Source organism: Centroberyx affinis, unplaced genomic scaffold (assembly GCF_046629955.1).
Source record: "Centroberyx affinis isolate AG114_WGS23_722 - 3 ecotype Tasmania unplaced genomic scaffold, CSIRO-AGI_Caff_v1 ptg000144l_1, whole genome shotgun sequence".
Taxonomy (NCBI): Eukaryota; Metazoa; Chordata; class Actinopteri; order Beryciformes; family Berycidae; genus Centroberyx; species Centroberyx affinis.
This window is the reverse complement of record NW_027278842.1, coordinates 27,650-99,738: the sequence shown is the minus strand read 5'-3', so window position 1 is coordinate 99,738 and position 72,089 is coordinate 27,650. Positions and strand designations below refer to the sequence as shown.

The 72,089-nt window shown below is 42.5% G+C and overlaps 1 protein-coding gene across 1 annotated transcript; it reads left to right on the top strand.

Annotated features, from left to right (window-relative positions):
• The first annotated feature begins 29,225 nt into the window (after positions 1 to 29,225).
• On the top strand, positions 29,226 to 71,179 carry LOC139654535 (plectin-like). The gene is made up of 33 exons (XM_071531632.1): positions 29,226 to 29,340; positions 31,503 to 31,564; positions 34,907 to 34,996; positions 37,139 to 37,216; positions 37,599 to 37,691; positions 40,672 to 40,838; positions 43,826 to 43,941; positions 44,766 to 44,872; positions 45,156 to 45,275; positions 45,418 to 45,513; positions 46,110 to 46,237; positions 47,077 to 47,170; positions 47,750 to 47,904; positions 48,036 to 48,372; positions 48,577 to 48,654; positions 48,962 to 49,123; positions 49,239 to 49,343; positions 49,732 to 49,827; positions 50,040 to 50,165; positions 50,471 to 50,623; positions 50,924 to 51,078; positions 51,303 to 51,429; positions 51,849 to 52,032; positions 53,047 to 53,204; positions 54,265 to 54,443; positions 55,068 to 55,206; positions 55,489 to 55,845; positions 56,263 to 56,346; positions 56,434 to 56,538; positions 56,933 to 57,031; positions 59,273 to 62,623; positions 62,964 to 70,044; positions 70,184 to 71,179. Exons 1-32 carry the CDS (start codon positions 29,226 to 29,228, stop codon positions 69,159 to 69,161), a joined length of 13,614 nt encoding a protein of 4,537 aa, XP_071387733.1. The 3' UTR covers positions 69,162 to 70,044; positions 70,184 to 71,179.
• The last annotated feature ends 910 nt before the right edge of the window (positions 71,180 to 72,089 follow it).

Genomic DNA, 72,089 nt, shown 5'->3' with positions numbered 1-72,089 from the left:
AAGGTGGCACTGTTACTGAAGCTACTGCAGGCTGAGCTCAACTGTTTGCCCAAATCACAAATTGCCAAAAATGGTTGAGGCCTCTAATGAGACTCAAATGGTTATATGGTTTGCACATTCATCTCTCTCTTTCTCATAAAAAACATTTTCTCTAATAAACCTGGAACACATTAACGTGCATTAACACTTTCACAATAACACCGGTGTTTGGAGGAAATATTTGTTATTTCCAACTGGGAAAATTAAAGCCACAGCCAAAGTTTGTGTGTCAACAGCATGCCAGCGGAAAAAAAAAAAAAAAAGTTCCATTCCAAAATGCTGTATATCCATTTTTACTGTCAGTTTTTAAATGAGTAGAGTTCATGTTTTTATATCTCATGTTGGAACAAAATTCATTCTAACGGTTGTGTGCTCTCTTTCTTCTTCTGTTTCTCTCTTTTAGGTAAGTGGCTGCTGCTGCCTTTTGTCTGTGTGGGTTTGACCTGTGGCTCCCAGGTGATAAAAAGAGCAGGTAGAGGATGACAGATTGCACAGAAAGGGTGAGAAACTGACATATGATATTCAGGCTTCTCTCTTATTCTTTTTGTTTTTTTGTTTTTTTTTTTACACTTTTTTAGGAGTCGCTCTTTGTCCCTACGCCCCCATACCGATTCAGAGTCATTTTCAAGACAGTCACACGCTCTGTACATGATCTGGCTGTGAAATGACGTCCCCTGTCTTGTTTGAACTCCACTAATAGTGATAATGACTGGTGGACTGATGAGCCGGTGCTGTTTGATGTCATGATAGATTGTAGGTTGTTTGGCATGTGTTTGTGTTTGACATACTGTAGTTCTGACACGCCAAGCAGTAAATCAAATCCCATCTACCCTGCAGCTCTCTCTCTCTCTCTCTCTCTCTCTCACTCTCTCTGAACTCTCTACTGAAGGTTTAACCCCTTGTTGATAGGGCAGAATAACCTGTGTTGCCCTTCAGTCATCACAGGCTGGTTAAAGGGGCAGAGGATGCAGCTTATGATCAGAAATGTCCATTGACTTGTTGCTATGGCTTTGCTGTTTCTCTTCAGAAAGCAGCGACTAGCAGAAACTATTGTCTCCTAGTTACAGTCAGTTCTTGTTGATGACACTCTAGATACATTTTGCAGGTTTCTAGGTTACAAAGCCTGCCCGCACATCAAAACAAGCAAGTTTTCTACATACTCAAACTACATTTTCTTTATGTAATCATCGCGCTGTTTTTGCTCAGGCATCATGTCCAAGTCGTTCTCTCTCTCTCTCACATTTGTTTTCTATTCCTCCCACTGACATTTAACTTTTGCCAGTAATTGTAAGTTATAAAGCCCTCATCCCTGTGCCATTTCCAGCGCTCGCCTGGCATGAGATGATGTTATAAAAGCGGTGGGGCCTGTTTGTTCGCCAAGCCTCACCACAGGCACAACAGCCGACGACAGCCAGGGAGGCGCCCCGCCGTATGAAAAAAAATAAAAATAAAAAAATAAAACACACTCCACTTTCCCCATGAGACCCCTTCCTTGCCGCTCTCCTCCACTGCGCTGAAAGACAGATCGTTGCCACTGTCCAGCATTTTTTCTCATAGCGGTGAGATAGTCTGGGAGCGGATCGAGGAGGGCCGAGGAGAGGGGAGTGCGGACCGGGGTGCGAACAGGAGTGGGACAGAAAGGGGGGGGGGGGGGGCGGAGCACTCAGTGAAAGGGTTCATTTTAAAGCGCCCCCTTTTCACACTGTCAAAGCCGGGTTTATGAGGAGGGCAAGCTGTTATATACGACCGCACATATCACGCCAACAAAGTGGCCACTGAGCCTCTCCTGGAGCAAAGACTGCCGTAACTCTGCAGAGTGTCGTCCAGGGATTTGCCAAATCGTCTCTTAGTTCTGTTGTTGCTTATTCACCAGTCGAAAACACCACGGTGGATATATTACCCATTACCTTAAATTCCCTGCAGTAACATCCTCGCAGTGACAGCAAGTTGTTGACAAAACCCAAAGTTTCCCCTTCTACTGTTGTTCAGTTAGTGTTTATGAAGTGAGATGGTGTACAAAAGGCTGAGAATGTGTGTTTTTTTTAATGAGCCATGACTGGATTCCTAAGAAAGGGAGAAACTGGAGTTGCTCGCTTGAGGCCCCCGCAGCCTCCATGGAGAAAAGGTAGCCCAGGTTTTAACTATGTGTGCTGTCCAACATGGAGGCAACTGCTCTCTGTGGGGTTTATAAAATGGCTTCAGCTGCACTCTCTTCTCAACCTGTCGTGCTTTTCTCCCTTGCTAGGTATTATCCCCAGTCTGACAAACTTACTACCTAGATGTATTATGAAGAGGAGCTTCTTTGAGTGTGTTTTTGTCTGATTTCCCGGCCCTGTTGTCAGATTTAAGTAATCAATAAGTGTCAGCATGGTTTTAGGTTCTGAAGTCCTTTCTTTCCAGAAGATAAGCAGCTACCTCAGATGTGTCAGCTGATGTTTCCCTGCTCAGGTTCATGTTTGGGTGTGGGTTTCACAGACAGGTGGGCAGTGGCTGTGTCCAGGAGGTGGAAGAGAAAGAGTGTGGATGGTGCAAATAGAAGAAAGTAAAAAAACTTCCCTCTCCATAATCATGGCAAAGTCAGGCTCTACTGACCACATCCTATATCGGCACTGCAGTTTACCAATTATTCGGCGTTTTGTCATCTGAAACACGTAGTTAAGGCTGTGTGATGATGAGCCGCTGAGCTGCACTCACTTCTAGGAAGAGCCTGTCTGTTTTCTATGTTGCCAGGAGCAATAACACTGAGTCTGACCACTGTTCTGGCCTTGTACTGTATTTGCTCATATTTCTGCGGTGTGTCATGTTTCCACGGATACAGAGCATTCCTGACCGACCACACCCTTCTATGGGGTTTTGATGAGTCATTGCAGTGGCCAGTCACACACACACACACACACACACACACACACTCAGATTTCCTCTTCTTCTGTTGCTATGGCGTGTTTCCTCTTAATACCACGCGATGCTCTTATAATCAGATCTAAACTCGGTCATCCATTAGCTGCTTCCCCAGTCGGCCATTTTAGCTCAAGGATCTTTCGGATGAATTTTGGACCTCACCTCGCATCACCTTTGCACTGAGCAGCATTTCCAGTACAAATGCGTTTCTGTCTTTCTGTCGACACTCTTGCTGTTGTGCAGCTGGTCTGCCAGTCTGCTCTGCCCCCTGAGGTATCCTCATAAAGATAAGATAATTGGTTTTGCAGAACGTACAGTACTGTGAGCATCCATTAGCGGCTCACACAATCAGACATTTTGGCTCAGTTGCTCTCTGGACAGCTCATATTCCATTGCCTTTGTATTGAACAACATCTATAAATGGCTTGTCAACTGAAACTTATTTGTCCAGCTGGTCTGTGATGCTCTGTTTTGTCATGTGAAATTGTCATTGCTGTTGCAGAACTAGTGGCATGTCATAAGCATTGTGCTGCTTGGCTAGGCAGCCATTTTGCTCCAAATGATGTTTCATAAGCAGGATTTGGAGGCAAATGTCATCACCTTTGGATTCAGGCAATGTGTCAATGATAAATGCTTTGTATAATCCGCCTTACTGTACACATGACTAATATTACATGGCATTTGACATGTAGAATAAAGGACTTTTTGGGTATATTCAGTTTTTTGTGACATTCTCTTCTGACAGAGCAGCGCCTCTGCAGCTATCTTGGACTCAGTGACTTGCTCAAGGACACTTCAGTAGGGCGGGTGCTTGCTGTCATATGTGGGCGTGAACCCCACCCACACCTCCCAGCTGAAGCTCTCCCTCCTCACTGCGTCGCCCCGCTGCCTAACGCTGATGTTGTTAAGTTGTTCATCTTCAGAGAAGCCTCAGGGAAATTTTTGACAGGGAACATATCATTGAATCATCAGAATGGCAGCCTGGGGAAAAATATGTACTGTGAATCTGTAAAAAGATCCTTGCGTTCAGTGAATATGAAGTAGGCAGATGCAAATATCTACATCAGAATAGAGAGAACTGATGGAACAGAGAAGAAGAAAGAGGAAGTTATAGCCTTTTGATTCGTACATATCCACATGAATCATCTCTTATTTCCATGCAAACACTGCTTACCAAGCAGGTTGGCATAGGGAACAGAGATTTTAACAGTGTGTGCATGCGTGTGTACATGGTTGCATATACGTTTGTGTGTGTGTGTGTGTGTGTGTGCTTACATGGGCGTGTGTTCATATGTGATTAAGTTGCAGGATTGTGAGTGAGTCTGTCAACTCATGTGTGCATATTGTGTATGTAACGACATTCCCTTCCAGCTTTTTTTCCCACTGCTTCCAAATGTCGAAATGCAGAGCTGGGTTTAACGACTTGGAAGATAACCACGAAGCTTAAATTGCTCACTGTAAAGTATGAACTGGATTGCTTGGAGCATTTCATCTGCCAGAAGAGTTGAACGGGTTCTTTTTAAAGGAGCCACTGTCACCTTTGAGTTGTGTATCTACAACCCTCTGTAGCTGTATCTTCAGGGAGTGTCCCATCAAGGCTTAAGAGGCCCAAAAAAAAAACATTTATAAATTGACTTTTTTTCATCCATGGAAGGGTTGAGGATACATGCTCTCTTTCAGAAACCCCTTTACTTTATAAGTGCCGTGCTCAAGGGCATTCATCGCTTTTCCCACCCAGATTTTCCCAACCAGTCTAGAGATTGTTTTGATTACAAGTCCACCCCTCTAACCTTTTGGCTATTGATGCCCCTTTTGTTGACGATGGATGTATTACACTGGAATGAATAGCATTTATCTATATCTTTGTCATTGCGGTGTCTACAGTATATTGTGTCTAAGGTGTGTTATATTCAAGGTTATAGCTGTGAGCTGAAGCTGGTGGATCTTTGACTGTTTCGGTATATCTCCATCTGGGATAGGTTGTTGTAACCAAACAAACATGCTGTTGCTGCTGTTTTGAGCCACAGAACAGGTAATAGGAAGCACATGGAGATAAAGTCTCAACATCAGAGACCTGAAGGTTTTTGATGAGTGAAAACACCCTTAAATTCTTGGACTGTAAAGTATTTGTTCTCTTCAACTTCATCAGGAATTTTAACTGCTGTGCCATATATCAAGCCTTTACCCATCTATTCTAGCTAGAGAAGGAGGTTTTCAGCGATTTCCCATGCTTCATTTTTCCAGATAACTTCACTCACCATTTGTTTTTTCATTTCCAATATTGAAGATCATGACAGGTTATTAAAATACCAAAGAACTGGCAGCACATCATTTGACTGGCATGATCTGCGCTGGAGTCTAGCCCAGGGGCAGAAACGATTTGCAGTAATTGTTTTGAACTTCTTCGTGCACCAGATGGGTGGGGTTTACTGCATCTGGACAGTCCAGACAGTTTCAGGTAAGTTGGAAAATCACTGAAAAGGATACTAAAATGATTTTCAACACTTTTCTTTAGATTTTCTTAATTTTTTTGCCACACATTGTATTGTCATGTGTGGAAGACCCCACCCATTTGGTGCTCTAACACTAAGAATGATTTGCTAATACCATTCGTCTGCATGCTGTTACTCCTAGTGATTCGTTATGAAATACGGCTCCCAGTGGAGGAGGAATCTGTTTCACATTCACTTTTTCGAGATTCAGTGTTTGTGACACACAAACAGGACAAAATTATGGAGAGATTGTAAAAAAGTTGCAATGGATAAATCATTTGAATGATGATTGCTTGAGACAATAATGGCGATACCAGATGTTCTCCCTATGAAATATTATCTATCACCACTTTTCTATGTGCTAGGTGCCGTGTTGTGCCCTGATTGTTTTTTTGCACTTTCCCATCAGTAATCTGCAGAGGGCACTGTAGGGTGGTGTGTGCTCTGCCCTATTCTACATGCTCATATTGTTACAGGGCTAAAAAAAAAAAATAAAAAAAAATGGGATGATAGTGAAACACTGCAACTGTCACAGGAGGGCACAATTCTACCACCTTACTTAAAGGCACATGGAAAGAAAAAAATCCTCCATTCCCTGCAAACATTTTCCAAGCCCGCTGTTTGTATTTTTAGCCCCAGAGATTGGCAGCCGCGGCGTTCCTGGGCTCCATGTTGCTTTCCAGCCTCCATCAGTCTCACAGGAGGTTGAGTAACAGAGAATTAAACACAGGCACAATTGTCCTCTTTCTGAGGGCAAAGAATGACTTTATGGCTTTTTCCATTTGGGTTTGCACAGTTGGCTAGGTGGGGAAGTGGGCTATGACTGTTGAGGGGCAACGGAGGGAGAGCAGGGATTATGGACTTTCTCTGACTTGTCAGCGCTCTCACTGGTTAACCTTTAGCTTTTGTTTTTATAGTCATCCAAATGTAATTCAAGAACTCTGTGACATGAGTCCCTAACCTTTCAAAAGAAGAGTGATTTTGACAACATATTGGGTCCTGTACCCTCAGCAGTTAAACAGTGCTCTTCTGTTCATTTCTAGTCATATCCTTGCTTTTCATCAAAATGACGTTTTGCATTGACGTCTTACATTTTTACAGGCCAGTCCGAGACTCTGTCCCTCTTCTGTGTTGTTTGTATGGATGGCTGTTTTCCTCTCAGGCCTGTTGATAGTTGGTTGTGTGTCATCTCTGCCACCTATCAGTAGAGCTTCCTGTTTATCTGTCAGCTCCCATCATCCTCTCCTCTGGACACACTCGACCTGGTTTTACAAACAGGGACTCAGTTGTGTTCCAGCTCTCTCAGTGTGCGCTGTTGCACAGAGTATCTTTTTTAAATCGAACATAGCCCAAATAAAGGATGCAATGTTGATGACTGACTGGAGTGAACTGTGTTTTGTCAGTTATGCTCTCCAAGATGACTAAATGAAGTGAGAGCAGTCAAAAGACCAGCAATACCAACATTTTACACTTAACATTCTGCATCATCTAATTTCATAGCCCATTGAGTAACAATGTTTTTATTTTTGCTTCTTTGTAGTGCCTTGTGCATCATATGAAGTGTTAATTTCCAAAACTCTAAAAATGTATCTAGGAAAAAGAATATTGAAGTTCATCATTTAATATAGTATAGGGATCCAGTCTGTAAAGGTGTTATTATTTGTCAGACTTAAACTAGCTACTATCATTTACTTAAGTACCATAAATTGTTTTAATTTTAATGCTATCAGTAGTTTTTTATAAAAGCAGGTATCACTTTTTTCAGATGGATATCTCATTTGAACATATGCACATGAGAGATTCGGGAAGCTTTCAGGAAGCTGTTATGAAATCTCACTGTATGTCTTCCAGATGGCTGGCTCATTCCTTACAGGCACATTACGGTGCACCAGTGACGGTCTGGCCTCAGGCCCACTGATATGGGTCACAGTGTGGGTCGGTACTGGACCGCTGGAAGCCAGACAGCTGGAACTGGGACACTACAGCATGTCTGTTCTCCTTAGATTATGTGCTACATTAAGCCAAACCTGTGTCCCGATTCTGCCTTTTTTGGTGAAGTTAGTGTCACTCAGGGTTTTTCACTACAGGAATTTTCCATTCTGGGATCAATCAAGTACAACTGCAACAAAGCATGTTGCTGTAGAGTTTGTAACCAGTGTGCTGCTGGTGCAAGTATCATATTATGAGAAATCACTGACCAGCAAAATGGATAAGCATGTCATTATGTTATACTACTGTAGGTCTGTTGTATACCGTACCTCCGGTAGTCAGCCAGTTCATACATAAATCCTAGCAACTCGTCCCTATAGCAAAGTATTATGAGTCAGTAGGGAAGGAAGAAGTTGGAGGAATGAGTAGAGTATTATGGCAGGTCATTAATCAGAGATTATATGATCTCTCTCTATCTCTCTCTCTCTCTTTCTCTCTCTCTCTCTCTCTCTCTCCTGTCTCCCTGAAGATACAGCTACTGACTTGTTACTACCTTGTCAGCATTTTTTATAGGTACTGAGTACTATAGTACAATTTCTATTAAAAGTCTATGTAGAATATCAAGGGACATTTTTTAGCAGACTGCAGTCCCAAGGGGCTTTTTATGCAACATAAATTGTTAGAACTTGCCAAAACACATTATTTCAGGCACATTAATAACACATCTACACCTTATGCTGGCAACAGTTTTCATGTGATCGAATATGAGTTACAGTGTGTTAGCCTGTATATTGGCCATGCAGTGTACTGCACATTCTGCAAATCCATCACCAAACTAATTGTGTGAACAACCTTCTCAGGGGTGTGCAGAAGCAGTATGTAATGTCTGGATTATTTCAGTCATTTTGTGATTCATTGTGTCAGGTATTATTAGACTGTGTTTGGACTACAGACCACTCAGCACCAGACATGCTTCCTCTGTCATGATGATCTTTTTCCTATGCAACTGTACAAGGAGTGAGTGCTGTAGATTTGAGTTGATATCCAAAGAGTTGCATGGCCATTGCAAAAAAAACCTGAAGTTCATCATTTAATAAATAGAGTCCAGTCTACAATAGTGTTATCGTTTTGCCAACCCAGAAGTTAAATTAGCTGCAGTCCTCTTAGAAAGCACACTTTGTGATGGTGGATGTCTCATTTTGGAACAAAACCTTTAATTTGTCTTACCGAATTGTGCAAAACTAGAGCTTCACATGAAATACCTCACTGGATCTCCAGTAAACATGGTTCATCATGAATGAACTGGGCCTATCCTATATAAATAGTCTAACTATCTGGCCTGTGTCCAATGCTAACGGTAACCAGTGACCTTTTCCTCAATAGCAACACGAAAGGTTTTCATACTTGGGTGTTCCATGTGACCTTTTACTGCCTCTATTCCTGGTGTGGGTCAGTATGTTTCGGTTACACTGCATTTTGTTATCGCTGCTATGACATGTCATTGATGTGTTGACCGCTCAGTAATGGCGAGCTGATGAGTCTCAACATGCGTTGTATCGGTTTCCGGAGCACCAGTGCATGAATGGATGCCAGGTGACGTAACACGCTCTCTGGCGGCCATATTGGAGGTCCACAGCTCTTGGGCGACAGCGGCTGAGAACAGCCAATTGCATTTAGAAATGCAATCGGCTGTTCTCAGCCGCTGTTCAGGTTAACTGAGCTGACTCTTCTCAAGCTACAACTCAGACTGTTTTGGAGTAGAGACTAGGGCTAAAGACAAAACGTTCTGTGTCACAATATGCTAATCTGCAAAATTGCTTCTTCTATTATTATGGACCACTCAAACTTAATCCAGGTAGGTGTCATATCTGCTTCCAGACATCATGAACATGAACATGATCATGATCATGGGAACTCACAATTGGCCCAAACCTATCACCAGCCCTTGGTTAAATTAAGCACTAGGATCTTAGTAGAGATCCACAGTGACGGGTTGATAAAGTCCTTTTTTTTTTTTACAATCAGCACATGCCACCCTCCATCTGGCCAGCCCCGCCCAGCTGTTGGCACGGCGGTGAATTGTTATCAGTTCCTAAAGGTCAAAGAGAGGCAGGTGGTATTAAAAAAGTGAATTGAATGAATTAGAATACAGGTTTTAATGTGTATTTGCCTTTTGCAAATGTAATAGGGAAGGGACTTTTATGGTTTACATCCTATTATATTCTAGTGACAAATTTTACTGCTACATAGCGATATAATGTGCGTGGGTTTCCTTCTAGTTCCTTCTAGTTTCCTTTCCAGTAATCATCTCTCTAGTTCTACCCAGCATGTGTTAACTTGAGGCTCTTTTCAGACCAGTTTAACAGGTACCTTGAACCCTCTCCAGCAGTTACTTGTACATGTGCAGCATATTTGAAGTGCAACAGCCACATGCATATTGAAGTTGACAGGTGATCTTGGCACTGGCAAAGTTGCTGACTAAGCACTAATGAAAAGAAAGCCACAAAGTACACTGCCCTGGTCTCACAAGATTGTTTTGTTGTTATGACCTAACAGCAAAGTTGTACTTTCTAGCTCTTGCATTAATTTGTCAAATAAGTTATCAACAAATACCTCCAAAGCTAATATAAAGTGTGGGATTATGCAGAATGATGCAAGATCCAATAAGAGTTCAGCCTCCTTAGAGTTGTGAGAGGGACATACATATGTGTTCATACAGACATACATGTGAAAAGCATGTTCAAATGTGTGAATCAGTCATTGGAAGTTGCATGTTGCATTCTTTCTCTATATAGACAGTGATTTGCCCCATTCTAAAACAACTCAGGGTTCCTCAGAAACGATTGGGAACAGAATGTACATTTTGATTAAGTGCCACCCACAATCCCTATCCTGTTTCTTACAGGAGATTGAGTATTGCAAAAGAGACATCTAAATGTGTCAGCAAGTCTCAGATAATCTGAGCTGAGGATGAATGAATGTATACTGCTTTTATTACCCAGCTCACTATATCTTATATACGATATGTGTGGCTTGTTCATGTGTTAGATTCCTTCACATTCTGCTTGAGGCTGCCTAAAGGAGGGGTGTGTCGTGCCAATAATGGGGGTGTCCCCCTCAGGCACACGGTGTACGAACTCGTGCTCTGGTGCCGAGGAGGTGTGTCACTCCTACCTCTCCTGCTCGCCTCTCCTAGTTGGCTCTGTTCGTTCCTTTTGCTTTCTTTGCATCCCGTGTGCACACACCCCCTCGGCTTCTCCCCCTCGCTTCCCTCTCGCCTCTCGTCCAGGCTGTTTCTCCTTCAACCAGAGACTGAGAAAGGTAGGAGGGGTTTTGGGCATTGCTCTTTCTCCATGCTGACTCAGACATTTTGGTAGATAAATACCTTCTTAGTTACAAATAAAATTGATTCAGAAGGCAAGGTTTCCTAATTTTTGACAGGTGCTGTTTGTGTGATGTTACTGCATGTGAATATATTGATGTGGCAATTCAATAGTAGGTAGAAGTATTTCAAGAGGAAAAACTTTGTCACACTGAAGCCCTGTTGTATATCAGAGAGTGACAACTTTGCTTTTTTGTTTTCATAAGTTGATCAAGAGCTAAAGGAAAACTAAAGAAGTCAAAATGGTGGCTGGAATGGTAATGCCCCTAGCAGACCTGAGGACCATCTATGAGCTCCTCTTCCGGGACGGCGTCATGGTGGCCAAGAAGGACAAGCGTCCACAGTGCATGCACCCTGACCTCAAGGGGATTGCAAACCTGAAGGTGATCCGTGCCATGGGTTCTCTCTTATCCAAGGGCTTTGTCAGGGAGACATTTGCTTGGAAACATGCCTATTATTATCTTACCAACGACGGCATTGTGTACCTGCGCGATTACCTGCGCCTTCCCTCGGAGATCATGCCCGCCTCCCTGCAGCGCGTGCGTCGTCCCACATCCACGCTCGACGTTATGCGCCGGGCTGCTCGAGTCCAGACTGTGGAAGGCCCCACATCCTACGTCCCGAAAGGCAGGGGTAGAGGAGAGAGCCAGGCGGCCATGATGGACCGCCAGAGTTACCGTCACAGGAGACCCGGAGAAGAGGAGGACCAATCAGACAGGCGTCCGATGAATTTCAGAGGCTCCTACCAGCCTCAGGGCCCAGTTGGGCAGCCTGGGGTTCAGACCCAGATGTTCTTCAGGAGAGGCCAGGGTTTCCGCAGAGGAGAGGAACGTGGGGCTGAGGATGGCCAAAGGAGAGGTTTTCGAACCTCCTATCTCCCACCTGAGGACAGAGCCGTGAGATGCCCTGTCCCAGTTGAGGAGGCCAAACCACCAACTCCCTCAGTCCCTGTTGTTGCTCCAGTTGTTCCAGAGATCCCCAAACAGATGCCAGTGGCTCAGCAGGTTATTGAACCAGCAGTGGAGCCAGTGACCCCAGCTCCCAGTGCCCCAGTAGAGGAAGTAGTGCAGGAAGCAGTTGAGGAGATTGCTGCTCCACCACCTTCAGAGCCTGAAGAGCCTGAAGAGCCTGAAGAGCCTGGGTTTATAGTGGAAACAGATGAAGAAGTGGAAGAGGCTATAATTGAGGAGCCTGCAGAAGAGTTGGTCCCAGATGTGACGACAGGAGATGTGCTGAAGCCAGATTTGGAGGAGCCTGCTGAGGTAATTGAAGAGGTAGTCCCTGGAGAATATGTGGAGGAGGACCCCCAAACAGTCCCGTTGGTGGAGGAGCCTGTTGAAGAGGAAGAGGAAGAGGAAGAGGAAGAGGAAGAAGAAGAAGAAGAGGAAGAGGAAGAGAATGCTCCTGAGGAAGTGATCATCACTGACATGGTGGTTGTCCAGGATACCCCTGAAGAAACTGTTGAGGAGGAACCATATGATGTTGAGATCGAGATCCCGAAAGACCCCAAACAGCTTGAGGTTGAGGCCTCCATCCCTGTGACCGAAGCTGAGACCCCCGAGTCAGATTCTGACTTTGAATCACCAACCCCTCCACCCCCAGTTACAGACGACTTCACAGACCTGACAGAGGAGACAGCGGTGGGCAGTAATACTACTGATGATGATTTTGCTAGCATGGCCATTACCCAGGAAGTGATTACGGTAATGGAAGAGGCCATTCCTACCCAAGTCATATCTCAGTCTCATGTTGTCATGGAGACCTCCGCCATTTTGGTGTCTGACATGGTCTCTGATCTTGGACTTGATCAGGAGGAGAGTGCAGCCTTTGAGGCAGACTGTCCCGCCCCTGTAGTCCCATCCGAGTGTCCAATTGCTGCCCTGAAGAGCTCTCTGCCTCAGGGAGACTGGGGCTTCCTCACTGAGGACCCTGAGGAGGAGCAGGAGGTGAAGAAGGTCTGGCCTGACTCCCTGGAAGGTTTGAGTTCATTCTAGTTCTCCCTCCTCCTGATCCTCCTCCTTCCTCTTGTCTTTTCCTTCCTTAGTGACAATGCGGGCGTTGCTATGGGCACTGTTTGTGTTTGTGAGCGTCTGGGAGGGTGAGAGCGGGATAATTTGATTTACTAATGATACAAGCGATGGTCTTGTCATTTTCCATACAGCTAAACAATAACCACACTGCCAATTATATGTCATTATTTAGGATGCATGAAGCATTCTGCCTTATAACTTGTGGCTTGCTTGCAAGGCAAATTACTAAGTCTAAGTTTTATATCAAGTTTTAATTTCAGTTAACACTCGCTTATCTAATTTTATGTGCATTACATTTTGCATGCGTCTTGCATCTTGAATTGTCTTATTGTACTGTATGTTTTTTCAATATTGTTTAATATATTGTGTTAAAATGATGTGCCATGTGTGCAGAGGACTTGCTAACGGCTGGAGATTTTTTATAACAAAGCACATTCCCATTCGGATCATATATTCATCATTCACACTCACTCTCCTTACTGAATATCACAGAGCAACTAACTGAAACCACTGATGCAACTTAATTGGAATTACAGGTTAAAATACACAGACATATGAGAATTGCATTGCACAGTGCTTCTTAGTCACTGAGCCGGTGCTTTTTTGTGCTGTTTTGTTGCCACTTTCTGGCTGTGCTCAAATAAGGAATGGAGCTTCAGTCTGAGATGAGCTGCACCATTCAGCCCCACTCTTTCCCCCTGCATCTGCTCTTTGGTGTGGCCCGTGAAGCTTTAAGTGTGTTCTGTTTTATCTACGCTGCAAATATTTACAAAGGCTCTCTTGGTCCCCCACGTCCTCTTCTGATGGTGAGGTGTTTAGGTGGGGATTCCAAACAGGAAGCTGTGAATCACCTCTTACGTAACTCGTCTTACTGTATGGGCATGGGGCCCTACTGTCTCTGACAGCTGCTATCAAGGTAGTAACAGCAAAAACTGATGATATATAGGCTGCTTGTTCCATATAGACAGTGGATAAGATATACACACAAAGGAAGCACACGCAGAGTGGCAGTAATGCTGATCAGTTACAGTCCATACTTGAACCTGCACATCCAGTGTTGTGACAATAGGGCGTCCTCGGGGTTGTGCTGTGTCTTAGAGAGACTTCATGCTCTGACAGATTCATTATATTTTACTGTAGAGCAAAACTTGACCTGTTCTGTACAAGTGGTTGTAGCATTATGGAAGATACAAACTTAAATGGAGTATGAAGTGACTTTCACACAGACATCTAGACAAACGAAGGGATTCAACAGAAAGCATGTAACTGAAAAGCCCACAACAAATCATTACATCTCCTAAGGTTCAGTCCCAGGAAGATAGGGCCTTAGCATACTTAAAGTATATTAGTTATGTAATACAAAAACTTTGTAGGTCTTTTTCCCCTTTTTCCCCTATACATTTTAGCTTTTAGCTATTTTGCAAAATCAAATCCATGGACAAATTTGCATACAGCAATCCACTGAGATTTCACTCTGCATTCATTCTGTAAACAGACTCTTAACACAGTGCCTTTTCCCCCTATGCCCATGCGCTTCTTGTTCTGCAGGCGTCTGCACATTGCTAAACGAGTGTTTCCAGTGGGGATGACTTATGTGCATCCATATATGATGGCGTTACTACTGCCATCTGCTGGGAAAGTAACTAATCTACTGTAAATACTATAGCTCTACTGTATATGCAACATGTATATGCAGAGTCTAAATGTTTGGATGAAGAACCTATGGCAAGATCATTTTATCTTCATCTTACACAACATGCGATATTTCCTTGAGTTCTTCTTTAATCTTTATGAAGAGCTGATAAAGTAAAAAAAATTACGATTTGTTGATCAGTGTTTCTGCAGTAGCCCCATATTAAATGTTAAGTATTGGCTGGTTCAGGCCCTACCTTGATATGCAGCCTGTTGGAGAACTTTCCGTTCCCAGCGCTGATATATGACTAAGCAGAGACTGGGAAATGTGAGTCCAATTAAGCCACACTCAGCTTTTCCTGCCCGTATGCCTCCGCAAGAAGGGCGAAGCAGAAGCAGTCCAGATGAGAACATGTGGCAGTTGCCACCTTTAATCTGGCCTTCAGTGCTGTCTGTTTTAGCCCAGCCTGCTGTGAATGTAAACTCCAACATTTAGAAGGACCTTAGCTTAATGGAGTAGCAACAGCAGCACAGTGGGAGGAGTGTTAGCTACTTACTCTCTCATACTTTTATGTGTAACATTTAAGTGATATAGTGAGAAAGAGAAATCAACAAGGAAACACCACAGCTACGATGGAAATGAATTATGCTAGAGACTTCATGGAGGCTTTGATTCAACACGGCCAAGGTAGGAAGCATTTACTGTTGGAACAGTTCTGTCTTCTTACCAAGAGGTGTCAGCACAGAAATGCTTTATGGTGAGCCTCGGCTTGGGAAGGGGACCAAAGAGGATGGAGCAGGTATGGGTGTGTTCCTCACAGCCGCCGGATCACATAACAGTAAAGGACAGGGCTTTGTCTCTGTGATAAAGTGGCAACACATTGTTTTCAGTTTTCTTTTGATTGATTTTTACCATGGTTTATTATGATTCTGAATGTGTTCCCCTGCATTTGCTGCAACTGGATTCAGAGAATAAGACTGAAGCAAATTATAGTTTATAACTTTCTGTTGAAGACCTTGAGTTAAACACCACCCACACGGTCTGGGAGTGTGTGGGATCATGTTCCCTGGTGCTAAATCCAGGGGGTGTGGGCAGGGGGAAGGCCGCTGACTGGCTGCTCCCTACCCGTCTCTCCCCCTTTCACAAGAGTATTGTGGGTGATTGCTAGGCATCACAGTGGTGAATTATCAGTCCTGGGTGGGCTCAGATATAATAACACATAACAGTGTACAGCTGTATAAATAGTTTGCCTGTAAAAACCCACAAATGTTGCATTGAATAGACACATCATTTAAAGTTTAATTGTACATTGTATTATGTGTTTCTTAGTCTGTGATAAAAAAATATTATAATGTGGTAGCAGCACAAGGAGTATGTGCTTAATTGAAATTCTTATATCACTGTTCACCTAAAGTAAGTGTGAAATTCATACAGAAGCACTATATATTTGTGCTATGCTACATGGAAGCAAGACAAACATGTCAGAAAAAATACAACTATTCCATTGTTTTCTAATATTAGATGTGCCCAGACTCTTGCGAGCTGTAACTATTACAACTTTAAATCAAAGCCATTGCTCTAATAGTCGTAAAGTATGATATGAAGTTCCATGTCCTGTGGAGTTATGGCCATAATTTACTGTCTCCAACTTTTTTCATGGCTCCCACAGAGAAACCTTTGTTATAGTAGCTAGCTGGCAAAAATCAAGTTTTCCGCTCTTTGTCTCCATCCTGTAAAATGAATGTGTCCCTGGGTGTTTGCGCAGCCCCGCACATGGATCCCATCCAGTGGCATTCGTCAGAAACCACCACAGCAGAGATGCTGTTTCCACTGCAGAATGCCTCACAAATTGAATCAAACTCGCAAGGCTGTTTAGTTTTTATTTCCGAGCCGTGCCTCCGGTCTTCTTTTTTCATGCCTTTTTAGCACGCCCCCCTGGTTTTGATCAGTGCAGCGTGTCGTGAGGTCAGATTTGACTCTTTGGCAGTTCAGTATTTTCTCTAAAAGATGAGAACACGCTGAGCGAAGATGGACTTATGCTGTTGTTTGTGTGCAAGACATCCAGCCGGTAGGTTGTTTGTTTTTTACAAGAATGGATTATCTTAGGCTTTGTATCATTGCATTTGCTGATGCTCCAAGGGGGTTAAACTAAGTGGAGTTTGGTGTCCTGGGTGATGCATGCCACCTGAGCAGCACCACTCCCATCATCACTATGCTTTCGTAAAACTGGCAGATTTCAATTTAAAAACATTTCTGGCATTCCTGTCATTGCTTTCCTAAACCTACCTGTGCTGTTATGAAGATGTTGGTCGTGGTTCCAGTTAATTATTTTTGACATTTTGAGTACTTTTTACACCACAGACCAAGACTGTATTATCATGTGGTGTTAGGCTATAGCTTCAGCCTACGTGTGAGAGTGCAGAGCCTGTATCACAATATGGGAATCATTGAGCAAACACATACCATGTGAAGAGAGTAGGAGTGGGCTGACTCCTCCCATGAAGGAGTGGTGGAATGAATTTATTCCAGACATCTGTACTGCTCTCTTGGTTTGATTCCCATTGCTCACTCTTCTCTTCTCTGTAACTGATAGTTCATTTCATTTGCCAGTTTCCAAGGCTTTCGGGATTCGGTTGACATTTTCAAACGGGGATCATCTAAGGTCTTTACCCAGAATGACCCGCCAAACCCTCAGCATGGCTTAGTTAAACCTCATGATCATGACTCTCGTTTAGGACTTCTTCCTCTTCTCATCTCTAATTGGTTTTCTTTTGAGATATAATTTTTAACTGGGTCAGTCAGTGAATTAACTTGTTGCAAGAAATTCTGTCATAACTTTTCAGTTTGAGGTTTATATATCAAAACACCATTCTAAATTCTCTGTATATAAACTGACACTGCCAGTGCCATAGGCGGCTTGAGGTCTAGGTTGTAAGCTCTATTTCTGTTTTTTTATGGAAGATGGTTAGCGTGTGGCATTGCGTTGCCGTCACTGCAACCGTGACACCGGTCTCGGTGTTGGGTTTCTGCATGGCATTAGGGATGTAAGCGACACTCTTTCTGCCGTGCCTCAAATAAAGTTTGCCGCACCGTGTTCTGACAACAGAAAACACTGGCAGCGAGACCGTTTTACCCGCAGCGCGATGCTTTTGATCTCTGGAGCTTGATGCATGCAGGTGTTGTGTGTGTATATATCAATGCAGCTTGAGTCAGGAGTTGCGGTTTGTTTAGTGAGAGAAGATACGGTCAAATGTCAAGGGCTCACAGTCATAGCACAGCTCTATAACGAGGGCCGAGCCACTTGATCTGAAGTAACACCGAATACAAAAGGAGTGTAACTTTAAACCCGAGAACCAGATGAAGAATTTACTGATGATCACCCAATTAGAGAGAGAGAGAGTCGTAATTATGGCTGTTTGACAGATTTTGAAAAACTAGATAGACTGAGTGTAAAGTGACATTCTCAGTGTGGGCTTGGTCCATTTTGAGGAAACATTTTCCCTTAAGGCTGCTCACTATTTTAATAACAGGGTATGTCCAGAAAAAAATGCGCTGTCTGATTTGGAGACAGAGGGTTAAAAAAAGGCAGCTGGTATTTTGGAGATATTCCTTCGGTTGGTGGTCACACGGTATCCAGTTATACAGGCTTCTGGGAAGCTTATGGGCACTGGCTATGACGTCCAAGCATAAGGAAACAATTAACATTTAGAAAAGCGTGGTGAAGTAGTTACATAATGAGAATGAATTGATAGTGAGTCGTTATTCTGTGAGGGAAAATAAAATGGGAAGCATGGCTCGAGTATAAACATTTGGAGAGAGAGGGGGTTGGCCTTGGATGATCTATGACTCGTAAACCAGGATGGAAAATAACTGCAAGGAGATTTATTGGGCAAAAAGAAAATCTTATGGAGTGAATGAATAGGAAACTTTGACGGCAGTTCAAGGTGTATCTCACTTTTCTGTAGTTGCGCTTGTGCTTATCAAGGCTGACCTGAGTGAGAGTGCTGTGTGCGTGTGCGTGTGTGTGTGTGTCACACAAAACAGCCTCATGTATTATTAACTCCTGCAGATAGGCTGCAGTGAGACAAGCAGCGAGCCTTCCTGTAAGGGCAAACCGGTGGAGTCACTTCAGCAAGAGGAAGAGGACAAAACTTCTTTCTGACTGTGTGTTAGGGCTGCAAAGTCGCTTTGTGCTAGAGCATTAGAGTTAATTGTGAGCTGTAAGCGCAACTTCAAACAGCAGGAAGAACAGACGATGGGAAAAGAAAGGGGAATTGTGAGAGAAAAGTAAAGGGGAAAAGAGAGAGAGGAAGAGAGAGAAGGAGGGAGGGAGGGAGCTCGGCAACTTCTGCCAGAGGACTGAGTCACAGGGAAGAGAGAGAGAGGAGGGAGGGCTGCTCTTTCACTTCGCTCTCTCCCCGTAAAAGTCGCGGGCAACTTGGCTGCCGCTCTTGTTTTAAAGTCCGGGATGGCACCACACCCCTAGGCGTCCACCCCCCCCACCCCCTCCCCAACCTCCACCCTTCCTCCACTCCTCCTCACCTTTCACCCCCCCCCCGCCCCCCCCCCCGGCCCTCCCACCTGTCTTTGGAGCCCGTGTCTCTCCACTCTGTCCCAGGCCCGATGCCGGCAAGCCCCCCTGGAAACGTGTTCCCAACCCTGGTGGTTGTGGGCCACATTGTTACTCTGATCGTCGTCTGGCAGTGGAGACAGCGTAAGAAGCAAGGTAAGAGAGCTGGAAAATGTCTTCCTGCGAGGCTTTCCCCTGCAGAGATGATGGCGCTGCGTGTCCCTCGGGTCTTTTAAAGGGGGGGAGAGAGATCAAACAGATGTAGAAGACTTTGTCCTCGGTTGTCCTCGTCCGTCGTCTCTGCTCTCTCTCTTGTTCAGTGTTTTTGTGCCGCTCACTCCTTGTCTCTCTTCCTCACTCCCCCCCCCCTCTTTTTTTTTTTTTTTTTCTTCCCCGTCTCGATTTCCTGCCCTATGGAGACGGTGTAGTTAACCCTGTAAATGCTGGCTGTAATGTGATGACGTAGGAAGCTGGAGAATTCTGCTCCACACTGGACTGTTTTGGCTTCGTCAGAAACTTTGACTCGCGCACCTCAGCATCAGCTTTGCTCTTCTACTGCGTTGTTTCAGTCATGTTTTTATCTTGAATAGTGCCTTTGAAAAGTTGTTTCATCATTTCATCAAAGTTATGATGTTTCCTATAGATTTGAATTGAGTTGTGCAGCAGGGGGCTTGAAGATATCCCTTGACTTTACAGAGCTTCTCGACTTCAGTTGTGGTTCCTCTCGTATTGTTTATCAGCCTGTTCAGCGAGGTCCTGTGTGGAATGCCTACCACGTTAAAAGTTAAACATATACTATTCACACAGCAACCATCTGCTCTCGGGGGGGGGGAAAGGGGGATCACGAGCTCTTCTGCTCACTGAACGGCCTGAAGGTTATACCTCTCGGCATCTGAGGCTTTTTAATGTGAGACGCTGCTTTGTTGCGCGTAATTTACTGTTGACACAGCTTGTCACAGTGGAGGCTGTCAGGTGCAGACAACCAGCCAGCCAGCCAGCCACACCCTGAGGCAAATTACAGGATGCTTGACTGAAAGCCTGCAGGTGTAGACACAGGACAATGTTTTTTGTGTTTTCTTAATCTCTGAGACTTTTTGTGCTATGAGAAACTTGCTCGGCAACCTGGCACTCTAAAACAATTGCAGCAAATGCACTTCAGACAATGAAGCAGCGCTAGGCAATATAGTAGCCTGGAGACAAATTATAACACTCTGCCTGCTCTACCTGTGTAAAGGTGACATGTAAATGCTCTTTAACTGTGGCCAGGTGCTGTGCTTTAGGAGAGGCAGGCACTTATCAGCCTCAGTGACTAATGGCACAGTCCCTTTCACAAGAAGTCAAGCAGGATCCACCTAAGATAGATAAGGCGCGTACAATGAATGACTCACCTGAGTTAGTTATGGTATGAGGAATAACTTTCTTAACAATAACAAGGTAATAATTTATATCAGAAAACCTGGAAAAAAAGGAATGTCCATACAGAGGCTTGTAATGCAAAACAAATAGCAACCAAAAAAGCGAGAACAAATTATAAACAGCTTTTCTATTTATTCTTGAAGACCATTGTACAGTGTGCTTGTATATTGTATATGATTGTATATTCTGTAGGCTGTGCACCGTTTAAATACTAATCAAATAATCAAATAAAGGTTGCCTGGGAGAGCGGTTTGACTGGTAAATTGTAGGCAAACATTGCATTGCAAAACGAGGTCGCCTACTATCTCTACCTTCTGTCAACATTCAGCTGATTTGCATGTGAAGAGAAATGCTTTCAGCGCAGGACTTGACTGCAATGCAGGCAAGAGGCCGACAACCTGTAGATTGGCAACGGTTATTATCCATCATCACCAAGTCTGTTTGTAGTTTGATGTATTTTTTATCAGGGGCGGGAGGTGTTGGGTCTGATTACTGGCCATCTGGTAGTATGGTTACTATTTACATTGTAGGTCCAGTACAAATCAAACATCTGCGTTGTGTGTGTCACATGCTGGGTGACGTAGAAGGGACATTTACCTGGATCACTTGTGGAGGTGAGGGTGTAGTTTGCTTGATCAACAAGGTGCCTTTGACTTGGCTCAGTCTGGGGGAAGGTGGAAGTGGGTAAAAGGGATTTACCCAGAGCCAGGTTTAAAAAAAGCACACTGGATGTCTCTGGGCCTGCCACACACACACACAGGCTGGGTGGTAGTAAACTCAACACTGGGGACGGGGGTCTGTGTATCTTGGATACGGTCATAACAAACCGGTAGCTGCCTTTGGTTTTCCTCCACAAGGTCCCATGCTGATCCTCAGGACTTAAAGGAATCTGAGCTGTGTGTGTATGCTTGGAAAAATCAACGAGCTATTTGCACAGAGTGTGTCCAGACTATCACAGTTGAGTGAGTTTGAGAGTGTGTTTGTTCAACCATTTTCTCAGATTAAGCAGATTGAAGAAAAATCATAGACCATCATGGGTTGTGTCTCCATATATCAGTGCTGTCAGTTGATTTTGGACCTTCTCCTTAGCTGTAAGGTAGCAATAAAGTATCGCCCCTATATTTATGGGTTTCATCATGGAACGGCATCTTATCTCATTTTCTCAGCCAGACTTTTACTGCTCTTTTGCCTCGAGATTTCCGTCAACATTTTTTTTACGAGGCTCTCTGAAGACTCAAAGGATTAAAGAGAGCCGTTCACTTTTCCTGCACAATTCTTGATACTGAATTTGTCTAATCGGTTCAGGAAGCCACACCCGAATCAGCTTTAAGTGTTCGTGAAGGACAAACGAGGCTTGGAGGCCCGGGAGACTAAACCACATGACTCTCACTTTGTAAGAATGGGGCTCAGATTATGGCTTGTGTTGTGCTGCTGTGACTCACTTTCCTGCCTCTCCTCACTGAGGCTTTCAGAATAACTAATAACAGACTTGAAGAGGGAAGGCTGCCCACTCTCCATTAAAAGAAAATTGAAAAAGACGTTATTCAAGGACGCCAACGGGTGTAAACAATACACGCCCACTGTGTCCCTATATGCTCTTCACAATAACCCAAACACACACACACACACACACACAGGTGGTTTACATGCTAACCTCTCCAGCGACTTGGCACGTCCTCCTGCTGTCATGCTGCATGTTTTTGTCGGTGACGGTGGAACGGCTCTCAGCTCTGTCTGATTATGTTCCATAGGGTGAAGAAGCAGCCGCCGTGTCTCGTCAACGCCCTTTCTGAACAAATCTGGCTCGCTCTTTTCAGGGAAATACCACCAGCTACCTCTGACAAAATCTGGACTCGCATCTTCCATCAACCCAAGTTTTCATTCTGGAGAAGTTAAGGGTGTCTTAGAGAGATTCAGCTAGTTTTTTTTTATTTTTTTATATTTGTTTGGAGTTGAGAATTTTTTGAAATGTGAAACTCAATTTTCCTAGTCTTAAACATAGTTTGTAGTTGTAAAATTTGAATTATATTGAATAGCAGTTATTAGACTCAGTAGTTATGATTCCTACTTCCAATAGTTCTGACCTTAAGTGTGCAGTTGTTTTTAAAATTGAAAACATCCAAAGAGAATGTATGAAATACATCAAATACACAAGTTTTTACATTGTGAACTGTTTTTATTAGGCTACTTTTAAATAGGACATGTTAAATAGTTAAAGGCAGACATTGGAGACATTTAAAGAAACACATGATATAGTATGTGTTATATATAGTGTATTAATTCAGAATGCAATTCTCAGTCTATAGCAACCTAATCTTGGTCAATAACTACTGAGTCTAAAAATAGAGAAATTTAAATATCTGGGCTTTTGCAGTTTACAACTAAAATAAACTAACATGTTTTGATGTTTTTATATCCTCATCCAACGAAGAGTTTGCTTATCTTTTTTACATTTTTGGGCTTGTTCTCACAGGAAATGTACCCAGTTTGTTCCTTTAATCACATTAAAAACATTTGGGAGAATACATGCCTGATTTTTGTTTGAATTATCTAAGCAGAAACTAGAAATGACTTCTATCATTGTTGAGTTTTATTGTTTAAATCATATCTCAGACTGTGATTCAGAAACCCCTCCCTGTCACTAAAGGATATATTTACAGGTGATTGCACATCATAAAACAGGATTATATTGGTGGCCATAGGAGGGGGGAAAGTTTGTCTATTGCCTTGACTTGTAAATGTGCCAATAAATGCTCTTGTATGTGAAATATTTCTCAATGTTATGGAGCGAGAGAGAAAACAAGACTCCTCTGTTGAAGTTATTTATGACACGCAGCTGTTGAGAATGTGAGGGGAAAGTATAATTTATCACCCCGGGGGGCCCAGTGCTGCGCACTGTCAAGCCCACAGTTGCCCTTCTGAGAGACAAAGGGAATATGGAGAAATCGCACGCAATCATTGTAATAACTGCATATGAAGTGTGTGTTGCCAACAGTTAGTCTACTTTCGCGTTGAATACATCCCGGGGTCCGTTATGTAATCCCGGGGAAGGCACAGACATTACACCGCCGTGCTAAAATAGAGCCGTCCCGTGTCGCGCTCACACAGTCTCTGTACCCGCCTGGACGGTGTATTTCGGGGATGTCCTTCACAGGCGCATTTCAATGGCAGACATAGCTATTAAGCGCCATGCCCAAAGGCGACGGCAAAGGCGCGTAAAAAATGGAGGAGAGAGCTCCGTTGTTCATTTAACTAAACAAAACAAATGTGGGCCGGGCTTGGGAGACAGTGAAGATTTGACTCTGCAATCTGATACGGTCCCTCGCTTTTTTCACTCCATGTGGCTCGGATAGAGGAGAGGGAAAAGTTTTTCGGGCTTGAGCGCTGCTATCAAAACACGCTTCTCTCAAGAAACGCGAGTTTGGGGGCGTTTTCAAGAAAGTCCGGCGCGCTGCGCACTGCGCGCGGCACAGAGGATGGCCGAGGTGGAAGATACGATGTGCGCAGCTGTGCCGTCTTGGTACGGCGACTTCGACCAGGGCATTATTTACCGACGAACTAATTACATCCATGAGATGAGCTGTGGAGAAGTGGGCTCCCATTTGTACAGCCGAATGTGTTGCGCAGGTAAGCAGGAGGACCGGCCGCTCACCAGCTATCTCCATCTCTCAACGCTTGTAATAGGAGGAGATCAGTTAGGGAAGGGCTGCTGGGTGCTGATGATGATGCTATTAACCTTTTCCATGCTGCACTACAGGATACCGCAAGCTTCGAGGGTCATAATTAGGATGGACTAGTGTTTATGACTAGGCTTCTTCACAAAGTGGGGATCCAGAGGAGAAAAATAGGAATACAGGTTTAGTTTCATTCCTTAGACTTTATCACAGTGATACACCGTATGAGGGTTATCAGTGGTTTCACTCTCCGCACTGTTACTTTATAGATAATAATGTAACTATATAAAGTCAAATTTTCTTTCTTTCATTCTTTCAATTCCTTTGGACAAAATCTAATCAAATGGAGGTCTGTGGTCCAATATGCATATATTTGGGGCCCTTGACTTGAAAATATTAGGGAACAATATTGGATGAAATGATGGCATAAAAAATGTCATCATATCCCTACTGAACTTCTTGACATGATTACTATATTTGCATTTGAATTGAATATCCTCAAGTGTTGGCAAATTATATGACTGAGTACATATTTGCTTTGTCTAGCTCTATGTTTATGAATTTCAGCTATGGGGACTTTTAAACAAAGAGACATTATTGCGTTTGCTGTGACACATTGCCTGATTTCCCCACTAACAGGCCAATAGTACATCTAGAATGCATGCAGGAAGGAAAAATGTTGCACAATATTTTTTTTTTCTTGCAAATTCCTTGAACTAACATCACAGAGTAGCCTGTCTCTCCTAGACATTTTTTTCTAGATCTGGATGCTGCAAGAAAACCTTTGAGAAAAAGTAGGATTTGTATTTTCATCCATGGTCTTATGAATTTGTGTGTTTTGGACATTATTCTCACATTATAACAAGTTATTATTGGATTGCACAAGAGCAGAGAGAGCTGCCCAGCCCTCGCACACCAGAGAGTTTCCATTCACTTTTTCCTCCTAAACTCCCCAGTTCTCCAGAGGTTTTGAGCCAAAGCCACTCATCTATAAATAACATACTTGATGGGCTCACGGCTTCTCTGTGTTTTGGTGTGTTGCCACGGAAACCACTCTCACAAAGCAGTGTTAGCGCAATCGGGAGTGACTGCCCATTAACATGAGTCAACACTGTAGGCCACTGGTGACCTTGGACTTTCTTAACAGTATAGTCACAACTGTGATTAGGAGTCAGACCTAAGACTGTTGCCAGTGATTAGTTAGACAGTGAAGGATTGTAGCGGATTAAATAAATTCAGAGTTTGTAAATAATTCAGATCATTGTGGGTGGCAATGCTTTAATTGATGATTCAGTTTGACCTGTTTGGAATCACTAATCAGTAGCTTGATGATTACTGTAAACAGCTGGAGAGCTTTCCCATGATTTGTAGTGAACCATTTCCAACAGAAGAGGGAGACAAACAGTGTTGATCATTAAGCCAATCTTCTCCTGTTTAATTGGCCTTTGCTGTCACATCTGAAGAGCACATTCCCTCTATTTATTCAATCATAATAGTCTCATAACCACAAGATCGTAAACACAATGTGTGCCTAATCTGTTACATATGGTTTTTTGTATGCATAGTCCCTTAAAAATATACTCGCATCGCATTTTCAAAGGGAACTGGTGTCATGTTTCCCTTTATGCCATGGGCAACTTTGTGGTAAACCATAATGGGCAACAGTACAGTACACAACAAATTGCCTCATTGTTGCTTTAATGACAATGATTTTCAAACTCTCACTTTGTTTTGTTGCTTGTTGTGAGGATTATTGTCTATCTGCATTGGCCAAAAGTCTTTTATCAGACAACTGATGTTTTTAAGAGGAATAAATACCACAGTAATAATAACAGACAGAGTTTTGTCTTCTGTAATAGTGCATATTTTCACGAGGTCTTCATTGCCAGTATCAGTTTGGCTCTGCCCCATAATGCCATTGGGCTTCCATTCCACACCTTGGCCGAGTTGCTCCCTGAACCATCCAAGATTCATTCCACCGTTCCTCCATCATAAATCCAATCAGGACCCGTGGGCCAAATTATACCCGGTGTTTGTTAACATTCCTGTCCTGTGTGGGACTGACATCGCGTGCTGTCACTTGCAGGGAGAGAGAGAAAGGTTGGTGGGTTGGTGGTGTTATCGCAGGAGGCGGCTCCCCCTGTCTGTGTGGAGGGGGGGGGGGGGCGCGCCCTCAACAGGAATGCATAGACGTACATGCTTCTCACGCCAGAACTGTCATCATAAAACTCATATCAGCTCATATACTGCTGGCTTATCTCCTCTTGTTATCTGTAACAGGGAGAAAAAAATCCCCATAGTGCTGCAGTCAGTGTGTTGCACCCAGCCTGCTGCACTCAAAACACACAACAGTGGATGAGAAAGGACTTTTTTTTTGTTTTGCAACAAATAGTGTAATAATTGCTTTATATAATTGTTGTGATCCAAAATGAGATGTTCAGCATGCAGTGGTATCCATGTTTGAAGTCGGCCATCCTTCATCTATCCCTCATTAGTTCTACAGCAGCCTCTAGATTCAATTCTCTTCTACAGTAAATGTTATGCAAACAAACAAAATTAGGTTGTAAATCAAAATGAGTCTTACTCCAATGCCTTGCTGCCTCTCAGTTTTTTAAAAAGAGAACAAATTTAACATTTTCCATGCAATTGTATTGGGTGCAGAACAGCAGTACAAGAGCAGTAACAATGCAGTTGGGAGAGGAAACCACTTGCAAGTGAATGTTTGCAGTTTGTACTTTCCATCTCTTTGGTCCAAGCGTGTCATTTTCTAGATACATTTCACTTTGCTTTTAAGTGATGCTAAATAATCTGCTCTCTATACTTAGCAACCACAAGGCATATCTTTAGGGTCTGGGGTTTCATTAGTAACGTATACATAGCCTTTGGGTTGGGGCATGGTCTCTGGTGGAGGTGTAGTATCAGCAGCTCTCACTACTCCTGTCCCAACAGGCCGCCTCCCTCAGCAGGCATCCCAAGAATCTCTCTCTCTTACACTCTTATGTCAATATCTGCTTGGAAAATGGATGCTCCCCAGGGTGAAAGGTGTTGCAGGTATTTAGGTGCTGCGGGACACATCTGTGGCAAAGTGAAGGTGCTTATCTAAAGCACTGGAGGCCTAGACTTGGACTGTGACCTTGGCTCCTGCAAAAAAAAAAAAAAATTCAGACGCCTTCACTGAAAGCAAAGCCTGTGTTTTGTGTGAAATACTCTGTCTGTGTTTACCAGATATTGTTTGTGCAGATCATCTTGGTGCAGCAGCTGTTTAAAGGGCTTTACTGTAAGATAAAGACGGCAACCTAACAATCCTCCATTGCTTGTGGCACTCGTGCACCGTTCATCCAGTCCACAGACGGACACAATAGCTGCTTTGTGATTCGGCTAATTTGCTGCAGCAGTGCGGTTACTCTAGTAAGACTCGTTGGGAGCCAAGTCTTACTATGTGTCTTTTGTCTGTTTGTCTGTCTGCCTTTTTTTTTTACTCAGAACAGACTCTACAGAAGCTTTTATGTAAGATTTGAAATCCGTCTGAGAGAAAGGTCCAAACCAAATGCTTCAGATAAACCATTCGTCTCACACAATGTTCTCGTTAGAAATCTCAAAATGCCTCTATTCTTTCTCCTGTAGACCCCCCCTCCTCCTTTTCTCTCTTCTGTCTCTCTCTCTCTCTCCATCTCTTATGGAAACAAAGCCCTCAATGGCGGGTTCCCTGTAATCGTGTCCTGACGGAGGAAGAACGGTCATACTCGAGGTTTCCCTGTGATTGTAGCGTGTCGTGAAATGGCTGAGGACGTATTTCCACTGCCTCGCTCTCTCTGTCCCCCCCCACCCCACCCCGGCCTGCTCTCCTCTGTTCAAGAACAGGCCTTTCATTCAGTGTGTGGTGTTTTGTGGCGCGTCCAGCCTCCCCGCCACTCGCCACACACACTTGGAACCCGGTAGCTTGGCCCCGTGGAGTTCAATTAGGGTTAACAGGCACCAGCGGACCGTTTCTGTAAAGCTTCTTCTAAAACGAGATGCTTCCGGATTAGTGACTGTTTTTTCCTTCTGGCAGCTGTTCACTCTCTTTGAAAATGAAATGGCATTTCATACAAAAGTTAGATGCAGTATTTATATTTAAAGTTTAGGACAGCAGGGTATGGAACCATACTTCAACTAGAACGTTTTTCATATCAAGGACCACTAATTTAGTTCATATTAGAGCTACAGACCCCCATTTGATGATATTTTGTCTCAAATCTGAGGAAGTTTAACACTTCATCAGTTTGCTGGGGACCCCCTGGAACCCCTCAAGGACCCCTGGTGGTCCGCGGACCCCACGTTGAGAACCACTGAACTAGAGGACCTGAGTTAACATGTCGGCAAGCGTCGGCCTTGCTGAGGTGTGTTTGAGCAAAACACTGAATCCCTATCAGCTGTGTAGCTGCACCTGACCTCTGACCTCCCTCTGCGGTCGGGGCAAGTGAGAAGAGAATTTTCCTACGGGCACCAACCAATAAAGTATCGCGTTGTCATCTTAGCCAGTTAGCTGATGCTCTTGTCCAGAGTGACTCACAATCAAAGGATAAACTTGAAGCTTATTTCTAAATGCATGGATTATCCTTTAAATTTGCACATGTATTTGGAAATAACTTACACAGAGTTGTGTAACTGTGCTAATTTGCTGCTGGGCTCTCCTTATGTTCTTAGTCTTCCTCCACTGATCAGGCTTGGTGGCACGCTTGGTTTAGGGTTTTGCTTTGTTGGGGTAGGCTGGGTGGGGTGTGGTGGGTGGGGTCAGGGTGTACGGGGCTGGGCCGGGCCCGGAGGAGAATCTTCCCTCTCCCTCCACAGACCACTATGTGGTGAATGACAGGTTCTGACATTGTAGCCTGCAGGCAGGCATTTTGCAAGAGCTGGTGGGGAAAAAAAGAGCAGAGGAAGACAGGGCATAGAGTGTCAGAGACAGCAGACGGAGAAAGGGAGGAAAAAGAGTAAGACTTGTGTGCAGGAACTGAATCAGTGGTTTGAACACTCCCACTTAACTGCAGGCTCCCTCGCTGTGAAGCAGCGTTTTGGACAATAAGAAGTGGAAGTCTCATAAAGTAGGCAGCGTCGTTTCTCAGCCGGCTTCAGAGGCTTCTGTTTGTTTCTCACTGAGTTAGCGCCGCCACAGCAGCCGTGGAATGGCGATGCAGCCGGGCTTCAGGAACTACTCCTCTGACAGTGTGAGTAGTGACGGGGTCTTCATAGAGGACTCCTACTACCAGGGGATGCTCAAGTCCATGGATTACAGGAAAGGTAGAGCTTTGTCATCATCTTTGCTTTTTTTTTTTCAATTTTCTGTGCAGTTAAATTCTCTGTTTGGGATCTATAAGTTCAGTTTTTGGTGAAGGTTGTTTGGTTTCTGCAAGTTGTGGCTTATCTAAATGTTAAATCTGTCACACCAGTTTGAAACTCTTTGTCATTCTGGCATGACCACTGTGTTTGTTTATTAAGTAAAATGATTTGCTCGTTAAAGTGTAAATATGCACGTCCTGTAGAATCTGATTTTGTCTGTGGTCGTCTGCTGCCTCCCTTTTATCAAATGGGCCACACCCCTTAATGTGTCATGGCTTTTCCCCTTTTTATTGGTTAACTATGCTGCCTGCCACCCATATTTAGCAGAGAGAGACTAAACAGAAATCTATCTGAAAGGTCTTGCTTTCATGTAACTTGTTAAGCAGCACAACTTAACTTCTGACTTGAGCAAAGTCCACTCAGAAGAGAAGCCCTTTATCACAATGGAAGGATTAATTGAAAAATAATTGAAATTGCCATAATGGTTACTGTATTTTCTAGTTCATTTTGTCAGTTTAAGGCATTTAAATAGCCTCCCAGATAATATTTTCTAGTGCGAGTGCAGCCTACAAGTCGAGCTGCATGTTGGAGAAAGTATTCAAACTTAACGAATTGTAAGGATTTTCACAAAAATGTTTTGCTTTAAGCACTAAAAACAAGATCATCTAAAGAAATGCTCACAGCTGCAACATTCAGCACAAGACTGACAGTGTGATTTGTCAATGTCCTGCAGCTCTACTGCAAAGAAGAATAATGTACTTGTAGGAGACCTGATATCTCTCACCTCATCTTGAAAGTCTCTTTGACTGACGATGAAAGGCAGCAGCCACAGCTCAGTCTTGCGGCTCCAGGCTACACAAGTCCACCAAACAAAAACATTATTTATAAGAGGGATCAGTATGGTTTGCTTTTCTTTGTCATGTTTTACACTGGATTGAGATTTGGAATGTTAAGTGCAGCCGCCATCTGGCCTTTGATTCTAATTTATCTTAGTTGGAGGAGAAGTGTTTGGTGCAGACAACATAACAGTCTGAAATATGTTGGCGTGTCAACAGGTTTGTTTTTTTCAGGATTTCAGGGTTTTTTGTCCAGAACACTCCTTCATTTCTAGGATTCTGTTAACTGTTAACACGATGCCTTCATGACTTAATGAAATAGTAAAACTCCTCACTTCTCACTGGGTTTTATTTCCACTTCTCTGTTAAGACGACTGTGCTCTGAGGACAGTCACAAGTGTGTATGTGAGTCATCGGCATAATGCCACACTGGAATGGCCGTTGGCACCTCGGGACGTCTTCTTCTTCTTCTTTGGTTGCTTTGTTCCTTCTCCATCTGATCACTTCTTCTCTTACACAACATCTGCTTTGATCTCAGAGCTTATCCAGATATTGCAATCAATCCTTTTCTCATGTCACAGATGAGTAAATCAGGGGCGATGGCTTTAATTCTCCTTGAAGATTTGGAAACAGTTGCATGGCCTCGATTCCAGCCATCACTTGTTTTGATACGTCACTTTACAGGCTGCAGTCTTTGACAAATACCCCCATCACTTATTACAGAGTCACAGGGAGGCGGGGAGAGAGTCCCTCTGGTAGTTAATCTTTCCAGACTTGCTTCCAAACATTGCACAACATACAGTATACCTGCTGGTATGTGATAAAGAGACCAGCAAGAGTCTTTCCCGCATTTAAACAAGTGTTGACAGACTTCTGGTTGGACTAATCAGGCCACGAAATCAAACCCAAAGCTGGGACAGTGTTGCAAGGTGGAACATGTTCTTTTGGAGGTGCTTTCCTTGTCTGCTGAAGATGTCAGAGGTATCCAACATGTTTCCCCCCCTCACAAATATGGCACCTTTCTTTCTTTTGATAGTTTTAGTTGAAACTGGATTTTGGGTCTGGATTTTGTACCTGTTGACATCACATGTTCATCATTGCTTCTCTGGTTTGTAGCCTTGGTCGAAGTTGTTCATGTTCACAAATACTTATTGGATTATCCGTGACTCTAGGAAAAACATATATACATTTTTAAAATTGAGTGATGTTTCCCTGTAGGAGCTCATCAGTGGTACACTTTCTTAAATGGAGCCTCTGCCTTAACCATGTCTCCCTCTGGCTCCACAGATGAACGGGACCGAGTCCAGAAAAAGACTTTCACAAAATGGGTCAACAAACACTTGATGAAGGTAAGATCCCATCGCAACAACACTCACTCATACCAATACTTATTTTCACACCGAATGTAAATGTGCAATTCGGCGAGCAGGTTATAAAACTCAAAGCTTTTCAATGTTCAGTGCCACTGCAGTTTGACATACAGTGCAGCTCAATGGGAAGCAGTGGTGGTAAAGGGAAGGGACTCTGCATGTCCTTAAATGACCCTACAGGCTATGCATCTGCTGAGTCAAATTCTAGTTATTTGCTTTCATATCCCTCCTGTTTACAATACCTTGGATTACGCAAAAAAGTTTACTGAGGAGATACTAGACAATTTAATTTAAAAGAGAGTCACACACTGGAAAAAAGTAGCTTGAAAGCAACGTCAGATGAACTGGAAAGAGAACGCAGAGCAGAATCCATTTTGACGCCCACACCTCTCTCCAAGAAGTGAAATCCTTCAGAAAAGAAACCTAGGTGAAACACATTATCCATACGAGTCGCTTCGCAGCACAATAAAAGACACACATGTTATTTGTGTTAACTGTACACATGTGTGAGAGTGAGTCATGAGCACCTGGTCTCACTTTAGCCGGCTCTCAGGAACAGCGGCATTGACTGCCGGAGCGCCGGAGTGCCGGGCGCGCTCAGGTTTCACATCTGGGCTCCAGACTCTCCGGCCGGCTTCTCGGGGCTCTGCAGTGGAAAAGGAAGAGCCAGGATTGTACTCCTACACTGAGCGTGGGGCCACCCATGCTAAAAATGTCTGTAAGGCAAAGCTTCTCAAGCTTTTTGGCCCATTACCCTTAAAAATTAAACATTTCCTACATATAATTGGCAAACCTCCTGATGTAAGTGTGCATGTGCAGAATGAGACACACGCCAATGATTTTTATTTTTCCTTTTCGGTACGTTTCACTTGATTAATAATGACTGGAAGCCAAGAGGCAGAATCATGTTCGTGACAGATACGATTCGTGAGAGATACGGGGGGTTATAATTTAATTATCTTGCGAGGGTGTGGTCGGTTGCTGTAAGCCGTTTGGAATAAAAGCGTCCAGCAAATGGCATGTGCTAGTTATGTTATGCCCCCTCCCAAGAAGAAAAGAAGAAAATAATGCTCATTTTCTCACTGACACCCATGTATTTTTGAAATTGTATAATAGGGTTATATCAGGTTTCGGGGGCCTGAAGGCAATGAAACTCACTCACATAACAAACTATATAAACATGCAATTCAAGAAAGAAAAAGCGAAACACCAAAATTACAGCTGCGTGTTTTTACCAGACAACAATAAAATAGCCTGTTACTCTCCATATTTAACAGACTCCTCCTGAAGTGCGTTGGCTCGGTCTTACTGCTGTCCTTGTTTTTCGCTCGGGAACTGAAGTGTGCTAAAGTCCGTGTGGAATGTCTCGTATCCTCTGACATCGGCCCCTGGTTTACGGGACTCGGAGGCTTTGTCGTCAGTTGTTATTCCTTTGTCGGGAAATCCCTCTCATTTGGGTCCAGCAGCCGTGCGTGGGTCGCTGCTCCAGAAGCCCCCGAGGCTTTCTGGGCCGATATGGTCACAACAAAGTCATGGGATTGAGCTGTGTGAGGCCGGGCCAGAAACACACTGCCATCTGCTGTCTTACAAATGACTATAGACTGTGGAGAATTAAAAATTAGACTTGTCTTTTATTTAACTTTCATTTTATCTAGGCCAATCCCACTGCGATCAAGACCTGACCCAGAGAGTTGCAGCACATTTAGTCGTGGACAGAAAAACATGCAGAAAAACATGCTGAAAAAACCCCCCAAATACTTTGATTTAGTAGATATTCTTCCATAGTTCCAGTGATACTGTACAACAAAGCGAATGATAAGAAAGAGAAAATGTCCCTCCGTCTTTGTCTACATCTGTCAAATCAAACCAACGTCCATGTCCCTTGTGTTTCTTTCCTCTGTTCCCCTCATACCTCACTACAAGAAGGCGTAGAGTTTTATACCTATCTCTCATCAAACTGTTTCTTCTTTCCATCCTTCATCCTGTCTTCCCATCCTTTCCCATCAGCACTGGAAAGCGGAGGTAGGTGCTGTCTGTGAGCAGAGTGCTGAGTGGACACACACATTCATTTCTGCCTGCATGTCTGTGTTTTTTGGTCTTTTCCCCCCCTCACTCACTTCAACCGGGCTCCTCAGCTTCTAACCTGTCTTGTCTTTTTTCCCCCCGCCATTTTAACACTTTGACACTTTCCTGATTGCTGTTAGAGCCTTTCTGCAGTGCAACAAGCCTTTAGTGTGTGCTATCAAACCATTACAACAGTAAAAAATCTTAGATAAATGTCAGAGGAGTGTCTGTGGATAAGACGTAAAACTGCCAGCCAATACAAAGCAGTTAAAGCCTGTTGGCAATTTTAGGTGTACAAAAAAGACAACTATACTTAAGTTAATGGTTACAAGTCTGAACAGAACCTCAATATTTGACCTAGTTGCGACTGCAGAAGGCAGACAGCAGCCCCATCACTCACTGTGTGTGGTTAGGTCCCTCCTTTTACGTTTGCTTTATTTACTTTTATCAGGTGAGGGTGAAGGAATTCAGCCAAATATGACTGTGCCTAGTGAAATTCCTTGTGTATTATTAATCTTGAGGCTATCAGGTGTCCTGTGGATAAGGTGATGTAATTGCAGTGCTGCGTTTCCTATCATGAATGAGTGCGATAGCTGCGATTCGGCGTGTTACGTGAAGAGTGACTCAAGATATTCAGACTTTTCCTTTTTGATACCGACGGATAATCCAGAGAATTTACAGATTTCAGACATGATGGCTTGACTCAGTTCAGGACTGAACCCTGACTCCATCGGGTTGAATACTCTTGTCCTGGCACAAACAACGGATATTTATTTTATGTGAACTGAGAACTGCAAAAGATCCATCTTAACGAGTCATTTAGTCTCATATTCAGCCTTCAAATCTTATTTTTCTTAAACCAAGAGAAAAATTCTGCCAGTGAGCCAGTGAACTCCAAGCTAAAGAGTGTTTCCAATGCAGTTTCACTTTTTTTTTTTTTTCAATTTTCTAGAAATTAGTGTCAGTATCTTGAAGCAAGTCAGAATAAGGCAGATCACTGCACTGCTATCAAGAAAATGACACCTGACTAGAAAATCCTTGAAACAAGTTGATTTGAGAGTTTAGGACTCACTAATAGACTAAATGACTTGTTAAGATGGAGATTTTTTGACAACCCCTAAATTCAGGTGCATTGACTAAGTGACCTAGTTGTTAGAGAAACCCTCCTTCCTTGCAGGGATCAGGGAGGATCACAGAAACACTCGGGCGCCTTTGTCTGATCCGGTCTCTAAACTGTCTCCCCTCTTCGCTCCTCAGGCCCAGCGGCACATCACCGACCTGTACGAGGACCTCAGAGATGGACACAACCTCATCTCCCTGCTGGAGGTGCTCTCCGGAGAGACGCTGGTGAGTGTCGGTGACCTCTGACCTCCTGATGGTAGGACGTCCGCTGCTGCTATGACCCCCCCCCCCCCCCCCCCCCCCCCCCCTCCTGTCCCAAACCCTGTCTTACTCTCCCCTCTTCCCTCTCCCCCTGTCCTACTGACTTAATTTGCTTCCCTGTTCATCCTACTGTTCAACCTACTTTTCTAATGCACTCAAACTGCTGTAATTGTTAATCTGAGTCTTGTCTAATACTGTTCAGCCCGGTGGATTTCTTGTCACCACTCCTGCATGTGTTGAACTTGAATCTTCAAAGATAATATGTGGATAATTCAGTACATGCTGAAGCTATGCGCACTATTTTACTTCAGTTATCCTAGCACCGGTCTTTTGGGAAACACACCTTTTCGGTGATGTACTTCATAGCCTTAAAACACTAATTTTCATTATTTGCTTCCATCTCTTAACCTTTTTGCACTGACTTGTTTGACCCCTGGTTTTTCCTTTTTATCTAATTCCTGTCTGCTGACCTTTGCCCTGACCTTTCCCCCTTTGCCTCTGCCTTCTTCTCTTGCGATGCTCTTGCTGTGTAGCCGAGGGAACGTGACGTTGTGAGGAACGTGCGGTTGGTGAGTGGCGCCTGGACCGTGGCCAGCCGCCTCCTCGGGCGTGGCATGTGTCACTACCCCAGGTGGCTGCTGGGATGTGCATGATGTCAGTCACACTCCCTGTACTGTCCCTCTCTGTGTCAACATCGTTCGCTCCTTCCATTTTATCGACGAGCCAGCAAAAAGTCTGAAATCTCCTCTTAGGGTCAAGTGTCACGTAAAGAGATAAGGGGTTCGTTAAGTAGCGCTATTACATATTATACAGTTACTGTTTGTTGGAAGTACTTTTTCTGTATATATAGAGTGTGGAGCAGGCGTTTCAGATGAATTTGAAGATTGAATTCTTAGTGAGCAACAAAGAGCAAAAAGGGTAACATTAGTAATATATCATCATTCATTTGATGTAACTCTAAATTCCCGCCCAGTGAAAGTTGTCAACGTCCATCTTAGTCTCATATTCAGCCTTCAAATCTTATTTTTCTTAAACCAAGAGAAAAATTCTGCCAATGAGGTGAGATAACAGGATTTTTCTAGAAATGCGTGTCAGTATGTTGAAGAATAAGGCAGAGCATTGCGCTACTATCAAGAAAATGACACTTTATTCTACAAAATTTAAACATTGGAAACATTGGAAACAAGTGAAATTATCTAACACCATTGGCAGATATTTTCACTTTTAAGAAAATTATGAATTTAGAACTCAATAATAGACTAAATGACTTGTTAAGATGGCGATTTTTTGCAGTTGTCTAGGGTCAAACAAGAGATGCAAGTATTGGGTTCACTCACTGTATTGAAAGCAAAGGGCAAAGTTCCATCACTGCAAGCTAATAATATCTCGACTAATACTGCAGCACAGCTTGTGATTGGCTTAGAGCTTATATAACTTGTAGCACCAATGCATGTAAATGGCCAAAACACACTCCTGAGGTCATTGTGTCCTGTGCACTTCAGCAAACACATAGACATTGCGGATGCTTAGAAAACGCTGCTCGGCCTTCTGGGAAACTGCTTGAATGGATTGTGTACCCGATGAAATAGTGCAGTCATCTCTTTAAGCGTCACACGATCAGTCAGTTGGCGCGGGACAGTGCAAGGCATTTCAGGACAACAGGCACAGGGATTAAAAAAACAAGGGATGTGACTGATGATCTGAAGAATCACTGAGAACTCTAGTTTTATTATTCATCATCATGCATTCACCTTCAACAAACATCTTGGCTGGATCTCCAATGCATTTCAGAGTCATGTGCAGTAGAGCCAGATCCCAGGCGGAGGACTGGCCCGAATGAACTTGTGCTGTGATCACGACACAACCGAATTTGAGTCAGACCCTCAAATTCATTGTGCTCTCATTTTTCGTTTCCAAGACCATGACTGTAAAGACAGAGAGGATGGATGTACTGCTGCTTGTTGTAAATAGGAAAAGGTGTTGTTGTGTGGACATGTGAAACTCTCCTGTCCTCGGTCATGGGGTCTTGCTGTTTTTGCGGACCGTTCAGGCCGTTCAGAGCGTCTTCTCCTCCTGACACTTCCCGTCTCTCTCGTCTTCTTTCAGCCGCGGGAGAAGGGCCGGATGCGGTTCCACAAGCTGCAGAATGTACAGATCGCCCTGGACTTCCTCAAACACAGACAGGTAGGCATCAAGCTGCCAAGGGACGACGGATGAAAATGAGCCCGATCTGAGCTAAATCTGGCATATTTACATTTGGTTTAAATGTTGATTAATATGCACAGTCCCTATTAAATAAAGTATGAGGGGATTATTCATGCATCAATCTCTTTTTATTATAGCAGCATTTTGATTTTAACCGTTTTCTTCCTTGGTGAGTTTTGTTTTGTTTAGTTTCTGTCATTCAATTTTCTTGAGAGATGGTTTTATCTCATCTTCACATCGGCTCAGATTGTATTTTTTTTTCTCCCCTTTCTGTTTTTTAACTCCTTTTTAGCATTTTATCTCTACAACTAAAGTGAAATACACAAACTAAATCAGTTTATCGTTATCCACGTCCTCACAGGTCAAACTGGTCAACATCAGGAATGATGATATCGCAGATGGAAACCCCAAGCTGACCCTGGGGCTGATATGGACCATCATCCTTCACTTCCAGGTAATGTACTGTATGACACACTGTTGGGATCAGTTCACTTTCAGTTCATTTAATTATGGCAGTGGACTTTCATCAAAAATATTTTTTTTGCAATGATCAAATCAAATCTATCAAGAAATCATTAAGAATGAAATCTCTGTCATTATTTTCTGAAACACAGTTTTTGCTTTTTGATTTGCGTGTATTTAAAGTGAGCTGGTATGACAGCTACTTCACACTGTTTATCTTCTAAACTGCACATTACCACTTTATTACATAGACGCTGTTTGAATAACATGCATTTTGTTCAGTTTAACGTTCATTACATTATGATGAATTAGCTTCCGTGTCGTGGTAAAGGAAAATCAGAGCAGTGTTCCTTGTTTGGACTCACTAATCAGCTTCAGTTCAGCCTGATGTTGACACAGCAGTTACAGTGTGAGTCCAGCAGCCAATCGTTTCAAATGGGCTTTATTGAACATTTGGCAGCACTTAAGCTCTTTATACACAACTACCACCACTTCCCCTGCTCTTGAGTGCACAAAGACTAAACAATGAAAAAAAACGATCGATTTTCTCATTTAAATTGGACTTTCAAAGACTTTTTTCAGTTCTTGTGCATCCTGTTCTGTGGTCCTGGGAGGCTCAGCGGGTTGAGTGTGGCACTAAATCTGGCGGGGTCATTTTGGGTCACCGAGGCACTTTTGGAGGAAAGTATCCACAGATTGGGAGAGGCGTGTTTGGATATTCGTTCAGCAGATGGTTTTTTTAGATTATGGAAAAAGAGAGGGAGGACAGGGAGATTCTTTGATGCTATAATGGGTATGATGGTTTTGCTGGGATGTGGATCTGGCATCCCGTCCTTGTCCTGTGTGACTCAGTGATTCCCATGAGAAAGTTGGGAGGAGACGTGGGCGCGACAGCTCGCCACTCACAAACTTTATTAGAAGCAAGAGAAATCATCCTTTTTTTTGACTTACTTTGAGAGCAATAAAAAACTGAATTCAATAGTAAATGACTCATTAAAGTGGACATTTTTCCAGCTGTCCAAGTGCAAAAACTTAAAAACTCTCACCATGTAGACGCGCTTAGTCATCTGGTGGCAATTATTTGTTCAAAACAAAGTCATAACCTCTTTGTGGGGGCACATGGTAGCCAGCATAAACAATGGTGGATTTCCTCTGAGCTCCCCCGGTGCAGCTTCCAGTTTACAGACAAACAGGTGACTGGTTTGAATAATGGGCCTACTGCTGCGTGACAGGGAAGGAGGCAGGAATCTCTCCAGATTTTTTAAAAGTGGACTGGGACTGGGAGGGCGGCGGTCCGGTTTCCACTCGGTTGTCTGAGTCACTTTGTGCCCACGTACATCGCAGTGGGGTTTCCCTTCTGGAGGGGAAACAGATTGAGGGAAGGTTTGTCCTCTTTTTCCCTCCTCCACCCTTTCCTGCAAAAAAACAAAAACAAAACCCTGTAAGAGAAATTATTAGTGCCTCTATGACTCATCAGCGCACCCAAAAACATTGAAAATACTGTTTTGTGGTAATAAAGCCCTGTCTGTTCCAGTATGAGCCAACAAAATTTCTCAACTGCAACACTTCCTCAATGCATCATCTGCACCTAAATATATGGTTTCTTCAGTTTTTGGGCGTTTTTGCTGGGGAACTGAGGAACTGAGATTCTCGTCTCTGGATGCATCACAAGTAATGATATACAGACCAAATACTGTAGCTCAAATAGTGCTTGCAAATAATTTATTTTAGCCTGACTGGAGTCTTCAATGGGTGGGGTTTCCTGCATCAGGACAATTCAAACGGACAAGTCAGCTATCAGGCACAGAAAACTATACTAAACTGACTTTTCAGCAAGTTTCCTGTGATTGTCGCAACTTTCTTAACTGTTTGCATTGTGCTGTGTTGGAAAGCCCCACCCATCTGGTACGTCAAGAAGATAAAAACAAAAACTATAAGGACTTTTCACCACCTGCAAAAGTAGAGGAGTGTAATTTTTATGTCAAGTTCACTAATGTCAACACAGTGTTGGTGTTCACCTTAAAGCACCTCTGTGTTGCTCAAGCCGCCTGTGTATTTAATAGCTTCTTTAAAGAGAAAAAAAATAAATTGCTGAGAGATTTTCAGCAAGATGGTTGGTGTGACTCATAGCTTTGCCTCCCAGCTCTTAAAAAACAGGAATTTGCCTGTGGAGAATCTGCAGCACGAAGACTCCAACATTCGTTTGCAGCTGCCAGAATACTTACAGGAAGATTTGGCTTGGAAGATTTTACCTTCGTAAAAAAAATCAGCAACTCACAGAAGTTTTCACTCATATGATTTCAGTTTCACCCTTTATATAATCATAAAGTATTTTTGTTTTTCTCCAAAACAGTAAGTGTAATGGATTTCATGTGCCCTTCAAATAAAACTGGTGGTGGTTATTTGAGGTTTAGAATGTGACTCATCTCAAGTCTGGAAGAAATCAGCGGGCATACTGGAAAAAGTTTTCCTGCCCCTCAACCAACACTTCATCCTGAATCCTTCATCATGAATATACCAAAGCAGAATTTATGCCACTATGAAAACTACTTTAACCATAAAAACTTATTTAATATGTATACCACTATTTATGGTAGCGTTTCGGAAGAATTGAGCTCTGTTCATGGCTTGTTTTTATTTGTCAACCGCCCTAATGTCAGCTCTTTCCCCCTAAAGTTTCAAGTTTATTTTCCATTTACATAAAAATTAATTGGAATTCTTGATCATGAGCCTCACATCATTCAGGCAAAAAACACATAAGAAACAAGGAAAAAAAAAAAAGAGCAAGGACACATAAAAAACAAGATAAAAATTCTCCTCAAAGTGCAATAAAAGGACAAAGACATAAAAAACAAGATAAAAAGCCTCTGGGTAAAAAAAAGCTGTTTATAAGCCTCTTGTTGAAACCTTAATCGTCTGCTTAATCGTTTGTTCTCTATATCTCTAACGAGTTGCACCTTCCCCCATCCCAGATCTCCGACATTCAGGTGAACGGCCAGTCGGACGACATGACGGCCAAGGAGAAGCTGCTGCTGTGGTCTCAGAGGATGGTGGAGGGATACCACGGCATGCGCTGCGACAACTTCACCACCAGCTGGAGGGACGGCAAGCTCTTCAATGGCATCATACACAAACACAGGTGAGGGGGGGAGTGGCACCAAGATGGCACAGGGTTCAGGGTTCAGGGTTCAGGGTTCAGGGTTCAGGGTTCAGGGTTCGACTCCCACTGCCGCCACCCATGCTGAAATATATGTACTCATGTTTCTGTATGGTGCTCTTGGATGAAAGTGTCCAGCTAATGGCAGTTGTTACGTTTATAATATGTAACAGAGGTGGGGACTCGAGTCACATGACTTGACTTGATGCATGAAAAGAAGACTTGACTTGACTTGGGTTCTGGTGACTTGGGACTTGACTTTGACTTGTTCTTTGATGACTTGAATAGGTTTCTAGAGTCTTGACAAAAGATCTTGTGTTTGTGTAAATGACTTAGATTGAAAGTGATGAGATTTGTTCCAGCAGATGACTGAATTTAAATTTGTATGGAATGATTGAATTTATTGAAGTTGAAACTGATTATAGAAATCAAATGATCTCATGATGCTCCTACCAAATTTTTATCCTATTAAAACCATATTGCATTGAAAAGTCCTAGATATTTAGTTTTCTTTAAGATATTAAATTGATACTGGACTCTTGATTTGTTCTGAACTGACTTCAGTGACTGACTGGTGTTCTACATTTAGATTTGAGACTTGGCATTAATGACATGGACTTGACTCAGACTTGACTTGGTAATCTACATGTAGACTTGGGACTTGACTTGAGACTTGTGCCTCAAGACTTGAGACTGACTGGTCACACCTTTGATATGTTATGATTTGAAAAAAGAAGGGCAAGATGCAGAGCATATAACCCAGATTTGGTTGTACATTAAACTAAACTGAAATTGCAATGATGTTTTGGGTAGAGTGTGATTCAAACTAGGGCCACCCATGCAAAAAAAACATGCACTGCATGTATTAGACCATGACAGAAAGGACTGACCAAGAAAGAATGTGATGGAGACTTGTCGCATTGGCAGATCATGTCGTCAATGGAGATAATTTATTACTGAAAATAACTAGTCCAAAGCATTTTTTGAGCCATGCAGAGGTATTTCAAGGTTTGATAAGCTTGCCTGGACTTGGGATCTTGTAACACCCTAAGACATGAATTTTACAGACTGTAAAAAAGGATTTTTAAGAGTCCACTTTTTTAATTTAGTGCAGGAAGTTCGGAGATAGGAATGCCAGATTCATATTTGAGTCTTAAAGCAGTATGTTGGACTTGTCAGGACAACCAGGAGATCAGTCATCATAAATCATCAAGATAAACGTCAACACTGGCTTGGTAAATGATGTGGACTCCTCAGTTCATTCATTACACTGTACCAATCATTTACACCTAGATTAAAAATGGCATACTTTCTGACATAACACTTGGATCAGTGTCAGCTGAGAAAAGCATTGTATCTGTTGTAAGAGGCCGTGATAGTTTTTTAAGTCTTTGTGTTTGCTCAGACAAACACGCCCTGCAGGATCCCTCACCGCAATACACAAGAAAAACATGTACAGCTCAAGTTGGCATCATTTGATGTGAGGAGAGAGAGTGTCTTTTTTTTTTTTTTGTGGGTGTGGGTGTATCACACTAATTTGAGAATAAGATGCCCTGCAGGTATGTGAAGTGGAGGCTCGGCAGGTTGTAGCAAAACACAGGTACGCTAACCATTCTGCCTTAGATTCTTTCTGGGTGAAGGAAGAGGAGGACGGACAGTTTTAACAGCTTCACAGCTGCAAAGTGCTGCAGCTTTGATTGAAACTGAAATCTGCCTGCACAACAACAGAAGAGGATTTGGACACACGAATTACAGGAATTGCCAATGGACTTGAGCCAGGATGAGATGGTTCTCAATAAGTTACTGTAACTTTGACATTTTTTTTCATGTCTCCTGGATGTGAACTTTTATTAGTTGGTATCTGAGATGTTTTTGCACAGTTAAAAGATCAAAACAAATGTAAATCTTGGGCTCCGCTCCACTCGGAAACCCAGCGACCCTTGGCCGTCGCTACGATGTTGAAGATCAAGAGGAAGTTCCACTCGAAGCGGCGTCTGAACAGCGCCTCCAGCAGCGTGGCGGGCTCCAGCAGCGTGGCGGGCTCCGTCAGCGACCTGGAGGACCGGGTGGTCATGCTGTGCGACGACGTCCCCGCCGAGAGATCCTTCGACTCGGGGCGAGGCTCCCACAGCCCCGAGGCCAGGTCCAGCCGAGGGTCGCAGAGCGGGGAGCAGGACCCGGGACCTGAGCCTCACATCGTTCACCTGAGCCGGGACAGGCTCTCCTACAGACAGGCCTGCTATGTGGAGAGAGAACCAAGCCGGGGCCACGGAGAATACTACATACAGAGAGTGGTGCAAGTGTATGAGCGGTTTCTAAAAAGTGTTTGGGATAAGCTTTCTTAACTGTGTATGACTTCTATTCTAAGTCTTCAAAGTTATATCTGTTGTACCTCGTCTTCTGATATCTTTCTGGGCATGAGATGCATTTTACTTTATTTTTTATTACAGCCAAGGTATTCCCTTACCTGTGATCAGCATCCCCTTAAGAGTTATGAGATGCTCTGTGCTTGTATCTGCACGCTATTTGACTGCAATTACCTTCTTGGCAGTGTGCGAGGAAAGTCTGTTTTCTCTGTGTATAAAATGAAAGGGGAATTTTAAGCTTGTCTGGTAGTGAATGCTCTTGTTTTTGCCTGCCCAGTCTGTTATCACGCTCTCTCTTGGAGAGGCAAACTGCTCATGATCAAACTGCCTCTAGCAACATCTAATAGGAGTGAAAATGATCGCTGGAAGGTGAAAAATTAAAATAAATCATGTAATCACAGACTCAGAAGTAGGGGAAAATACCAGATGATAATTGATGAGATGAGTATCTTTATCACTGACATTTTCGACCTTCATACTCATTTTTCCCCGATGTTGAGGTAAAAAAAATCCTTAATCTGACTCCTCTCTGAAGGTGATTGACAGACACAGTAATTACAGAGTAATTACCCACTTCCACTGACTGTTTTCTTCTGTCCCCAGGCCCACTCTGATTGATATGAGTAAGGTGTACCGGCAGACCAACCAGGAGAACCTGGAGCAGGCCTTCAGTGTGGCAGAGAGAGACCTGGGTGTCACCAGACTGCTGGACCCCGAGGGTGAGGAGGCGCATCGAGCACTTTCACTGCCACCCTGAATAATTTACTGTTACCTGGGAATACTTGAGTCTGCAGGCATTCTCTTTTCCAGCAGCAACCTGCTTCACACTCATAAAGTTACACACAGTCACACCATCTTCTGATGTTGGCCGCTGACTAGCTTCACTGCAGCAGTAGGGAGTGAAGTGCCTTGTTCAGAGGCTCTTAAACAGGAGTTTTAGAGGGGAGGGAAGTGTGTTTTTGTTCACTTTTCCCACTCAGATGACAATGCAGTTAACATACAAATTCACATATTAGTAAACCAAACAGATAAAGGAAGATTCCAGAAGATTGTTTCAGTTAGACATCTGTCCGCTGCACCATGGTTTACAACACTGTGACGCTTTATGTCACATTATGTCACTTTACATTACGTCACTTTGCACTACAGTATTATTTTCTTATGCTTTTTAAAATTTCTTTCCCCCTAACTTGCGTTTTCCTATTTTTAATTGATTCTTTTGATTGATTGATTCTTTTATTTATTTTAATTCTTTGTTTATCTTTGTGAATATATGTTACTATTCTTTTTATACTGAGAGGACCCAGCATACAAGCACTTCATTGCACTGTTAACCCTCTGTAGGCTGGGTATATGACAAATAAACAGACTTGAACTTGAACTTGAACCTCAGTGTCCCAATTACCAATTAGCACTGACTAGCACCCACACACTGTCTTCACTTGCTAATAAGTTATATTTATTAAAAAGCAATGTTTTGGTCTATGTGACCGTCATCAGGCAACTGAACTGTAAAACAAAATGATTTTTCTTCTCTGTGTAGATGTGGATGTGCCCCACCCAGATGAAAAATCCATCATCACATACGTCTCCTCTCTGTATGATGCCATGCCCAGGGTGCCAGACGTCCAGGATGGTGTCAAAGCCAACGTGAGTCTTCCTCCTCCTCTTCATCGCTTTGTCTTTCCCTCTAGGCCACCGTAAAGACTAGAGAAGGGCCAATAACTCCAACATCTGTATCACCAGTCTGCACAGAAAGAACACAATCACACCAAAATACCAAAGAAGATTTGAACCATCTTTCAACTCACCAATCCACCAATCTTTAAAGAAAATGTGTAGAAACAATGATTCTGTCTCTGTAACTGTGTGTCGGTTTCTGTCCTCAAGTTAAACTTCTCTATCTGTGTCTCTATCTGCATCTGTCCGTCAGGAGCTGGAGCTGCGCTGGCAGGAGTACTATGAGCTGGTCACCATGCTGCTGCAGTGGATCAGACACCACATCCTCGTCTTCGAGGAGAGAAAGTTCCCCACCAGCTATGAGGAGATTGAGGTGAGCGGATGTGGGATTGAATAGGTGGACCTGGTCAGCAATAATGGGTCACGTCTTTCTACTAACATCATAGATAAAAGTATAGGCCTATGTCTTATATTTTGATTGATGTGACATGAAGTAATTTATCCCTGATCTGCAGGTTCTTTGGCGTCAGTTTCTGAAGTTCAAGGAAACAGAGCTTCCTGCAAAGGAGGCAGATAAGAACCGCTCCAAACACATCTACAAGTCTTTTGAGGTGAGCGTTCTGTCAGATAAGATTAGATAAATTAAGATTAGATAAACTAAAATTTACTGATCCCCATGGGGAAATTAGGTTGTTGCAGCAGCAAAAGTACTAGGATTCAGCAGGGAAAAGGAAATACAATATAAGCACACAACTAGAATATACAAAGCCACAATAAAGTAGTAGAGAAAATAAAACAATAAAACAGAAGTAATAAAGTAGAATACAGACAGTTATGTAAACATGGGTTTACTTATAGTTGTTACAAATTATTTTAACAGCCTCAAGTGTTTACTTAAATATGGATCACTAAATATGAAACATTTGTTGTATATGTAGGTATGAGTAAATACTAAAATTAAGTAGATAAACTAAGTAGATATGAGTAAATATACATGTATAGTCTACTGGTCATAGGATAACGGCCACTTTGCACTGGATGTCAGGTTCTGAAGTACTGAGAATCCCTTTAAGTAGTGAATCTTTGCACCAATGTCATCAAGACAAATACCAGTGTATTTATTATACTTGACAATTAAAGTGGTTGTGATGACGTATCCATTATTTAAGAAAATCAAAGTCATCTGTGTCTGTGTGCTGTCCTGCAGGGTGCGGTCCAGGCGGGCCATGTCAAAGTGCCACCAAGCTACCATCCCCTCGATGTGGAGAAGGAATGGGGCCGTCTGCACGTGGCCATCCTGGAGAGAGAGCGTCTCCTCAGGACAGAATTTGAGAGGTAAGAGGGCCAAATCATATGACATGCTCTCTGTTGCCAAAGCAAACTGAGTTATTTATTAGAAATACTGGCAAATAACCACAGGGCATAAAAAAAAACATCCAAAATGAATCATCACACAACTGATGCGTGATATGTGACCCTGTTGGTGACTCATTTCCTAATGATGAAGTCCACTTTGGTAAAAAGTAAAACTGAGTCGGCATTGTGGGGTGGAAGTAAAAACCAGGTCCAGGGCAACCACATGATGACTGTACCATTGCCATGGCAAAGAGCTTTCAAAAATATAGTAATTTGATAGTTATTGAAAGAGTTGTTTTCATAATCACAAGCAAGCAGGGTGTAGCTGTTAGGAGGGTTGGTCTTTCATATCACAAGACTTGAGGAACTACTGTGGACACTGTTCAACATATCAACTCTGTATTAGTGGACAGATAGAGCTTTAAAAGGAGTAGTCTCCATCATGGCCTTTTTGCATCAAGGCTACGCATTAAAGTATTTATTCCGCCAGAAAACGGAGTAAGTACTTTTTTCACTTAACTCTTTCCTAAAAAGTTGTACTGAAGAAAAAATATTAGATGTTTATATACTGTGTTTTATATAGTTTTGAAGAATATAGACTTTCATTGAATTCACCAAGATACTTATAGCAACATTTAACCACTTTTACTTTTCCCTCTGAACAGTTTATCATGTTATGAGTTATCTTGTTAATTCATAATAACAAAGCAAAATACTTGCCTGGAAACTAACTGGATAATCTGGTAGTGTGTCTTGTCTAAACTGATGTGTGACCTCTGACCTCCCCACCTCCACCCCCACCCCCTCCCCTGCTGCAGGCTGGAGCGTCTCCAGAGGATCGTCAGTAAGGTCCAGATGGAGTCGGGTGTGTGTGAGGAGCAGCTCAACCAGGTGGAGACTCTGCTGCAGACGGTGAGACTCAAACCTGTGGTGAAAAAAATAGAAGAAAAACAAAATAACCAGAGCATTTTTGAGAAAGAGCATGCATGCTCAGCTAGCCTTCCCAGGATTCCTCACTAAATACTATGACTGAATGAACTACAGTAAAGTAGTTTGTGTGATCACATATGAGTCCAGTCAGACATCAGATATCAGTTTAGTTTAAGGACCAATCTATACTTGCCCTATTGCACCCCCTATTGAAACACTGATACCCTACTGCTAGTAGACATGGTGATTTATTAGATTGAAGATATGTTTTTTCTCTAAAATGTATTATCTAAGCTTTTGATACAAGGGTTGACAGTATGTGACAGTTACAGATGAGTGCTACATGTATTTTGAGGATGCAAATTGTTCCATTTAATGTTTGAGTCAACTAGATCTGTATGCTGACTTATGATGGCCTCCAAAGATTAGTGTTAATCTACAAGTCAAACTCTTCAAGACTTTCTGACAGACCATATTAGACAGACCAAAACTCATTAAATAAATCATTACAGCCATCATAACCACATGCAAAACTGTCTTTTTTTTTTGTCCGTGCTGCAGGATGTGAGGATGCTGAGTTCAGGGAAACCTGCCCAGCACACAGCAGAGGTAGAGGCAGACCTGGAAAAGGCAGAAGGAATGATCCGATTCCTCTTCAATGACGTTCAACTGCTCAAAGACGGACGCCACCTTCAGGCTGAGCAGATGTATCGCAGGTCCGGAATGAACATCTTACTCAAACTCACGCTACATGTTGTTTCTTTCACCTTATTTGCAAAAAGTAAAACAACTAACTTCCAGTCACATCGATCGACACGCTCTATTGTTACGCTGATTCTGTCTGTAGAGTGTACCGTCTCCACGAGCGGCTGGTGAACCTCCGGAGCGAGTACAACCTGCGGCTCAAGTCGGGCGTGACCATGTCCCAGATCCCCATGACTCAGACCCACACCGTCCAGATCCTGCAGCAGGCCCCCATGAGGGTGAGGCCCGAGCTGGACGAGGTCACCCTGCGCTACATCCAGGACCTGCTGGGCTGGGTGGAGGAGAACCAGCGGCGGGTGGACCAGGGGGAGTGGGGCTCCGACCTGCCCACCGTCGAATCCCAGCTTGGCAGCCACCGCGGCCTGCACCAGTCTGTGGAGGAGTTCCGCTCCAAGATCGAGAGGGCAAAGGCGGATGAGGTACGCTCAGTCGAAATGCATGATACTTTACATAGAGGCAAATAGGTACTTTATTCATCCCCAAGGGAAATCTGGGTGTCATCAGCAAAATAAAGTGATCACTGATCACTTTAGGGTTGATTAGACGCAGTGATTTTCTCATGGATTAGCATGGAATATTATTTGACTGACATGTTTATGTCTCTTACCTTTCCTTCGATCCAGAGTCAGATCTCGCCTGCCAGTAAAGCTGCATACCGCGACTATCTGGGAAAGCTGGAGCTGCAGTATGGAAAGCTGCTGGTAAGTTACAAATAGAGGCTGGAGGTGCTAAACAGAGAAGGTTAGCTGCAAAAGTCTAAAGAGATCGTAAAGTCCTCTTAAAAAGGTCAGTAAACTGTGTCTGTGTTGAGCAGACACAATGAACATGTGTCACTAATACAGCATGCTCATGAAGGCTGTACAGTTGAAACATGACTGCTGAATAAAGGCACAGTTTATTTGTTTTTCAAGCTGAGCACCAAAAACAAATCTCATTTGTGTTTGAACCAATCATCCAGTCCCTCATAAACTCATCTGTCGTCCACTTTGTCATCTTGCATCCTTGCAGAATGCCTCTAAGACCCGTCTGCGCTACCTGGACCAGCTCCACGCCTTCGTCACTGCAGCAACAAAAGAGCTGATGTGGCTGAATGAGAAAGAGGAGGAGGAGGTGAACTACGACTGGAGCGAGCGCAACACCAACATGACAGCCAAGAAAGACAACTACTCGGTACATAAACACTGTTATGGTATAATGCATTGAACTGATGATGCTGTTGAGCTTACCCACATCATTATCTGGTGATAAATAATATAATGGCATATATGTTGTTGTTGTGGAGCAGGGTTTGATGAGAGACCTGGAGCTGAGGGAGAAGAAGGTAAACATTGTCCAGGCCACAGGAGACAAGCTGCTGAGGGACGGACACCCTGCCACGAAGACTGTAGAGGTAAGATTAGATTCTAATTTATTTGTAATAGTGAAGCGTTTTAGAACAGGCAGGAACTCATTCACTGTATTTTGACAGCACAATTATACGCAGCACTTGCAACCTCAGTTAAAGTGGAAATTCATTCTTTTGTTTATGCAGTGTTGGCAATAGAGAGTAGCAAAACTGAAATGTATTTATATGAAAATGTCATGGATTATGAATTTAAAATGTGTTTGTCTTGTCTATATTGTTTTTAGTGGAGTTTTTCGAATGCATAACAACTTATCTTCCTCATCCGTACTTGAAGCTATGATTTTTTGTTTTGCTTCAGTTACAATTTATTGGTCTTTTGTTTAATAGTGTTTTAGCACAATGTATAATAACTGTCTCTGCTCCTCTGTCCCAGGCCTTCACTGCAGCGCTGCAGACCCAGTGGAGCTGGCTCCTTCAGCTGTGCTGCTGCATCGAGTCCCACCTGAAAGAAAATACTGCCTACTTCCAGGTATGTTCACTCATGCATTCTCCTAGACTTTATCACACTTTGTTGGGTTATTTCTCCAAGCACCGTTCAGGCTTTTTCTTTGCTCATTGTACATCAGTGAATCTTTTACTCTTTAGCATTTGTCTTATCATTGCTGCTTGTACATCTTGTACAAAGAAATAAATGCTGAACTCCAAATGATGCATTTAATTTCTCCACTTTTTTCCATGTAGTTTTTCTCAGATGTGAAGGAGGCAGAGGAGAAGATGAAAAAGATGCACGACACGATGAAGAGGAAGTACACATGCGACCGCTCCATCACCGTCACACGGCTTGAAGACCTGCTACAGGACGCAGCTGTAGGTTCATTCACTGTTATGTTACAAACATCAAAAGTAATATCAGCATATTGTTACTTTATGTAGAACCAGGGATAGTTACATCTGATTGGCTGGTAGGATTGGAGCTAGTGAATTAGGCTGATAAGACGGGTGTATTTTGACATAAAAATCTTACCTATTGCAGCTTTAACAATATATTAAAGGTCTCCTGAATATATATATATTTCATACTAACAATTTTGTATGAATTACCATAGAATGCATTATTTTTGTGTATTAATTTTGATTTACTCCACATTCTATTCTTACTGTGATCTTCGCAGGATGAGAAGGAGCAACTGAAAGAGTTCAAAACCCACCTGGAAGGCCTGAACCGCAGGGCCAAGACCGTCGTCCAGCTGAAACCACGTAACCCTGCTGCCCCCATAAAGGGCAAGCTGCCTATCCAAGCTGTCTGCGACTTCAAACAGATGGAGGTAAGCAGGAGAGAATTCGTACCGCTGTTCATTGTTGTTAATTGTGTCCATAAAATGTCCATGAAATGTCCAATTCACCAACTGCATTTTTCTAATTACATTAAATACGTTTTTGGACATAAACAGGATAACTGGAGACATGCGTGACATTCAATTATGCTGACTGTTAAATTGTTAAATTCTCTTTTCCCATGTTTCATTGTTTGTGAAAGACAAAAAACTGAGAAAACCTAATTTCTGAAAAGGGTGAGGACTATCAGGCCGGTCAGACATGTGTCTCTATTTTCTGTCTTGTTCCAGATCACAGTTCACAGAGGAGATGAGTGCGCTCTGCTGAACAACTCCCAGCCCTACAAGTGGAGGGTGCTGAATGACAAAGGCAGTGAGGCAATGGTGCCTTCCATCTGCTTCCTGGTTCCCCCCACCAATAAGGAGGCTGTCAACAGTGTTGCCGGGTGAGCTAAACCCGGGTCCGGTGACTCCCAGGGGTCCTTGAGGAGAGTTTGAGGGGGTCTCCAATAATTTAATTTCACTAGCAATTATCCCAATTAGAGAATCTATAGTATGTCATTAACAAATGGAATACAAATTCTACATTTTTAATTGATTGAATAAAAAACACACACACACACACACACACACACACGCAGCGCACTAATCTCTACTTTGCCTTCCTCAGACTGGACGGGAACCTCCAGAGGCTGCTGACGCTGTGGCAGACGATGCATGTGGACATGAAGAGTTTGCTGTCATGGCAATACCTGATGAGAGACATCCACATCATCAACACCTGGAACATCACCATGGTAACAACACAGAAGAAAAATATTAGAGAAAAAGCCACAAGCTACGAGAGGCTTACATCGTGTCTAACAATGCTTCTCAGCTGGTATAAAATCACTGTAATAAACCTAATAACCTTTCCTAATAATAAGAATTTAATATTATTATTCCGCTAAGTGAACAGTAGTTAAACAAAGTGTTCCTACCTGTAGTCATAATAATTTGCCCCATGCCCATAATGAGCAAATTAGATAAACATAAAAATCAAACCTTCCTTAATAAAAATTACTCTCCATTTGATTTTAAATAGAGGGAAGAGAAGTTAGCTCATCTTAATGTCGGGATCTTTCCCAAAACAAGTCTGTTGATCTAGATCTAGTCAGACAGGCTCCCTCCTCCCTCCCCTCTCCTCACCTTGTCCTTCTCCTCTGTATCCCCACAGTTTAAGACCCTGAAGGTGGATGAGTACCGGCTGGCGCTGAGGAACCTGGAGCTGCACTACCAAGACTTCCTGAGAGACAGCCAGGACTCTCAGCTGTTTGGAGCGGAGGACCGTATGCAGGTGGAGGCCGGCTACAACAGGTCCAACCAGCACTACAACACACTGGTCAGCAACGTGGAGCAAGGTGTGTACTGTCTGATGAAAGAAATACTGTTTCTTTGCAAGAGTTATTTTCCCTTCATTCATTTTTTCATCACCAACACATGAATACTGTGGCCTGAAACAGATATTCGTTGTTGGACACATGCATTTTATTTTATGTTGGACACATACATTTTGTCATGAAATCATTTGTCAGGCATCTGTTGTGAGATTCAGTCATGGCCATTTGTCTGTAAGTTGTTGTTGACTGTTGAATTCACATTACAGGCTATGTGGCACCTGTGGGAGGTAAGGTGCTTTGGTTGTAGTACCAGATGTAGTAGCTTCTGATTGGCTGAACGAAGGACTGTGTGTGCAGCTGAGGCTGTTGTGCTGTCGTGTTTGTTTTCACTTCATCAACTTAATCATCTAAATCATCCTTATTGATTCTAGTTTTCCTCCTAACGTCACTTGTCATTGCATTCTCCTCTGTGTGCATGAGTGTGTTGTTTGTGTTGAGTAGGTTTTCAGAATCACTATCAATCAATTAATTAATTAATCAATCAAAGGATAATCAATGTGGAACCAATTATGCATGAAGCAGTGAGTTTGTTGTTTGCAGTACTACAGTATGCCAGTAATACAAATGATACTAATGTGCTATGAGATGCAGAAACACTCACAAATCACAGAGTAATTGTACTGAAGCGTTTTAACCAAATTAATAACTTGATTTTTTCCAGATGATTTAAAGTGATTTATAGAAGTTCTATATTTGAAGGGTTTCATTCTAAAACACTTTACCACCACATCAGTGATTACATTCTCTAAAATGTCACTGTTAGATAATTAATTAATTAATAAGATCTCAATAAAGCTAATAACTTTGGTAATATGCCATGGCTTTCGTGCAGTTGTTTTGTCAAAGTAGACATTTTCTCTCATCTCATTTTAAAATGAAACTCTTCATTTATACTTCTATTAATCTTACAAGAGATATCTTAAGTAGTGAGGAACCTGACTTAAACACATAATCATCTTTCCCCGACCCGTCCAGGAGAGCAAGACGAGTCTGTGTGTAAGACCTACCTGAGCAAGATCAAGGACCTTCGTCTGCGGCTGGAGGGCTGTGAGACTCGAACGGTCACACGCCTCCGGCAGCCTGTGGACAGGGAGCCGCTCAAAGCCTGCGCTCTGAAGACCGCAGAGCAAATGGTAATGTACAAGAAATATGATCTCAATTGGCCAGATGGTTGTGCTATAACACATTATCAGCTTTAAAAGGCCATAACTCCCCAAAAAGTCTGATTTACACTAAACTTGGTACGCATATCCAGCTGGACTTGCGCTACAACTTTGCCAATTGGACCCATATCTGCCATTTTGAATTATTTGGAAAACACATTTTTAACATCTCTTCCTACCTCGTTGGCCTGGCTTTTCAATATGCCATGCTAAGCATAAGGATCAAGCAAAGTCACTATGAAACTTGATGAACTCTTTAGGCTCTCTATCTGGAACATGCATACCAAATTCATTCAAATCTGTCAAAACATGGCCAATTATAGCCACTATGAAACTATGGCCTGCCGTAGTCTAACCTTTAACCATATCCATTCAGCTCTACACCCCTTGAAATCCACGACATTATATAGGTCTTGAACCCCATAATCGCCACCAGCAGCTGTATTTTAATCTAAAGTGACTGTGCTTTTTGGGGCCAAGATTGCGACAAGATTGCCTCAACTGATTCTGATTGTGATAGTGATAATGAGAACAGACATCAGTGCACATGTGCCTGGCACATCATTACTTTTCCTGTACACATGGTGCCTCCATCTGGAGTACAGATGTGCATCTACATCTGTAAAGTGAATATACCCGCCCAGACACTTTCTGCACATCTGTAAGGAACCTCTGTTGACACGTGAATATGAGCACATTCCATGTATTCATGCTGTAATTTTTCACTTAACATTTTTCCTCATGTTGTCCTTTTCCTATGTTATATATTGCATAATGTTGATTTTTTCATAAATGTTCACTTATTCCATAATGCACGTTTCACATTTTTAAGTAAGTTCGTAAGTTCTGCTTTTGCGCATACTTTTGATGCTGTAATCCATACTATTTTCATACTTTCATTCTCACATTTCTACATAATATATGCCGTTGTATGCTGAAAAGCGAGTTTATTGTGTATGGATATTACTGGCTTTATTAGTGATACTGAATATTTGTTCAACAAATCATCTCCCTTTTTTCTCGATGGCAGAAAGTGCAGTCAGAGTTAGAGGGTTTGAAGAAAGACCTGAACTCCATAGCTGAGAAGACGGAGGAGGTGCTGGCCTCTCCCCAGCAGTCCAGCTCCGCCCCGGTGCTCCGCTCTGAGCTGGACGTCACTCTGAGGAAGATGGACCACGTCTACGGCCTTTCCTCCGTCTACCTGGACAAGTAAGCCTCATCCTGACCACAGTGACCAGTCATGTTAATAGGATGAATACTTGATAGAGGGGGGGACTCGAGCCACATGACTTGGACATCAGTCAGACTCGTGTCGCGATTTGAAGTGCTTGAGACTTGACTTGATGCATGAAGAGAAGACTTGAGGCTTGACTTGACTCGGGTTCTGGTGACTTGGGACTTGACTTTGACTTGTACTTTGATGACTTGAAAAGGTTTCTAAAGTCTCGACAAAAGATCTTGTGTTTATGTAAATGACTCAGATTGAAAGTGATGAGATTTGTTCCACCACCACGACTGAATTTAAATTCTGTTTTCTGAATTTGTATGGAATGATTGAACTGATTGAAATTGAAACTGATTATAGAATTCAAACTCATGATGCGCTTACCAAGTTTTTATCCTATTAAAACCATATTGCATTGGAAATCCTAGATATTTCTAGGATTATAGGATTCTAGTTCTACATTAAAACTTGGGACTTGAGACTTGTGCATCAAGATTTGAGACTGACTTGGGGCTTGGGCAAAGTTGACTTTGTCCCAACTCTGCTTATTGATGGATTTGCAAAGTGTGGTTTCGACTTTGCTACAGTGTTGTACCTCTTACCTTCAGGCTGAAGACCATTGATGTGGTGATCCGAAGCACCAAAGACGCTGAGGACACACTGAAGAATTATGAGACTCGTCTGCGTGATGTCAACAAGGTGCCAACAGACGAAAAGGAGGTGGAGAACTACCGCAGTCAGCTAAAGGTATTTACTCTTTCAGGGAAAAATGTACTGAGCATCACAATGTGTGCATCCACATATTTGGTGGATGCCTTTATCCCGAGGACTTTACCATATGTGTATATATTTTAGCATTGGCATCCTCAGTGGGATTTGAACCCTTAACCCTGGCAGTGTTAGTGCCACACTGTTCCCATTGAGCTATACAGGACCGCAACACTGTTATATGCAGGGGGTCTGCATCAAGCAGTAATGTTGTTCTCTCTCTTTCTCTTTCTCTCTCATCCTCTCTTCTTTCTCTGACAGAAAATGCGTAGTGAGGCAGAGGCCGACCAGGTAGTGTTTGACCGCCTGCAGGACGAGCTGAAGCGGGCAACGACTATCAACGACAAGATGACACGAGTCCACAGCGAGCGTGACTCTGAGCTGGAGCACTACCGCCTGCTGGTCAACGGCCTGCTGGAGCGCTGGCAGGCCGTGTTCGCCCAGATCGACCTGAGACAGCGAGAGCTCGACCTCCTGGGCCGCCAGATGCACTCGTACCGCGAAAGCTACGAGTGGCTCATCCGCTGGCTCGGAGAAGCGAAGCAGAGACAGGAGAAAATCCAAGCTGTGCCTATTGGTGACAGCAAGGCTCTCAAGGAGCAGCTGGCACAGGAGAAGGTATTGTAGGTCCAGAAAGGAATAAGCTGTGTGGGGTATGGAGAGGAAGAGGCATCACATCGCCCTCTGGTGGTAATACTGTATATTGGCTCAGTAAGGAAGAGTACATTGAATCAAACATGAGAAGGACAGCATTTCCTCATACAAACAGTTTTCCTTCATTGATTGTAATAACTTGCTGGGATGAAATTGAGTTTCCACTAAAGTTCAAGTAAAAATAAATAACTATGTACTTGTGAATGGAAACATGGATAAGGATTTTCTCAACAATAACCAGAAGGGCGCTAGTTGTCACTTTTCTTCTCCATAGAGAGGTTGTAGAACAAAATACATTGTGAAAATGTAAAAACAGAAAGTGAATAGCCTGCAAACAATAGTCTTTTTTTCAGAATTTCATATTTTTATTCATCTGTACAGAAACTCCTGGAAGAGATTGAGAAAAATAAGGACAAGGTTGAAGATTGCCAGAAATATGCAAAGGCATATATTGATGCAGTCAAGGTATGTGCAGATATGGTCAGAATGGTGAAAAATAAGAAATTAACTTTTTGGCTTGACTAAACTTTTTCCATCTCTTTTTTGTTTTAGGACTATGAGCTTCAGGTTGTGACTTACAAAGCACTGCAGGATCCCATAGCATCTCCTTTAAAGAAAACCAAAATGGAGTGTGCATCCGATAATATCATCCAAGAGGTAGGTTTTACAAGACATTCATGCAGTGTCATCTCAGATGCTGCTGCCTTTGTCAGATATTCTTATGTTAAAAGTGAATAGTACATAAGCTGCAAAGAGCAGAGACATGGACACACATCATGTCCAGGCAATTGGTTGAGTGGATCAGTATAAAATCATTAAAACCTACACACTGTTTTAATGATTTATCTTTTTAACATTGTTGTGATAAAATGCTTTGATCTAAAACAGATCTTGTTTTTGATTGTGCAGACTTTAAATATTATTTACAGAAACCCTGGGAAGTCAGTTGTGTATTAATGAAATCTGAGCAGCATTGTAAGAAAAAACACACACTTTACAGTTAGATGTCAGATGTACTGTTAAGTGTTCTGTACTACTAAATTTCTTTCAGTATGTTACTCTGAGAACCCGCTATAGTGAGCTGATGACTCTCACCAGCCAGTACATCAAGTTCATCACAGACACACAGCGCCGCCTGGAGGATGATGAGGTAATTACACGCACTCTGAAGGCAGCAGCAGCTTTCTGTCAAAAACTTAGAACCCCACTAACACAAACCCTGACACCCACCACCAAACACCTGCTATTACTGATTAATAATGTATGGGAAATAATTTGTCATTATTTCTGAAATAATTCCAGAATGTTGGCACTTGAAATTTAGGATTCTGTAATTCAGAGTATAATGTATTTAGAATGATAGGGCAACGTACAGTGGCGAGTGCAAAGTTTTAAGTGAATATTGTATAGTGGTAGTGTTGCAGCACATCACATCCCCACTACAGTACCTGTCTTTCATTCCCCTACACTGTGTACTTAGTCGATTCATAATCAGCCACTGAGTTACAAGCCTGTTTGTACATATGCTTCTGATTTGCACGGGCATTAGCCCCCTAATTCAGTCACATTTTCCAACTGCGCAACAGCTTGTCCTACAATTTGATTTGTTATTTGCTTCTTTATTTATTCTTGAAATCAGGAGGCTTCCATTTGGCTAACTACCTCCTCAAATATATTGTTTTTTTCAAACTATCACTTTACTTTTCTCTTCCCTTCTTTTCTAACTGTATTTTGTTTGGTTCTTTAAACTGCTCACCAGTGCTTTGTCATGATGAATATTAATCATGCGCTTAAGAGATGAATTAACCCCAAAGCATCAGGTATTTAAAAAAAGACCCTCTCTGTCCATATCATCCCTCTTTACATCAGACCCTTCTCATGCTGTTGTTAAAGGGAAGGTTTAGGATTTTTTGAAGTCTATTCTAATTGAGCCCCCTCTTAGACCATTAAAAAGTTCTCATGGCACCAGCTTCCTGTTAGCATTTTTTTGCTATGTTAGTGTCAATGGAATTGAAACTTTTACTCATAAATCAAATTTTCAAGCCATTTCTCATACTTCCATCACCGTAATAATACAACAAATAAGTGGTAGAGCTGTTTGAAAGGACACAATTTTGACAGTAATGGTTTCATTCCATTGACTTGCACTAGCATTGCTAAACAAGTGCTACAGGAGGCTGGTGCCAAAATATCGGAAAGAAAATACTGGGGTCCAGATTTTTGAGTGTCCCAAGACCGAGCTTGATGAGTGCTCAATAGGATAGGTTTCTAAAATTCAGAACCTTCCCTTTAAGAATCTGTCACTCATGTACAGTTACATGATACACTTAACATTCGTACTGAAGATTAATACCCATCTCTTGATGTTAACCTTATCTGTTATCAGACTCAGTACAACTTGATCTTGGATTTTTGTCTCGTGACATTACATTTTAAATTCAAGGTCATTTCGTGTTTTATAAAAATCATGCTGTGTTTGCTGCATCACTATGCTATTCCTCATAATGAAGATAGATTGGTGCACTTGCATAGCAGTACTGTTGATTCTGACTTATGACTTGCAATGCAAATTCCATAGGACAGATTTTTATTAATGGGCTGTTTTGTAATTATTGCCTGCTTTATCAAGTCATTATTAGCTTACCCACGCTGCTTAATACACTTTGCATGTTGCTGATAATTCTTGTCTGCCTATCCATTCGCAGTTACTTTACACATTTTACAGAAAACTGAGAAAATTTTAAGATTGAGGAGTGACGCAATCCTAGCCAAAAATCTGCAATAGTGGCTGAATTATGCAACTCCAGTGTGCCCCTAGAAACTCATTTTATATGATGAAATATGAAATATGTTTTAGATGGACTGTGGCAGCAGCAGCAGCATACTTACAGCATACTCACTCCTTGCTACATGAAAATAGTTATAATAAGTTTGGTACTATTATTATATATGCAGATTTGCTGTAACTTTGCTGTACCTATCCCTTAATCACTGTGTACGATGCTAATTTTCTAACATGTGACCAGGCTTTATTACACAGACAAAGGGCAAGTATCTAGAACATCAATCAGGAAAAATTCCTCAACTGCATGAAGCCATTCAAAATCCAAAGTGTAGTGTTGTGCCGTGTTGTGAAGTAAAGTCTCATTCAGTGTGCCATACATTAAATGAACATGACAAGCATTTCCCAATACACTATTTTTTCCCTAGTTAAATAAATAAATGTTTATTTGTTGTAAATAATTAGCCATAGCTGTAACATATTCTCATGTATTTACATTTCCATGTACCTACATGTTTAATAACTACTAGGATATTGAATATTTTATATTCTAACACCCTTAACATTTTCTCAATTCCCTTTATTCCCTCTTTGCTTCTACTAATATAGAAAGCTACTGAAAAACTAAAAGAAGAGGAGAGGAAAAAGATGGCAGAGATGCAGGCTGAGTTAGAAAAACAAAAGCAGTTAGCTGAGGCCCATGCTAAAGCTGTGGCCAAAGCAGAACAAGAAGCCCAGGAGTTAAAGTTGAAAATGAAAGAAGAGGTCAGCAGGAGGCAAGATGTTGCAGTGGATGCTGAAAAACAGAAGCAAAACATACAGCAGGAGCTGCACCATCTCAAGAGCCTGTCAGAACAGGAGATCAAGTCCAAGAATCAGCAAGTGGAAGAGGCACTATACAGTCGTACCAAGATTGAGGAAGAAATCCACATCATTAGAGTCCAGTTAGAGACTACAATAAAACAGAAGACCACCGCTGAGGCTGAGCTACAGCAGCTCAGAGACAAGGCTACCGACGCTGAGAAGCTCAGGAAAACTGCTCAGGAGGAGGCAGAAAGGCTTCGTAAGCAGGTTACTGAAGAGTCTCAGAAGAAGAAAAATGCGGAGGAGGAGCTGAAACGTAAATCTGAGGCTGAAAAAGAGGCTGCCAAGCAAAAGCAGAAGGCACTGGATGACCTGCAGAAATTCAAAATGCAAGCTGAGGAGGCAGAGAGGCGCATGAAACAGGCTGAGGAGGAGAAACAGAGGCAGATTAAGGTAGTGGAGGAGGTGGCTCAGAAGACTGCTGCCACTGAGTTGCAAAGCAAACGCACGTCATTTAATGAAAAGGCAACAAAACTTGAGGAATCACTGAAGAAAGAACAGGGCACTGTCCTTCAGTTGCAGGAGGAAGCTGAGCAACTCAAGAAACAACAAGATGAAGCCAACAAAGCCAGGGAGCAAGCAGAGAAGGAGCTTGAAACATGGAGACAGAAAGCCAATGAGGCTCTCCGATTGAGGCTTCAAGCTGAGGAGGAAGCCCACAAGAAGAGCCAGGCTCAGGAGGAAGCAGAGAAGCAGAAGGTGGACGCTGAGCGAGATGCCAAGAAAAGGGCAAAGGCTGAAGAAGCTGCACTTAAACAAAAGGAAAATGCAGAGAACGAGCTGGAAAGACAGAGGAAATTGGCAGAACAAACAGCCCAGCAAAAGCTATCTGCAGAACAAGAATGTATACGCTTAAAAGCTGACTTTGAACATGCTGAACAACAGAGGGCCCTGTTAGATGATGAGCTCCAACGTCTAAAAAATGAGGTGAATGCTGCTGAAAACCAGAGAAAACAATTGGAAGACGAACTGGCTAAAGTCAGAAGTGAAATGGATGTTCTTCTTCAGATGAAGGTTAAAGCTGAGAAGGAGACAATGTCTACCACAGAAAAGAGCAAGCAGCTCCTTGAATCTGAGGTGTTGAAAATGAGGCAACTTGCTGAAGAAGCGACCAGGCTGAGATCAGTTGCTGAGGAGGCTAAGAAGCAAAGGCAGATCGCTGAGGAGGAGGCAGCTCGGCAAAGAGCTGAGGCTGAAAAGATACTTAAGGAAAAACTAGCTGCCATCAATGAGGCAACTCGTCTGAAGACTGAAGCTGAGATTGCCCTGAAAGATAAAGAAGCAGAAAATGAAAGACTCAAAAGAAAAGCTGAGGAAGAAGCTTATCAGAGAAAGCTGCTGGAGGACCAAGCTGCTCAGCATAAGCAAGACATTGAGGAGAAAATCACACAACTGAAGAACTCATCTGATTCTGAGTTAGTGAGGCAAAAAACAATTGTGGAAGAAACTATTAAGCAAAGGAAAGTGGTTGAAGAGGAGATTCGTGTCATTAAACTCAACTTTGAGAAAGCATCAAGAGGCAAGTTAGATTTGGAGCTGGAATTAAACAAACTGAAGAGCATTGCAGAGGATACACAGCAGAGCAAACTCAAAGCTGAGGAAGAGGCAGAGAAATTGAAAAAGCTTGCTTCAGAGGAAGAGAAGAAAAGGAAAGAAGCTGAGGAGAAAGTCAAGAGGATCACTGCAGCAGAGGAAGAGGCAGCTAGACAGTGCAAAGCTGCTCAGGCTGAAGTTGAACGACTCAAAAAGAAAGCCACTGAAGCAAATAAACAGAAAGAGAAGGCTGACAAAGAGGCAGAGAAACACATTATTCTAGCCAAAGAGGCAGCACAGCAATGCAGTGCTGCAGAACAGAAAGCACAAGATGTTCTCAGTAAGAAAAAAGAGGACATCCTTGCTCAGGACAAGCTAAAAGAGGAGTTTGAAAATGCCAAGAAACTTGCACAAGCTGCACAGAAAGCCAAAGAGAAAGCAGAGAAAGAGGCTGCCTTACTCCGTCAAAAAGCTGAGGAGGCTGAAAAACAGAAAAAAGCAGCAGAGGATGAAGCTGCAAAACAAGCCAAAGCTCAAAAGGATGCAGAGAGAGTGAAGAAGGAAGCAGAGAAGGAGGCCGCCAAGCGAGCACAAGCTGAGGCAACAGCTCTTGAACAGAAGCGGCAGGCTGACGCAGAGATGGCCAAGCACAAAAAACAAGCTGAACAAACAATTAAGCAGAAGTCTCAGGTTGAAAAGGAGCTGGCAAAGGTTAAATTGCAGCTGGATGAGACTGATAAGCAGAAATCTGTCTTGGATGAGGAGCTTCAGCGAGTGAAAGGTGAAGTAAATGATGCTGTCAAACAAAAAGCACAGGTGGAGGATGAACTGTCCAAAGTCAAGATCCAGATGGAGGAGCTCCTGAAACTTAAGCTAAAGATTGAGGGAGAAAACAAGCGCCTCATACAAAAAGACAAAGATAATACACAGAAATTCCTTGCAGAGGAGGCAGAGAAAATGAAGAGCCTGGCAGAGGATGCTGCCAGGCTTAGTGTGGAGGCTCAGGAAACAGCCAGACAGAGACAGATTGCTGAGTCTGACCTGGCTGAACAGAGGGCACTTGCAGAGAAAATGCTGAAGGAGAAAATGCAGGCTATCCAAGAGGCTACAAAACTGAAAGCTGAGGCCGAGGAGCTCCAGAAACAAAAGAACCAAGCGCAAAAACAGGCTCAAAAGCTACTAGAGGACAAACAACAGATACAGCAGCGTCTTGATGAGGAGACAGAGGGCTTCCAGAAATCATTAGAGGCTGAGCGCAGGAGGCAGCTTGAAGTTTCAGCTGAAGCAGAGAAACTGAAACTGAGGGTAAAAGAGCTCAGTAATGCTCAGTCAAAAGCTGAAGAGGAAGCTAAGAAATTCAAGAAACAAGCCGATGAAATCAGAGTTCGTCTTCAAGAGACAGAAAAACATACTGCAGAAAAGGTTGTTGTGGAAAAGTTGGAGACACAGAGACTGCAGAGCACCAAAGAAGCTGATGAGTTACGAAAAGCCATTGCTGACCTTGAAAAAGAGAAGGAGAAATTGAAAAAAGAGGCAGAAGAGCTTCAGAATAAGTCTAAAGAGGTATTGTGACATGAATTAACATTGTAACGCAATATATACAAACCCTTGAAATTAACATTATCTTAAAAGCACTAACTATTTGTGGAAGCACATATTTAACATTTCATGTAAATTGCAGAGACTCAAAGTAACACTGCCCAGCAATTTATATGAATGCCATTCAAAACCCAATATTGTATATTTAAAATGCCACTATTTTATACATGTATTACAATAATTTGGGATTTCTGAACTTTCTTAGCCCTTATATAATTAATTTAAGCCTACATGCAGTGTTTAAGTGGGTATTTCTGATCTTATGATTTCTGATCTGATCTTCTTTTCTTCTTTTTCTAATTAGATGGCACATGCCCAACAAGAACAAATTCAACAAGAGAAGACCATTCTTCAGCAGTCTTTCTTCACAGAGAAGGAGCTATTGCTGAAAAGAGAAAAGGCCATTGAAGAAGAGAAAAATAAGCTTGAGAAACAGTTTGAGGATGAAGTGAGGAAGGCTAAAGCTCTCAAAGATGAACAAGAGCGGCAAAGGAAGCAAATGGAAGAGGAAAAGAAGAAACTTCAGGCTACTATGGATGGAGCTGTGAAAAAACAAAAGGATGCTGAGGCAGAGATGAAGAACAAGCAAAAAGAGATGGAGGAGCTTGAAAAGAAAAGGCTTGAACAAGAAAAAATTCTGGGAGAGGAAAATAAAAAGCTTCGTGAGAAACTTCAGAATCTTGAGGCACAAGGCACATCCAAGAAAATTGAAGTCCAGGCTGAAAAGGTTCCTGAAGAGCAGTTAGTTGCTAAGACAATGGTGGAAACTACAAAGAAAGTTTTCAATGGCTCCGTTGAAGTGGACGGGGTGAAGAAAAATGGAGAACCAGCATTAGCTTTTGATGGGATTAGGGACAAGGTTCCTGCTGAAAGGCTACATGAGGTTGGCATCCTGACCAAAAAGGAATTTGACAAACTGAAAAAAGGCAAAGCCACTGTGCAAGACCTGGGGAAGACTGATAAAGTTAAATCATGTCTCAAGGGCCAAAATTTTGTTGGAGGTGTGTTGACCCCATCTAAAGAGAAAATGAGTGTCTATCAGGCCATGAAAGAGAAGAAGATTACTCCTGACACTGCCACAATGCTCTTGGAAGCTCAAGCAGCTTCTGGTTACATTATAGATCCAGTAAAAAATAAAATGCTCCCTGTAGATGAGGCTGTTAAAGATGGGTTAATTGGCCCTGAGCTCCATAACAAAATGCTCTCTGCAGAGAGAGCAGCTACTGGCTTCAAAGATCCCTATACTGGAGCCAAAATCTCTCTCTTTGAGGCCATGAAAAAGGGGCTCATTGAAAAGGAACAGGCTACCAAATTCCTTGATGTGCAGCTTGCAACTGGTGGAATCATTGACCCTATCAATAGTCATAGAGTACCCCTTCAGACAGCCTATAAACAGGGTCAATTTGATGCAGACATGAACAAGAAACTAACTGATCCCAGTGATGATTGCAAATTATTCATTGACCCCAGCACTCAGGAACATCTCACTTATAAGCAGTTACTGGAGAGATGCACCAAGGATGCAGAGACAGGCCTCCTAATTTTACCAGTAACAGAGAAAGCTGCTCAAAGTGAGAGAACATACACAGATGAGGAAACTAAAGAAGTATTCAGTAAATCAAATGTCACTGTGCCTTTTGGAAAGTTCAAAGGGAAAACTGTCACCATTTGGGAAGTCATCAATTCAGAATATTTTACTGAAGAGCAAAGAAAGGAATTGATTCGCCAGTACAAGACAGGCAAAATCACAGTGGAAAAGATTATCAAAATTGTCATTACTGTTGTTGAAGACAAAGAGAAGAATAATGGAACTGTGTTTGATGGTTTGAGGACTCCAGTCTCTGCCAGTGAACTTTTAGAGTCCAAGATTATAAACAAAGACTTGTTCAACAAGTTGAGCAATGGCAAGATAACAGTTAAAGAGATCTCTGAGATGGAGCCTGTGAAGAAGGCGCTAAAAGGAACACCTAGCATTGCTGGACTGATGAATGAATCAACCAAGGAGAAAATGCCATTCTATCAAGCTATGAAGAAGGAAATACTATCACCTGAGACTGCTGTGAACCTTCTTGAAGCTCAAGCAGCAACTGGGTTTGTAATTGATCCTGTCAAAAACGAGAAGGTCACTGTTGATGAGGCTGTTAAATCAGGTCTTGTTGGCCCAGAGCTGCATGAAAGACTTCTGTCTGCAGAGAGAGCTGTCAATGGCTACAAAGATCCATATACAGGAAAAAAGGTCTCTCTGTTTGAAGCCATGAACAAAGGCCTTATAAAGAAAGACCATGGCATCCGTCTGCTTGAAGCACAGCTCTCAACTGGTGGAATAATTGACCCTATTAAAAGCTATCGCATTCCACATGAGGCTGCCTGCAAACGCGGATATTTCGACGAGGAAATGAGCAAGACCTTGAACAAGAACACTGATGAAACAAAGGTCTTCTCTGATCCTAACTCGCAAGAGGATGCAACTTATGCACAGCTCATGAAAAAATGTGTCACAGACAAAGAAACTGGACTTCCATTGCTTCCTCTCTCAAAGATGGCCTTAAAGCCAAAAGAAGACCAACAGATTACTGAGGCCAAGACAAAAGAGACTTTGAACCAGGCAACTATGGAGTTAGAGTATGGACCTTTCAAAGGAAGAAAAGTCACAATTTGGGAGATCATACACTCTGAATACATCACTGAGGAGCAAAGAATAGAATTGATTCGACAGTACAGAATGGGGCAGGTGACAATTGAAAGGCTGATTACTATTGTGATCACAATGGTTGATGAAAAAGAGGATGAAACAAAGGAAAAGGCCTGTTTTGAAGGCATTAGAGCACCTGTCACTGCCAGCTCATTACTTGATTCTAACATCATTGATAAGGCTACCTTTGATCAACTCCAACAGGGTAAAAAGCAACCTAAAGAAATTAGTGACACTGACATGGTCAAGATGTACTTGCAGGGCACAGATTGCATTGCAGGTATCACTATGGGAGAATCAAAGGAGAAACTGAGCATATATCAAGCAATGAAAAAGAATGCTTTGCAACAGAACACTGGGCTTGCACTACTTGAGGCCCAAGCAGCAACTGGTTTCATAATTGATCCAGTCAAAAATCAGAAATATACTGTGGATGATGCTGTGAAGGTTGGAGTTGTTGGCCCAGAGCTTCATGAGAAACTTCTCTCAGCTGAAAAGGCAGTGACTGGATACAAAGATCCATATACAGGCAATAAGATTTCCCTGTTGCAAGCCATGAAGAAAGAGCTAGTACTGCGGGAGCATGCTATTCCCCTTCTGGAGGCTCAGTTTACTACAGGAGGGATCATTGATCCAGTCAGCAGCCATCGCGTTCCCAGTGATGTGGCCATTCAACGTGGCTATTTCAGCAAACAGATGGCTAAGTCCTTCAATGAACCTTCAGGTGACATTAAAGGCTTCTCCAATCCCAACACCAATGAACGTGTTACTTACAAGCAATTGCTAGAGAAATGCACAAGAGATCCCAACTCTGGTCTGTGCTACTTGCCTCTGTCAAAGGTTGAAGCACCTGCTCCTGATCAAAAGTCCTATCAGTACACAGAGGAGCAGGCCCAAACAGATCTAGCTAACACTCAAATTGATATCCCTCATGAGAGTTTTGCAGGAAAGAGTATGACCCTATGGGATGTGATGAGCTCAAATGTGCTTCCAGAAGAGGAAAGGCACCGGCTTTTGGAACAGTATCGCTCAGGGCAAATCACAAAGGACAGAATGCTAATCATCATCATTGAAATCATTGAACAAAGGGAGACTCTTAAGTCAGAGCAGGGCATGTCATGTGATGTAATAAGAAGAAGAGTTACTATTGAGGAGCTTTACAGTGCTCGAATTATTGACTTGCAAACATACAACCTGTTGAAACAAGAGAAGATGACTATTCGTGAGGTTATGGAAATGCCATCAGTGAAACAGTACCTCTTTGGTACTGGTTGTATTGCTGGAATTATGTCAGACAGCCCTCCAAAGATTAGCATTTACCAGGCTATGAAGAGAGGACTCATCAAGCCTGAGATTGCTTTGAATCTCCTTGAGGCCCAAGCAGCAACAGGATTCATGATCGATCCAGTGAAAGATGAACTTTTAACAGTTGATGAGGCTGTACGCAAGGGGCTTGTAGGCCCTGAGATTCATGACAAACTTCTCTCTGCTGAGAGAGCAGTTACTGGTTACAAGGATCCATACAGCGGAAAAGTGATTTCTCTCTTCCAGGCAATGAAAAAAGACCTTATCCCTGAAGACTATGCCTTGAGGCTTTTGGAGGCCCAGAATGTCACTGGGGGACTAATGGATCCTGAATACTACTTCCGCCTCCCCTCAGATGTTGCCATGCAACGTGGATACATCAACAAGGAGACACATGATAGAATATCTGATCCTAATGGGGATGTCCAAGGTTATACTGATCCAACTACAGATGAGAAACAGTCCTATGCCCAGCTACTGAAAAGATGCAAAGTTGATAAAGAAAGTGGTCTACGGCTACTTTCACTGGCAGATAGAAGGCTTCTCTTCAAGGGTCTCAGAAAGCAAATCACTGTGGATGAGCTGCTTCGTTCACAGATTATTGACCAAAAGACATACACTGAACTCACTGAGGGTCTCATTACAGTGGAGGAGGTCAGCAGAGACCTTAAGAAGTACCTTGAGGGCACCAGCTGTATTGCTGGAGTGTATGTAGAATCTAGCAAAGATCGTCTGTCCATTTACCAAGCAATGAAGAAGAACATGATCAGACCAGGGACTGCCTTTGAACTTCTTGAGGCTCAAGCAGCCACAGGGTATGTCATTGACCCCATTAAGAACCTGAAGTTAAATGTCAGTGAAGCTGTTAAAATGGCCATTGTTGGCCCTGAGTTCAAAGACAAGCTCCTCTCAGCTGAGCGTGCCGTAACAGGGTACAAGGATCCTTATTCTGGCAAGATCATTTCTCTATTCCAGGCTATGAAAAAGGGTCTCATTCTAAAAGACCATGGCATTCGCTTGCTAGAGGCTCAAATTGCTACTGGTGGAATTATTGATCCAGAGGAGAGCCACCGCCTGCCAGTTGAAACGGCATATGAACGTGGCCTCTTTGATGAGGAAATGAATGAGATCCTCACTGACCCATCCGATGATACTAAAGGCTTCTTTGACCCCAACACTGAGGAAAACCTCACCTACCTACAGCTCATGGAGAGATGCATGATAGACCCAGAGACAGGACTTGCTCTCCTACTGCTGAAAGAAAAGAAGCGTGAGAGGAAGACATCATCAAAGTCATCTGTGCGCAAACGCAGAGTAGTCATCGTTGATCCAGAGACAGGCAAAGAGATGTCTGTATATGAGGCGTATCGCAAAGGACTTATTGATCACCAGACCTATCTAGAGCTTGCAGAGCAGGAGTGTGAATGGGAGGAAATTACCATCACATCATCTGATGGAGTCGTGAAATCCATGATCATTGACAGAAGGTCTGGTCGGCAGTATGACATTGACGATGCAATCTCAAAGGGCCTCATTGACAAGTCAGCACTGGATCAATACAGGGCAGGAACTCTGTCCATCACAGAGTTTGCAGACATGCTGTCTGGAAACATGAGTGGTAGCAGATCACGGTCATCCTCCTTTGGCTCCTCTTCCTCTTACCCATCTTCCTCTATGAGCCCAGTACCTGCTCTGAAAACTCCAGCAACCACATGGAATGACCCCACAGAGGAAACTGGCCCTGTAGCTGGAATCCTGGACACAGACACACTGGAGAAGGTGTCTGTCACAGAGGCTATGCACAGAAACCTTGTGGACAATATAACCGGTCAAAGGTTGCTGGAAGCTCAGGCCTGCACTGGAGGCATCATCGACCCAAATACTGGAGAGAAGTTCTCAGTTGCAGATGCAATGAACAAGGGACTCGTGGATAAGATTATGGTGGACCGCATCAATCTAGCCCAGAAGGCTTATAATGGATTTGAGGATCCCAGAACCAAAACCAAAATGTCAGCAGCCCAAGCGTTAAAGAAAGGATGGCTGTACTATGAGGCCGGACAACGATTCCTCGAAGTCCAGTATCTTACTGGTGGATTAATTGAACCAGATATTACCAGCAGAGTCGCCATAGATGAGGCTGTAAAGAAGGGCACTTTAGATGCACGCACTGCACAGAAGCTACGAGATGTCAGTGCATATTCTAAATACCTCACATGCCCTAAAACCAAGCTTAAAATATCTTACAAGGATGCTATGGATAGAAGCATGGTAGAAGAGGGGACTGGCCTACGGCTACTGGAAGCATCATCTCAATCAAGCAAAGGCCTTTACAGTCCCTATAGCATTAGCGGGTCAGGCTCAGCTACTGGGTCACGGTCTGGCTCAAGGACTGGTTCCAGGTCAGGCTCTAGAAGGGGTAGCTTTGATGCCACCGCATCGAGTTTCACAACAACCTTCTCCTCCACCTCCTCCTACAGTTCACCAAGCTATGGCCGCCGATACTGATAACATCAATGAGTTAATTTAAGGAATGATTTTCTGAGGGAAGGATACACAATACAACCACAGTGCTCACCAGATGCCTCATTCTCAACGGAATAAAGACTACCTTTATTCTGCTCTGCATGTGGTTGTTACAGGACTTTAAATATTTAGTTCTTTTACAGGTTGAAAAATTTTGTTCATTGTATATTTCACTTTTACTTTTAGTTACATTTATGTTGACATCATCTATACTATCTTATCAGATTTTCTGCAGAATTACCATACTTAAAACAGTTGCATACAGAAAAGCTGTATTGTTTTTATTTTATTTACAATATCTATGACAAAAGTTTCAAGTGTATATGATATATTTTCTATTTTTAAAGTTTAATATCATAAGCATTTAGTGTTCTACAAATACAAGATTTTATTGGCTTTCAATATTTTTTGTGCTATTATAACCGAAGTATTCCTATCAATTTACCTACAAGTGAACCAAATTGGGTGTACAAACAGCTGTTAAACAGAAGTTTCTGTACATGTGTATATTTCTGAATATTAAAAAAAGTTAGCTAAAGAAAGATGAATGCCACTCTGCAGAGCAGAATAAGGAGTCTCCTGAAGATAATTAACACTAAGGGTGTCTGCTTTAAGAATACCAAGCTTCAAGATCTTTTTCCATCCTGGGCTACACTGCCGCATATATTCTGCCAATATCTGAACTCCACCCATTCCCAGTTCTCTGTCATGAAACCTGGAGTTACAGCAACATGAATAGCAAGGAGCAAGCTAAGGATTATGTAGCCCAATATGACCATCAACACCATGCAACAACTCTGGACTTTACATGTCAAACCTCAAGACCATCACAAACAAGCCACTGTCTATCAGACACTTCAAACATGTAAGTTAAATATACATTTGGAAATGTTGAATATTTGATTGTTTTACAATAACTTTGCTAGCTTGGTTTGTTTTCTGTCATTAAGTGCCAATGAAGTCTAATTCTCTCGCTCTGCATTGTTGTTTTCTCTCTATTTCAGATACGTCCTTCATAATTCATCTTCTCTCCAGCTCTTTGCTCAGATGTCTTCCAGAGACCCATGGCATTAATTTGGACTGTATCCTATATTGTAATCAATGATTATACCCAAGGCTACAGAAACACACTTGCTCATCAGATGTTTCACATTACATGAGATTCTTTCACTAGTGGACCATTTTGAACCTTGCATCTAATCTTCAAGTCATTAAATAGTTTCAGGCAAGCCCTAACCATGCTTTGTAAGTGCCTGCAAAATACTGTTTAACACATTGATGAGATATTTAGTGTATTAAGATGGTGCAGTGGTTAAACTGTAGATTGACAGATGCATGACTGAAAGAGGAATACTACCCATAACTCTGAATGATATGATTACTGTGTTATCAGGTAAGCCTTTCTACAGTCCAACTATGTCACATTCTAACCTAAAAATAATAATTAATTTCAGTGTCATAATTCTGATATTCGCACAGGGCTAAAATGTATGGTTTGAATGTTTAATATCTGTAATGTTTTAATGAATAATCAAAACTTTTTTTTTTTGGAGGAACTCTTCACTGACAATTAATGTAATGTATTGTATTTACTGTATATTGCTGTTTAGAGCACTATTGCTGAAAGCCATTAATTAACATTTCCTTGAGAAAGATCTTTAAGCTTTGTCACTTATTGTCACCAGACCCAGTATTTGTATTTACCACCACATACAATTGTTTTGATGTTAATTTTCCTTTGTAAAGCATCACATCCTATTGATATCATTTTATTTTCATATTATATATTTTTGCTTTGCATGTTTTACTAACATTGAAAAGATGCAATATGAAATAGTTCTATCCATTAAAGCATTTCTTTTGTTATTACATTTTAAAAGGTTTGAAGGATGTATTTTAATGAGTTGGGTTACCAGGCCTTGTTTAAAATGGTGTATTTATAGTTAAATGGTGACAAGGAATTTTAATGTAACACCTTACATAATGTAAATAAACATGGAAATGAGATATCCTCTCAAGTCTTTAGTAATGCATTTGGATGTTTGCAATTTTGACAAATCATGCTGGATTTGCCCCCCCCAAAAATCAGATTTTCTGTCCATATGTGGCATAGATCAGATTTTCTGATTTGGATATTTTCATGATCAGATTTGAAAGAGGATCAGATGTGCTATATGGCCAAGTGACTTGTTTCTGGATGTCAGGCTAATTTTTATTTTATTTTATTTGCCTTAACAAAGATTATTAGAGACAAAGTTAAGGTGTTTCCTTTCATAGCAAAAAATACTATACAATATTATATAATACAATACAATATTCATGCAGAGATTACACAGGTTAGGAGTGTTGTTATTTATTAATATGCAATAAAGTAGGACCAATTTTGCATCACTCTGAAAATGTTTAGGCAAGTATGACTAATATGACTGGCCTATCTGGCTTTGAGTATGCAGGCAGACTGTTTCGACATGCCTTTATGTGGATGCTGACACACAAATCTGATCCATGCCACTTCCAGAGCTGTGTGTGGACAGAAAACCTGAAAATCGATTTGGTCACTTGGCCTGCTGGTGTGAATCCAGCGTGTTCACAAAACACAAGTGAGATTTACAGGTGGAGAATGTTTGTCTCTGTGTGTTGTATGTATGTGTTACCAAGGGTGAGCTCACATCGGTACGGTGTTCGTGTTTGTGGTTGCATGCCTGTCTGCCTTGGTCTTGTGAAAATGGAAACATCAATAGAACACATTCCAGGGTTCAACATTGTTAACGCCAAATGCTTTCTTGTTGATGCAAGAAGGAGCTGACACACACACACACACCCTGGTCCCTAAGGGTTTCCCTGTCATTGTAGTCAATATTTGCATGCTTGTAAAAAGGTGATGATTGAGGACATAGCAAAGCTAGGACT

Coding starts and splice junctions, on each gene's coding strand:
- LOC139654535 (XM_071531632.1), top strand. CDS start 29,226: ATGGCGATGCAGCCGGGCTTCAGGAACTACTCCTCTGACAGTGTGAGT. Junction 43,942..44,765: donor CAGACTGCTGGACCCCGAGG/GTGAGGAGGCGC, acceptor TTCTCTGTGTAG/ATGTGGATGTGCCCCACCCA. Junction 57,032..59,272: donor GCCGCCTGGAGGATGATGAG/GTAATTACACGC, acceptor CTACTAATATAG/AAAGCTACTGAAAAACTAAA.